We start from the raw sequence: 60,948 nt of genomic DNA, 5'->3' as shown, positions 1-60,948 counted from the left end.
ATAGTTGCCTACTTAATTTATTTTCTTTTAGGAAAATGAAAGCTGTTACAGAAGATAACAATTAGCAGGGACAAACCTGGTAGCAGGCCATTCGGCCACCGTTAACTATCTGATGGTGCCTACTTGACTTGGAAGCGGTCAAACTATCAGTCTCTGCAGTTAACCATCTGATGGTACCTATATTGTGTGGCTATTCCACATAATATATTTGTGTGGCACAGGAAAATAATTCCAGTCTGAGCTTTCCTTCATCAATTGAATGTTATCATTCATCAACGATATTTTTACTTGCAGTTGCGTGCTGGTGCTGCAATTAACCTGCAACACTAGATGGTCATGGTCGTTGGTCCTCTCTCCCAATCTAGTGCAACTCTGACAGTGAAACAATATATGGCTAAAGAAAAAGTTAAATATATGGCTGTGAGGTCACTTCAGGTCCCTGTCTAGCTAGTGGAAAAATCTGCAAGAGTCACAATTGCGCGCAACCCGCCTTGCACGCAGTAAAGGCTCCTGCTTGACTGGAGCTTTCCCTGGCCGATGCAATAAGTGAACGATTTCAGGAAGACCGGACTAAAACTTGAGTTAATATCCATTCCAAGATACGTCATCGCACTAATTATTTTGGATCATTGCACTGATTGTTGGCTTATTGCAGTACCACTATATATACTTATGCCTATTTGAATGCCTGGGCACTTGCTGTTGGTTCAGAACCGTGTTAGGCTAATGGCTTCCATCCACTGGGCACTACTACTCTTTCTTGTACAACTCCCCATACTGGCCACCTCCAGCGCCCACAGTGATGGTAACCTCACACTGTGGTGCCATCCAGACCAGGCTGCAGCGCTTCTCCAACTAAAGCAATCCTTCTTTGCTGCAGCAACCACCGCGGCTCTCCTTCCGTCATGGCAAAATGGCACCAATTGCTGTCTCTGGGAGGGCATTATCTGTGATGCTTCTTCTGGTCTTGTGACAGTACTAGACCTCAGTGGGCATGGCCTGAACAGTTATGGCTTGGACCCTGCGCTCTTCAGCCTCAAATCCCTCCGACGTCTCGATCTTAGCATGAATTCTTTAGGTGATTACAGCTACAACATCACCACTGCTGAGTTTGAGAGGCTCGCTCTGCTAACCCATCTCAATCTCTCCAATGCGGACTTGTATGGGCAGATACCTATTGGCATCAGCAAACTCGTTAACCTTGTCTCCTTGGATCTTTCAAGTCACACAGTTTCCGATTATGATGATCCTACCTCTGCAGCTGACAGTTTTAATGATCTGCAGTGGGAGCCCAATTTTGAGATCCTGGTAGCGAACCTTAACAATATAAGAGAGCTCTACCTTGATGGAGTGCAGATAATGTCTAGCAGCGGTGAAGATTGGGGCAAAGCTCTTGCAAAATATGTTCCTCATCTTCAGGTACTTAGCTTGCAGGGATGCAGGCTGAATGGTCCTATTCATCATTCCCTCTCAAGCCTCCATTCTCTTGTTGCGATCAACCTTGGATCCAATGATATTGGTCCGATTCCAGAGTTCTTCGCAGATTTTCCCAATCTAAGTGAGCTTCAACTTTCGTATATGAATCTTCAGGGGTGGTTCCCTGAAAGATTTTTTCAACTCAAAAATTTAAGGGTCCTAGATTTGTCCTCAAACCCGAATCTCTCGGGGCATTTGCCAAACTTTCCCCATGCAAGTTTTCTACATACTTTGAGGCTAGAGGGGACTAACTTCTCCTATTCTAAACCAAGTTCTTCTGGTGATTTCAAGCTGTTGAGGGAGTTAACTCTTGACGGGAAATTTCTATCGATGGATTTTCTCTCTTCATTCGGTGTACTTGGGTCTTTATGCCGGTTGACAGTTGATTTGATGGACTCACAAAATGGTTTGGGACCGATTTTGTCATGGATGGGAGGCCTCAGGAACTTGATGAGCTTGGAACTCTATAGCTGCGACTTCTCTTGGATAATGCCTTCCTCCATTAGGAACCTGAAGGCGTTGAGAAGCTTGAAGATGTCCGATTGCAACCTCCCTAGGCCCATACTGTCTGAAATTGGCAATCTCATTAATTTGCAAAACTTGGAAATATCTGGTATGTCCGACTGCAAATTGCATGGTTCAGTTACATCCTCAATAGGCAACCTCACAAATTTAAGAAGGTTGTACATGAAGAATTGTGATTATTGTGGAGCAATTCCAGCTGCAATTGGCTATCTTGGAAACTTAAGAAGATTGGCGATCTACAGTTGTGACTTTACTGGGGCATTACCATCTGCAGTTGGCAACCTCACTAATTTGAAAAGCATGGTTATTGAAAGTAGTCAGCTTTCTGGGCCAATACCTTATGCAGTTGGGCAACTCAAGGAATTGACACGTCTAACTATTTTAGGGGGGAGCATTTCTGGGAGGATACCAAGTTCACTTCTCAATTTAACTCGACTGGCAGAACTGGATCTCTATTATAATCATGTGAGCGGTAAGATTATATTATGCATATTCGAATTGTCACATTTTTTTTGACATTCTCAACAAGACACCAAATGCTGAAACAACATAAGGATAGACACAAGGAAATGAATGACTAAAAAAAGTACTCCCTCCGTTCACTTTTCTAAGGCGTTTTAGACATTTAGGACAACACCCAAAATAGTTCAATTTCAGCTGTCCTTACAAAAGTGAACAGAGGGAGTATATATTTGGGTGGAAGTAGTGGGCAGTGTGTCATAGTGGTAACAAGGGGAACAGTTTTTGTAAGTTTATGCCTCAAAACCAGGATACCTCATGGCCCAACACAGATTTTTAATGAGTTATTGACCATCGGGTTTGGTGGATGGATAGTCAAGATGGTACAATGGCAGATGGCCAGACCAATTTTAAATTTGAATGATACGGTTTCATTGATAAACATAAGCTTGCCATCTTTCTTATTATTGTGTTCAGGAGCTCTCAGTTGTGTGTACCCCATGTTTGAACTTTACAAGGGAGAATAATAACCTTCACTCATTCTGCAGGTCATATTCCGACACCTCTTTTCTCTCTTCCAAAATTACGCTACTTGAATCTTGGTTGGAACCAATTTTCTGGTCCTATAGAAGAGTTTGACGCGGCATCTTCATGCTTACAGTTAGTAATTTTGAGCGGAAATGAACTGGCTGGGCAGTTTCCCAACTCGTTCTTTCAACTTACAGATTTGGTTTGTCTAGAAATCAATGAGAACAACTTTGTAGGTTCACTGGATCTTTCATCTTTCTGGAGGTTAAGAAAGCTCTCTTCTTTGGATCTTTCACACAATAAGCTCTCTGTTACGAATGAAGAAGGAACCACCTCTTTTTCCACCTATCTCCCTGGACTTAAAACCTTAGGAGTTGCCTGTTGCAATATAACCAAAATTCCTAGAATTTTGACACGTCTTCATGACATGTCTTACCTGGACCTTTCTTGCAACAAAATCACAGGGGATATACCGAAGTTGATATGGGAGAGGTGGAGCAGTAGCCTTTTACATTTATATCTTTCACACAACATGTTCATTGGTATGGAACTTACTTCACATGTTCTTCCTTTCAGTTGTCCCTTGGAAGTTCTTGATCTTAGTTCCAATAGGCTTCAGGGACATATTCCTATGCCAAACTCATCAGCAAATTATTTGGATTATTCACATAATTATTTTTCTTCTCTCCTTCCAAACTTCACTCTGTGTCTCAGTGAAACCATGTATCTCAGGATGTCCAACAATAGTATAAATGGGCATTTACCAAATTCAGTTTGCAATTCCAGCATGTTGGGTGTCCTTGACCTATCATATAACACTTCAGTGGGCCGATTCCATCCTGTCTGATAGAAAATGCTCGACTGAGCGTGTTAAACTTGCGGGAGAATCAGTTTGAAGGGATGTTGCCATCCAATATCACAGCTGCCTGTACTTTTCAGACACTGGATTTACATGGCAATAAGATTGAAGGCCAACTTCAGAGGGCACTTTCTAACTGCATTCACTTGGAAGTTCTTGATGTTGGAAACAATCTAATAGTTGACACTTTCCCGTCTTGGCTGAGCGGGCTTCCGAATCTTCGTGTCCTCGTCTTGAGATCTAATCAGTTCTACGGTTCCATTGGTGGTCTTGTTCGGGATCATCAATCCAAGGCGTACTTCTCTAGTTTGCAGATTATTGATCTAGCCTCAAACAATTTCTACGGCAATTTGAGTTCTGAATGGTTTGGGCGGTTAACATCATTGATGTCCAACTTAAACAGTTCAGGAGATACTATCGTTGCTCAAAACATATCAGCAGCTCCCAGGGGATTCTATCAAGATTCTATTGAGATAACATACAAAGGGTCAGTTGTTACATTTGAAAGGATCTTGAGTACCTTTACAGCAATTGACTTCTCAAACAATAGGCTGGAAGGTACTATTCCTGAATCAGTTGGACAACTTATTTCACTACATGTGCTGAACATGTCTCACAATGCTTTCAAGGGGAAAATTCCAGCGCAGCTTGGCCACCTGACTGATCTGGAGTCGCTGGACCTTTCTTGCAACCAACTCTCAGGGGAGATTCCGCAAGAACTAGCAGATCTCACCTTCTTGGCCATCCTAAATTTTTCTGACAACCAGTTGGTGGGGAAGATACCGCAGTCACGCCAGTTCCTCACATTTGACAAAAATTCATTCGATGGGAATTTGGGACTGTGTGGACCGCCATTCTCCAACCCCTGTGGCCTTTCACTTGCTCCTCCAGGCATGGCACGCGTGGAGAAGTCATCTGATGTGGACGTCATCCTGTTTCTCTTTGTCGGGCTGGGCTTCGGTGTTGGATTTGCAGCTTCCATTCTGATGAGATGGGGTCGAATCAGCAAATGGTTTATTAAATCTGCAAGAGCTTTGTATGGGTGATCTGATCTGGGAGACTGTTCCCTGGTGCAAGCTTGCTGTCCTGGAAGAGAGCTTATTCCTCTGCAGCAGTCGTTGCTTCCGAAGTACTGTAAGTAGGCTTTTTATCTACTAGTATACTTTTTGTGCTGTGCTTTCATCTATTAAGCCCCTGCTACACATTATCTCCCATGGTGTATGCTATACAATATTGATTGGGTTAGATTAGATGGCTAGATGGTTGAACATCTTGTAATCTATCTCTGGTATCTGTTTCTTGTTATTTCTAGTTTAAGTGTGATCATGTATATGTTTAGCCTGGAGATGAATCTTGTAACCATTATGTTATCTTGTTTGGATATAAATAAACGCCACGCGGCCTGACAAGGGTTATACGCTTCATCAAGACTTATGTTTTTTCTCATAAAGTTGCACTAGCTTCTTGTGACTAAGTACCATTTCTGGAAGATAACTGTGCTGCTGTAATTTGTTTGGGCGCAGAGTGACAGATGAATCTGATCATCATATTGCAGAATTAGTTTCTCTACCTCTCTTTTACAGGAATATTGAGTGTTTGCGTATGTCCTGCCTAACCATGTCATTTTTCTCATTGTTATTTCCTCCCACGAGGCCATGTACAATTTTTGTTTCACTGAAAATTTTGCATTTTTTATACTTATTATTTTAGTACACATGATATTTTTTTGTTACTCTATTTTTTTTCCGGAGATGTTACTCTAGTAATTTTGTTCTTCTGCATGAAGACATGTGTTTATCTTTTCAATAGTTTTTACAAACCCTTTGACCGTTGAGAATTCATTTTCAATACACAGTGAATTCTGTGTTCCCCCCTATTTTTTTGTTACTCTATCTTTTTCCGGAGATGTTACTCTAGTAATTTTGTTCTTCTGCATGAAGACATGTCTTTATCTTTTCAATAGTTTTTACAAACCCTTTGACCGTTGAGAATGCATTTTCAATACACAGTGAATTCTGTGTTCCCCCCTATTTTCCAGTAAATTTGAAACAGAAAAACAACCAAAAAGAAACACTGGGCTGGAGCTGGACCAGCCGTATGGCGTTGCAGAAACGAGGTCTCAGGTCTCGGTGGTCCATAGGACAGTAGATTCCAAATAATATCTACTAGCTATTATGGACGTATCTGATGGAACCCATGGCCCCTGCCCTACGGGAAAATATGCAAGGATCACAGTTCCACGCAACCCGTCTCACACGTTTGATGGAAGTCGTCGGGGGCTTCCCTTTTTTTTTGGCCCATTGTGTTAGTTGGATTACTTGAGCGAAGACCGGCATAAAACTTGAATTGATACAACTTGTGACAAATCCGTCACTACAATTTCTGAACCTCTTGTTTCTATTTTTCTTTGGTATTCTCTCTATAAAGCCTAACTGCACTCCTGCTTGTTTTCTCAAAAGGAAGAGAAACAACTACTTAGAACCAACCAAATGGCTTCAATTTTTTGGGTGCCACTACTCTTTCTCGCAATGTTTTCGGCACTAGCCGCCTCCGACACCCATGGCGACGATAACCTCACTCTCCGATGCCATCAGTACCAGGCCGCAAGCCTCCTCCAGCTAAAGCGATCCTTCTCCTTCTTCAGCTACCCCAGCGCCCTCGACTCATGGCAGGATGGCACTGACTGCTGTCTTTGGGAAGGTGTTGGCTGCAGCAACTCCTTTGGCTATGTCACTGCCCTAGAGCTTAGCGGCCGTGGCTTGTACAGTCAAGGCCTTGACCCTGCAATCTTCAACCTCACCTCGCTCCAACTACTCGACCTTAGCATGAACAATTTTGGCCAGTGCAATCTTCCGGCAACTGGGTTTGAGAGGCTCTCCTTGCTCACACACCTCAACCTCTCCAATTCGGGCTTCCAAGGCCAGATACCTATTGGCATCGGCAAACTTGCCAACCTTATCTCCTTGGATCTTTCTGTTCTCTACTATGCCGCTTCTGACGATTCTCTTAATGGCCATGGCACCAGCATGCCCGGCGTTACTAGTTGGCTATGGCTGCAGGAACCCAACTTTCAGATCCTAGTTGGCAACCTCAACAATTTGAGAGAGCTCTACCTCGATGGAGTGGATATGTCTACCAGCGCAGATGATTGGTGCGATGCATTTGCTAATTCTCTTCCGAATCTCCGAGTTCTTAGTTTGAGATATTGTAATCTTGTTGGTCCTATTTGCCCGTCCTTGTCGACCCTGCACTCCCTAGCTGTGATCAGTCTCCAAGATAACTTTGATACGTCTGCCACTCCCCCTCGGGAGATGCTCATGTATTCTTACAATTTAAGTTTTCTTCAGCTTGCTTGGACAAATATGCAACGCTGGTTCCATTGTACATTTGTACTCCCCCCGTAGAAAAATATAAGAGCGTTTAGATCACTATTTTAGTAATCTAAACGCTTTGATATTTGTTTACAGAGGGAGTACGTAGAATCTTCCAATAAAAAAACTAAGGCCCTTGATTTGTTTGGGATATGGTCTCTCAAGTTATGTGCCAATATTTTCCATCTAATTAGAGTGAACTGCATGTTTTCCTGGAAGGGTGCTATCCCTGCGGTACGGAGATGTAATATGACTTCTACATATATTACTTTCATTCTGAAGTTCACATATGTTCCGTGTTGTAGAACGCATATATACAGTTGTATCATGTCTTAAGCCTTACGTCAGCTTATCTGTAGGAGTATATGATGTTGTTTGGCCTACATGGCTGTATGTACTAGCTCTGGAACATAAGCATGATGATGTAATTCATTACTTGTTTCAGGTACTATTGCGACATGAATGCAATCAGTCATATTGCAGAGTTGTTATTCCTCTGTCCTTCGTATCATTGCATAAATGAAACCAACATAGCCGATGCAGAGTTGTGAATTATGTGCTTGTCGGAAGGCTTGCCAACCTGAATGTTGTCCGGCGCACAGGCAGTGTGTGCTGGGGCAATAGCATGTGATCCAACTACCTCGGGTTGCTGCTGCTCTCGAGTGGAAGCGAACTGTCGGCTGGAGGATGGTGTGGATGATGAACAGTTTCACAAACCCTCTGCCTTGCGCTGACAGTCATGTTGGACCAGCGACAGAAACTGCGCCATGAGGGAGAACAAGATGAATCCACATTTGCCTGCCGAAGCCGAAGCGCTCGAAAATAGTGATCGTTTCTAGCGTCCAGCATGGGCTCCGTGATAGCCACCTCTTTGTTTCGGATTGGTGTCATGTGTAGGAACCAGTGAACAACATGTGTGGGAGATTGGTGTTCGGTTCCATTAATTACATTGGAGGTGTGTGTAATTTATGAAACCTGAACCTTACCCTAATTGCTGCGATGGTGATGTCTATTTACAGTTCGTGACGATTGTAGGAAGCATGCTTGCTGATGTTTTCATGATAAGTGAAACCAGGGAAGCCCAGGTGCTGATCCGAGATGTTGTCAGGAAAGATCGTGTGAAGGCCATTCGAGTTGATTCTGTTCGCCCTCGTCACTGCGCAAGTACTCTTCTAATAATTAATTAATTAATTATCACAAAATGGGCTGCTGCTTTTCTTTTTCTCGTGCTGATTTCTTGTGGATACCCTATTGTTCAACCTGGGTGTTACTGCTTTCTAGTAGCTTTTTATTAATAATCCCAAGTGGTCAAATTAAAGAATCTGCCGAATTATTCTTCAGTTCCACCTTCGCTTAAGCCTTTGTTCGTTTGTTGGACAAGTTGGTTCCAAGATAGCTGTGGCAATTCTACGGAAGGGTAGGAAAAATATACGAGCTTACATTCAAATGTGTCCGCGAACCCGTAAGTGTCACTGTGTTCAAATGCCAATCGTTCGACCCCAAAAAGGGTCTGAGACATATGCCTTCTATTGGTTTAGTTGAAGTTAAACCATCAACCGTCTATGCCGGAGCTGATCTCTTTATCGCCGCTACACAGGCCACGCAAGTATATTATCTGCCTTACCCGGCGGCTGCCCCCGGCCTCCCTGCTCGCCCGCTGCACCGGCGTCCAAGACGCCCCCGGTGAGTTTTTTTTTTCATTTTTTGCATTTTGTTACTGTTTATTTTGTGCATAGATGGATATGTGATGAAGGATATGTGCGTGTATAGATTGATGGTCAAGTTTGTGATAGATGGATGCATTGATGGATATTGGTCAAGTTTGTGAATATGGACACTTAGTTTAAAATATGGATTGATGGATATTGGTCAAGTTTGTGAATATGTGCATGTATGGATTGATGGATATTGGTCAAGTTTTGCATTTTGTAGACATCTCTACTACTTAAAAAGAACGTAAGGATTCCATTTCACCTTTCTTCCCACCACCCCTTCGTCCAACCTTCCATGTGCACGATAATCAATCACCTTAATTTACTTACCTTCTGAACCAATTCCACTTTAATTTACTTACCAAACTTCTAATCAAAATGTGTAAGGTAATTCACGGGCAGAATTTGATAAACATTTATTTACACAATCGCATTAGTATTGATAGGTAAATCACAAGCTGACGTACTAGAACATTTATACCCCGTTGCAACACACGGGCATTGTTCTAGTTTAGTTTAAAATATGGATGAATGGATGTTGGTCAAGTTTGTGATAGATGGATGCATTGATGGATATTAGCAAGTTTTGTGTTTGGTCAAGTTAGTGTTAGGTCATTGATAGATGGAAGCAATTCGAGACACTTGGTTTATAAAATACTTAATGAAGCTTTTTTTTTGCAATTTGAGATGTTGTTTCATGTTGGTTCATAATATAGTGCCAATGCTTTATGTGATATGTGATGAGCTAATTTTTTTTCACTCGATGGAATTAATAGGATTTGTGGTGTTCTATCTTTGTGGAGTGATCGTCGACGTTGGAGGTGTTGGTCCACGGTTGTCCCTCCTCTGATTGACTACATCATCTACATCTGAGGGTGAGCAACAATTCCAGCACCTCGTTCGCTTTTTTTCCATGTCACTAGATTAAATTTTCACATCAAGTCGCGTAACCTAGGCGTCTCCCGTCCGAAAGGGTTGCATCGATAAATATGCATTCAATTTCATATTTATCACCGCAACTCTTTCGAATTGTCCAGCGTTTTCCATTGACAGCCCAAGGATATGTAGATTGGGTACGTTGTCCATGCTCTACCCCGTTCCGAGACAGGATTTTGGTGGCGCCTCCCCGTTGTTCTCCGGATGCACATTCTCTCGGCATTTTTCCAAGACGTGTATTTGGAGAACAACGGGGAGGCGCTGCCGAAATTTTGTCTCGGAATGGGATAGAGCATGGACAACGTACTCTATCTACACATTCTTGGGTGGGATTAGGACCCATCTTTACCTATTAGAGATGTAGGTGAATTAAATGTCGTTTCTCGTCAACCCTGTAAAAAATAAAATATTGATGCGAGTAATTTAAATGAATCCTTAATTTTGTTGTGTGGCTTCCAATAAAGCAGAGATGGCAGATAATCAGTGGAGGTATAGTGGGTTTTTCTGTCGGAATCAAGTAACAACAGAGTGGGTCGAGAAAACTAATGTGTTTTTTAAAGAGATATTCCGTAGTCCATTGAGGATGGTACCAGAATGCCCCTGTGCCAAATGTAAGAGACGTATGCGCAGAGATAAGAGTGAGATGACTAAGCACCTTCGCACGCATGGATTTATGCCAAACTTTAATATGCCAATAAACTTTGCCCTGCGGGACCGTGGTAGAGAGGAGGTGATACGACAACACGTCCCTGGTTATGAGGACGATGGGGTTAGAGACATGCTACATGATGTCTTTGCTGCACATCCTACACCTCCATCACATTCAGCGAATGAACCAGAGGAGCCGGAGGAAACCGCAAAGGCCTTCCTGGATATCTTGGCGTCGTCAAAGAAACCTCTTTATGAGGATGCCACGCTCTCTGTGCTGGATGCCACCTCGCAACTGATGGCAGTCAAAGGCCGAGTACGGTTGTAGCCGAGGTTGCTTTGAAGCATTTCTGGGAGTATGGGCTAACAGCCTCCCTGAGGGCCATGAACTACCGAAAACCATGCATGCTATGAAGAAAACCATGAAGGTGCTCTCCACGGATTATGAGAAAATACTTGTTTGTCCAAAGAATTGCCTTTTGTTTAGGCATGAGTATGCGAATGACAACTACTATAGGAAGTGCGGTTCCTCTCGGTATATTGAGGTGGTCAATGAACAGGGTCAGAAGAAGCAGGTAAAAATCCCTGCGAAGGTTCTTCGGTATCTTCATTTCATAGAAAGAATGCAGCTCCTTTTCATCACCGAGGAGTTTGCCAAAATGATGAAGTGGCACAAGGAAGGGAAAAGGTACAATCCAAATAAAATTGTACATCCATCAGAAGGTGAAGCATGGAAGTCATTCGATATAGAATACCCTGAGGAAGCAGCGGAGGTTGGGAATGTCAGAATTGCTATATCAGGTGATGGGTTCAATCCATATGGTATGTCGTCTAATCCATACAGCTGCTCATCTGTGTTTGTTATTCCTCTCAATCTCCCGCCCGACGCCATAATGCAACGCAAGACCATGTTGATGTCGCTTATAATTCCGGGGCCTGAATATCTGAGGAAGAATTTGAGTGTGTTTATGCAGCCATTGGTGGATGATTTGCACCATTCTTGGTACTTCCCGAGGTTGACGTACGACCGACATCTCCAGAAAAATTTCTTGATGAAAGTTTGGCTACAGTATTGCATGCATGACTTTCCCGGCCATGCCTTATTCTGCGGATGCTGTACAAGTGGGAAGATGCCTTGCCCAGTGTGCATGCATGCCTTGCGTTTCATTTGGCTGAAGTAGGGTGGCAAGTATGTTTCCTTTGACCTGCATCGAGAGTTCCTCCCTCCAGACCATCCTAATAGGGAAGACAAGAAGAACTTCACAAAAGGCATAGTCGTCCATGAAGTAAACGAGATTCCAACATTTTCTAGTGCGGATGTGCTTGCTCAGCTGAAAGCTCTTAAGCCTGCCGACGAAGGAAAAGCCAAAGCCAAAGCCAAAGACAAAGGCAAAGCTATAGGCGAAGGCGAGGGCGAGGGCGAGGGCCAAGGAAAAGGCAAAGGGAAAGCAAAAGGTTTTGAAGGATATGGTGAGACGAAAAACTGGACTCATATTACCCCCCTTCACGCAGCTTCCCTATTTCAAGGACCTCAAACTTCCATACAACATCGACGTGATGCACACCAAGAAGAATGTCGCAGAGGCCCTTTTTTGCACGATCGTCAACATTCCTGATAAGACAAAGGATAATGTTAATGCTAGAGTCGATCAACAGAATATTTGTGGCAGACCACGTCTACACATGCAGCCTCCAACAGACGGTCGAAAATCTTGGTTCAAACTAGATGCTGACTTTGTACTTAAAAAGGATCATAAGATGGAGGCATTCAAGTGGCTGAAATAGGTCGTGAAGTTCACTGATGGTTATGCGCCGAATATACGTAAGGGGGTCAATCTTTTAACGGGTAAAGTGACCGGGCTCAAGAGTCATGACTATCATGTATGGATTGAGCGGTTATGCCGGTGATGGTTCAGGACTATGTTCCCGAGCTCGTCTGGCGTGTGCTTGCGGAGCTAAGCCATTTCTTCCGGACGCTTTGTGCTAAAGAAGTATGTCCCAAGATGATAAAAGAAATGCATAAGAAGGCGCCAGAGTTGATATGCAAACTAGATAAGATCTTCCCGCCAGGCTTCTTTACTCCGATGACACATCTCATTTTGCACCTCGGGAACGAGGTATTGTTGGGGGGCCCTGTGCAGAATCGTTGGCAGTACGACCCTGAGAGACAGAACAAGCATCTAAGACAGAAATGTGGAAACAAAGCTAAGATTGAAGCTTCCATAGCCGAGGCAGTTATCCTAGAGGAGGTGGTAGACCTCAGGATAGCGTACTATCCGGACCATGTTCCCACGCTGCACAATAAGGTGTCTCAGTACAATACAGAAGAACCCAAGTATAAACCCAAACTGCCTCTATTCAGCAGGCAAGGTGGCAGGGCTAGATGCTCGACACCTTGTATCATGCCACAAGATGAGTGGGAGGATGTCATGTTCTATATCTTGCACAACATCAAGGAAGTTGAGGATGAGCCTTTGCACCATTCTTTTAGTCAATTTGTTATGTTAACTTTGCCTAGTTTTAATACCACTTTTCTTATTTTAGTCGATTTGTTGATGAAGAGGGGACTGGAATGCTGCCTCCTACTGAAGCGGAGGCACTTGCTCTTCTCCGAAAGGGTGCCGATGGAAGGAAAAAAAATTGTTGCGTGGTTCATGGAGAAAGTAAATTTTCACACTTCCCTATTACCTAGCTAGTTCACCCTAAAATTCCAACTAAACTCATGCACCCTATAATTTCAATTAAACTTGTAGGGAAAAGATCTGAACACATCAATGGATGAAGAATTGAGATGGGTTTCCATGGGTTTTAACAGTCGGGTCATGACATGCAAAAAGTATGATGTGAATGGGTATCGCTTCCATACAAAGGAGCACCAGAACAGTCGGCCTGATCCCAAAACTATAAATATCGGAGTCTCCACTGAAGGAGATAATAAAGTAGATTACTACAGAAGGGTTGTGTTGGGGATATAACTACTAGTGTAACCCGCCCAGGAGGGGCCGAGTTACGCTATGACGATTTATTATATGAAGCCCAATATCAAGCTTGAAGATGACGGTTCAATAAAGGGTCTAAAGCCCGCAGGCGACTTAAGGCCCGTAGTGATAAACCGCCGTAATGGCATGTGTCGGTGTCAAAACCGGCGGATCTCGGGTAGGGGGTCCCGAACTGTGCGTCTAGGCGGATGGTAACAGGAGACAAGAAACACGATGTTTTTACCCAGGTTCGGGCCCTCTCGATGGAGGTAAAACCCTACTCCTGCTTGATTAATATTGATGATATGGGTAGTACAAGAGTAGATCTACCACGAGATCAAGGAGGCTAAACCCTAGAAACTAGCCTATGGTATGATTGTTGTTCTGCTGTTGTTGTCCTACGGACTAAAACCCTCTGGTTTATATAGACACCGGAGAGGGTTAGGGTTACACAGAGTCGGTTACAATGGTAGGAGATCTACATATCCGCGTCGCCAAACTTGCCTTCCGCGCCAAGGAAAGTCCCTTCCGGACACGGGACGAAGTCTTCAATCTTGTATCTTCATAGTCCAGGAGTCCGGTCGAAGATATAGTCCGGCTATCCGGACGCCCCCTAATCCAGGACTCCCTCAGTAGCCCCTGAACCAGGCTTCAATGACGACGAGTCCGACGCGTAGATTGTCTTCGGCATTGCAAGGCGGGTTCCTCCTCCAAGTACTTCATAGAAGATTTTGACCACAAAGGATAGTGTCCGGCTCTGCAAAATAAGTTTCCACATATTGCCGTAGAGAGAATAATATTTACACAAATCTAATCTGCTGACGTATTCCGTAGCGTGACATCACACTGCGGCCAAGCCTTTATTTGAATCGTTTTTCTCCCCCACCTCAGTGCGTTTCGCGAGGCGGTTCCTTGGTACGTCTTGTCAAAGCAGAGATCGTGTCCCCTCATTTCACGGGATTCTCATCAATACGGACGTGGGTAACCCAACCACGCCATTGATTACGGCGCTTGGGAGATAAGCGAGTTTTATCAGGCTGGTGGGGACGCATAGCCGTATCCGCCCATATAAGGGGACAAGGATCCACCTTTTCACCTACGCCTTCTTCCTCCTTTGCTTATCCATCTTCCGCGCACTTGAGCTCCAGCGCCCAAGTCCGCACTTCCCATCTCGACCTTCTCCAGCCATGTCCGGAGCGGGAGGCAAGTGGATGGTCTCCTCCGTCACGGAGGGACACATCAAAAAACTGAGGAAGGCCGGATACTTGTCTAACAACATCGCGCACCGGCTTCCCGAAGAGGGGCAGCTCCTCCCCACCCCAAGGCCCCATGAGAGGGTAGTGTTCCTTTCCCACTTCCACCGTGGACTGGGCTTTCCTCTCCACCCATTCGTCCGGGGGCTCATGTTCTACTATGGCCTGGATTTCCATGATCTGGCCCCGAACTTCATCCTCAACATCTTGGCGTTTATCGTCGTGTGCGAGGCTTTCCTCTGCATCCGCCCCCATTTCGGCCTATGGCTCAAGACTTTCAATGTCAAGCCAAAGGTGGTGCGCGGCAACTAGGCGGAGTGTGGAGGTGCCATGGCGGGCAAGATGGCCAATGTCCTATGGCTCGAGGGCTCTTTGTGGAGACCCTGAAGGGGTGGCAATCGGGGTGGTTTTACATCACCGAGTTCCGGTCCGGACCCCCTACGCGGCTCACATCCTGGAAAGAGACGGGCCTGTCGTGGGGCAACAAAGGAGAGGTGACTGGACTGCAAACATGCATCCAAACCCTGGTGAACAAGCAACTCAAGCTTGTCAATGTAGTCCAAGTTATGCTCATCCGCTGGATCCTCCCGTGTCAACAACGGGCTTTCAACCTGTGGGAGTTCGACCCGGCGCAGCACCGAACTCTGAGCAGGCTCTTCGACACGACGTACGAAGATGCCTGGAAGGTGCTATTCAAGGGCGCCGAGGCTCCCGCATCCGCTTCTGAGGACCGCGGGTTCAGCATGCAGTGTTATGCTAGTGCGGTAAGCTATTTTTACCTTTTACAGGGTATTAGTTTTTCATAGTTTGACTCTATGCGGGATCTAAGCTCCCTTACCTTTGACAGGATTGGCAGGCGAAGTCCGTACAGATCAACTGTCCGGCTCCTTTGCCCGAAGACCCAGCCAATGCTCGCTTGGCGAAGCTGCTGATTCCGGCACCCTATGTGGTGCCGGAGAAGAAGGCCAAGAAGAAGGCCACAGGGACTCGAAAGAGCGCCCGACGCCTGGAGGTGTCGGATTCATCATCCGACAAATCCGAGACGCGCTCCTCCCGTGAAGACGAGAAGGAGGAAGAAGAAACCTCTCCCCCTCCAGCGGGGGGAGGAAAGAAAAGGAAGGCCGCCTCGACCGGGGAGGCCGAAGGGTCCAAGAAGGGGAAGACCCTTCCTCCGGACTACTCCACCGACGCCGACGACGGCGAAGAGGAGTGGACGCACAGGGCCAAGCGCCCGGCGAAATCGTAAGTATCCAGATACCAGAGTAATTCATAGTATTCCTTTATTGCACAACCTTTCCTTATGTCGAATATGATTGTGCAGTCCGCCCAAGGCCGGGCTCGATGAGTCGTCGAGCGGCTCCCTGGATTCGTCGGATGTGAATTCACTTCCGACGGCTACCTCCCCCCGCCCTACGGACGACGCCGAAGTGTTGTCCCAATAGGTTCCAAGTCAGGAGGAGGTGATCCCGGAGGCGCCGCAAGGCGACCTCCCGGATTCCAGGAGTAAAGGGAATAGATCCCCCAAGGGCTCCGAGTCTGGCTTTGAGCCGGACTCCGTGCCGGAACCTTCAACGGTTCCGGACTCCGGTAGGCAGCCTCCTTCCAAGAGGAGCAAGCCTACCGAGCCGGTGGCCTCCGTCCAACCGGAGGTACCGGACAATTTGCTGGAGGTGCTTAACGGCGCCTCCATCGACGAGGAGCACCGCACTGTTATGAGTGTGGTGATCCAGAAGGTTCAGTCCGCCAAGAGCAGACTGACTGAAGCCCGCGCCAGCCTTTTAACAGGCTTTGAGGTAAGTAAAGAATATGTAAAAATATTACCGCATAGACAGTAGCCCCTGATGCTCTGTTTGGCGTTCGGAAAGAAAAGCCGAATAGAGGATCCAATGAAATTCGCAGGAGTCTAACAAAAAATGAGTCAATATGCGTATGCAGGCTTCGCTGCTAGCGTCCGCCGCACTGACTGCGGAGGTGGGTACGCTGAAGCAGGACCTCGAGCGTTCCGAGTGAGAGCTCGGCCTTGCCAAGAGGGAGCTCGAGGAGAAGGAAGGTAAGATATACCTTATTGAAATATATAAAAAGTGCAATTGCAAAAAATGACAGGATTAACATGGCTATTGTAGGGGCCACGTCTGAGGTGGCGACCCTTAAGCAAGCGCTGTCCGAGGCTGAGAAGAGGGCGGCCATGGAGCGCACCGAGCGGGAGAGGTATGAGGCCCAGGTTGGCGAGGTACGGCAAGAGCTCCAGGCTCTCATGAAAAAACATGAGAGTTTGGAGCTTGACTCAAAGACGCGAGCGTCCAAGATCACGGCGGCCATTGAAAATGCCAAGTCTGCCAAGGCTGAATCCCAGAAGGTCCTCCAGGAGGTGGATGCGATGAAAAAGATAGTGGAGGGTAAGGCATTCTTTATGCAAAGCAAACATGTGAAAGTGAGTTACTTGTTACTTACCCGAATCCGGAGCTCTCCAGGAGCATTCGCAGATTTGCCCCGTAGCGTGTCCGATGCCGCCGCATTCTACCGAGCCGAGGAGGGCAGCTCGACGGAGAAGGTGTTCTGGTCTCAGTATGCTGAGGCCGGACACCCTGTGCCTCTGAGCGACCAGCTGAAGCAACTGGTCGTGCTCCACAAGGTGGCCGAACAGGCCATGAAGGGCCTCATAGTTCGTCTATGGCCTGGAGAGGCTCTGCCTAGGAGCTACTTCGGGCTGGTGCGGCGGCTGGTGGAGGCCTGTCCAAGGCTCGAAGTCATCAAGCGCTCCGTCTGCATCGAAGGTGCCCGTAGGGCCCTTGCCTGCGCTAAGGTGCACTGGGGCAAGTTGGATGCTGAGAAGCTTGTGAAGGACGGGCCACCGCCGGGGAAAGAGCATCGCAAGCCCGAGATGTATTTTGAGGGCGTTCTGAAGGGTGCCCGCCTTATGGCGGATGAATGTTCCAGGGATGTAATTTTTGAGTAAACTCGCTCGTTTTGTCCTGTGCGCTAAAAACTTGTTCATATGCGCTAAGCAATGCTTTTTGAATTTAAAATATTACCTTCTGTGCGGCCATTTATCAAATTTGAGAGATGGCGAGTCGTCGGCTTTTGCCCCCATGCCACTAGTGCTGGGGTGTTCGAGATAAACCTGAGCGCTCTTTTTCCCATGTTTGGGTCCTTCGAGGGAGGCGCTCAGCACAACGAACAAGGCAATCAGACTATAATGCTTGAACACTCTCACTTAGCTATAGAATTCTATAATTTTAAATTTCGGCGAAGCCCCTAGTATTCGGAAGACCGAGTTCGGGGCGCTATCCACGCCTTGGCCGGACAAAGCCGACTCCTCGCTCTAAGCAGCATAAGTCTTTAGGGACTCGAAGAACCTCTCGAATAGCGACCAGCTCTCGCTTCATCATGACAGTCAGTTTTAGCTTTCTCTACTGAGGTGCTTAGTCCAGCTCAACTGGGGCACAATCGCAGTAGTTCTCCTAGTGCTACCTTAGCCGATATAGCGGAACGTAAGGCACCAAAACATAGGAGCCGGGCAAACCCAACAATTGACCCAAGACATGATTCGGAGCCGATGCATATAATGCTATAAGTTCGGGGTGCCGTACTTGTTAAAGTGTTCGGACTTCTCACACCATATTGAGGGGTACTGAAGCCCCTGGCGTATTGGCCGTACCAAAGTGTACGGTTGCAACATGTCGTTAATGAACATATATTTGTAAAAAGAGTAATGCAAAAATAGACAAAATCTATGCATTGTTTATTAAAAAGGCTGCAATCAAGGCAGAACGATACAAATAATGCGATAAGCAAAAGGTTGGACTATTTAACATGTCCTTTCCAGGGGCAGGCTGCGGAATGGTATGCGAAACAGGTATACTGCTCGTGATAGAGACCACCTGGGAGTTCCATAATGCGGCGTAGCTTTTCTGCTTCCCAGGTTCTTGCATCATTCGTGCGGCAATTATACTGCCGGACAGGCCTTCCGAAGAATGGAGTCCTGAAAGTAAGAGAAAATTAAAAAAAATCGGCAGCCCCTAGTATGGTTTAAGCCGTGTTTCGGGCGTGCCGTGATGGTGCCCCTCCCCCTGTGCCCATGGTATTTGAAGAGCGTAGTTATGTACGCGAAGCACTGGTTTCGCATTTTCGCGAGGGTTGGGGTTGGGGCCGCATTGCTACGCCTGCTCGGAACGTGCCAGACGGTCTTGTTGTAGGTTACTCCGGGCGCGCTTGACGGTGTCCAGACGTTTAATGGCCAGACTGGAGAATTGCCTTGAGAGGCTGCTTTGTACTTCCGCTGCGAGGGCCGCCGTATGCTCCTCTGTTCGAAGGGAGCGTTCGGTGTTTCCATTGACCGTAATTACTCCTCGAGGGCCTGGCATCTTGAGCTTAAGGTATGTGTAGTGCGGTACCGCATTGAACTTGGTGAATGCGGTTCGCCCGAGCAGTGCGTGATAGCCACTGTGGAACGGGACTATGTCGAAGATTAACTCCTCGCTTCGGAAATTATCCAGAGATCCGAAGACCACTTCAAGTGTAACTGAGCCTGTACAGTTGGCCTCTACACCTGGTATGACACCTTTAAAGGTCGTTTTGGTGGGCTTAATCCTCGAGGGATCTATGCCCATTTTCCGCACTGTGTCCTGGTAAAGCAGGTTCAGGCTGCTACCGCCGTCCATAAGGACTCTAGTGAGATGAAATCCGTCAATAATTGGGTCTAGAGCCAATGCGGCGAATCCTCCATGACGGATGCTAGTGGGGTGGTCCCTTCGATCAAAGGTGATCGGGCAGGAGGACCATGGGTTGAACTTTGGGGCGACTGGCCCCATCGCGTATACGTCCCTTAACGCGCGCTTCTGCTCCCTCTTGGGGATGTGGGTTGCGTATATCATGTTCACCGTCCGCACTTGTGGGGGAAAACCCTTATGTCCACTGTTGTTCGGCGGCCGGGGCTCCTCGTCGTCATCGCTATGCAGCCCCTTGTCTTTATTTTCGGCATTTAACTTTCCTGCCTGCTTGAACACCCAACAATCCCTGTTGGTGTGATTGGCTGGCTTTTCGGGGGTGCCATGTATCTGGCACAAGCGGTCGAGTATTCGGTCCAAACTGGGCGGGCCCTGAGTATTTCTTTTGAATGGCTTTTTCCGCTGACCGGATTTATAGCCTCTGAATCCGGCATTAACTGCCGTATCCTCAGCATTGTCGCTGTTAATGCGGCGCTTTTGCTTGTTGCGACGCGACCTGCCACTGCTGTCCTTGGTATCCGAATTACCAGGGTTCTTGGCCATATTGTTGCTACGAGCAAGCTAGCTGTCTTCTCCCGCACAAAAGCGGGTCATGAGTGTCGTGAGGGCTGCCCTAGATTTCGGCTTTTCCTGTCCAAGGTGCCGGGCAAGCCACTCGTCACGGATATTGTGTTTGAAGGCTGCTAGGGCCTCTGCGTCAGGACAGTCGACTATTCTATTTTTCTTTGTTAGGAACCGTGTCCAAAATTCTCTGGCCGATTCCTCTGGCTACTGAATTATGTAGCTTAGGTCATCGGCGTCTGGTGGTCGCACATAAGTGCCCTGGAAATTGTCGAGGAATGTGGCTTCCAGGTCCTCCCAACAACCGATTGATTCTGCTGGCAAGCTGTTAAGCCAATGCCGAGCTGATCCCTTAAGTTTGAGTGGGAGGTATTTGATGGCGTGTAGATCATCGCCGCGGGCCATGTGGATATGAAGGAGATAATCCTCGATCCATACCGCAGGATCTGTTGTGCCATCGTATGATTCGATGTTCACGGGTTTGAAACCCTCAGGGATTTGATGATCCATTACTTCATCTGTGAAGCATAGTGGGTGTGCGGCGCTTCTGTATTGGGCTATATCACGACATAGCTCAAACGAGCTTTGTCTATTGTGTTCGGCCCGGCCGGATTTACTATATCCGGAGGGATGATCACCGTCACGTGCCGTGGGGCGCCCGCGCGATCCATAGATCGATCTTGTTTGCCTTGCCTTGTCCTCCAATATATCTCACAGGTCTGGCACGTTTTCCCATGCCTTGGTATGTTTTGAGCGGCGCCGGGGTGCGGCTTGAGTGGAGGGCCGAGAGGCCTCTCTATCGTGGCCACGAGGTGGCCGGTCGGCCGTATCATGCGCTGGTGATGTAGGTTTAGGTGCTTCCTCCTCTAATCGGGGTAGCAACCTGCGCTTTAGGTAGCTCTTGGAGGGGCGTTCGAGTTCATACTCTTCGTCCGCAAGGATTTCAGTCCATCTGTCGGCTAGCAAATCTTGATCAGCTCTAAGCTGTTGCTGTTTTTCTTGAGGCTGCTTGTCGTGGCCATAAGCCTGCCTTTGAAACGCTCTTGTTCGACGGGATCCTCTGGCACGACGAATTCGTCGTCGTCGAGGCTTGCCTCGTCTTCGGAGGGAGGCATATAATTATCGTCCTCGACCTCTCTGTCTGCCACTCTCTCATGAGGGCTGGCTTCTCGATCCTCCTATGCTGAATCTTGTTGGAGGGGGTTTTCTTCGGCACTGTCCGGAGTGTTATTGTCTCCCATGCCGGAATCATCGTTTTTGCTTTGGCGGGATTTAGAGCGGCGCCGCTGACGCCGGTGCTTAGGCTGTTTCTTGGAGGGGTCATCCTCCGCTGTTCCATCGCCATCTCCTTCTTTTGGGGTGTCCACCATGTATTTGTCATACGACGAGGTGGCTTTCCAGTGCCCTATAGGCACTGGTTCTTGATCGTCTCCTGCATCGGTGTCCATACCGTCGATGTCTTCGGAGTCGAAGTCGAGCATGTCGGTTAAGTCATCGATAGTGGCTAGAAAGTGGGTGGTGGGTGGGCTTTGAATTTCTTCATCGTCCGTATCCCAACCTTGCTGACCGTAGTCCGACTAGGGCTCTCCTGATAAAGAGAGAGACTTTAGTGACTTCAGAATATCACCAAAGGGCGAGTGCTGAAAGATGTCCGCGGCGGTGGACTCCATGATCGGCGCCCAATCGGATTCGATCGGCAGGGGCACGGAGGGCTCGGAGTCCGGAGAGGAGTCCGGCTCCTTGGAGTCACGAGCCTCACGGAGGGCAGGGCTGGTGTTCAGCTCGATCGCCGTAGAGATTGCAGCCCTTAGGCGGCATCCAACCACCCATCCTCGATCGGCACAGTTGGCTCCGAATTAAGGGTCGGAGTCGATGCGAGTGCCGCCTCCAGGGCATAGTTCGGCGGCAGAGCTAGATCATGCCCATCGTGACAGCGCGGCATGCTCGACTGTGGCTCGAATCCGTCGAAGATCAAGTCCCCGCAGATGTCAGCCGTGTAGTTTAAACTTACAAATCTGACATGATGGCCAGGGGCGTACCTTTCGATCTGCTCCAGATGGCCAAGCGAATTGGCCCGCAGTGTGAAGCTGCCGAAGACGAAGATCTGTCAGGGGAGAAAGGTCTCACCCTGGACTGCATCGCTATTGATGATCGGAGGAGCCATTAGGCCTAAAAGTGACGACACAGAGGAACTCTCAATGAAAGCACCAATGTCGGTGTCAAAACCGGTGGATCTCGGGTAGGGGGTCCCGAACTATGCGTCTAGGCGGATGGTAACAAGAGACAAGGGACACGATGTTTTTACCTAGGTTCGGGCCCTCTCGATGGAGGTAAAACCCTACTCCTGCTTGATTAATTGATGATATGGGTAGTACAAGAGTAGATCTACCACGAGATCAAGGAGGCTAAACCCTAGAAGCTAGCCTATGGTATGATTGTTGTTCTGCTGTTGTTGTCCTACGAACTAAAACCCTCCGGTTTATATAGACACCGGAGAGGGTTAGGGTTACACAGAGTCGGTTACAATGGTAGGAGATCTACATATCCGCGTCGCCAAGCTTGCCTTCCACGCCAAGGAAAGTCCCTTTCGGACACGGGACGAAGTCTTCAATCTTGTATCTTCATAGTCCAGGAGTCCGATCGAAGATATAGTCCGGCTATCCGGACACCCCCTAATCCAGGACTCCCTCAGCATGACTTGTGTTGTAAGGCAAGATTAACTAGTCACTGAGCCGGACACTGTTTATGAGCCGGCCGGGACTCTGTAGGCTGTGGGGCGTCAACCCGTGTATATAAGGGGACGACCCGCCGGGGGCTTAGGGCAAGTAACATCAAATCGAGAGCCAGGCATAGCAGATTTTCTCCCTGGTCATCGAAACCCTAGCAATTCCACCTCAACTGGATTAGGTTTTCACCTTCACCGGAAGGGGCTGAACCAGTATAAACCCTCATGTCCTTTGTCCCACTTTAACCCCTTTAAGCTTCCTAGTTGCGATGGCTCCACGACTAAGTCCTTTCACGCGGACATCTGCCATGACAATTCCACGACAGTTGGCGCCCATCGTGGGGCCAGCGCACGGTGAATTTGAGTTCTTGAAGGGCAGCTTCGAAGGGCTCAAGGGATACATTGTGGGCCGGATGACCAAGAGTCGTCGCGGCAAGATCTACATCGACGACGTCGACTGGGGTCCCAACGCCGGCTCAATTGAGTACGGGTACCGGGTCCCCTTCAGTGGAATCCACGTCTTCATCGGCCGGATTTGCGAGCCGGGCCCTGAGCCGGACATCTGCACCGACATCGTCGAGACAGCTCAGCGTGCGAGACCCGCCCGGGCTCAGCCCGCCGTGAAGCGTGCCTTTGTAGGTTTCATGCATGGAGGAGAACTTTCTGAAGGATCCGTGGACGGCGGTGAGACGACCATCTACTCCGATGGTGAGTCGTCCATTGGTGAGATGGATTCGTTATACCAATTGCAAGATGGCGGGCTTGGGGGCTGTTCCGATGGCAGCAGTATTCCAGACCCCTTTGAGCCGCCGAGCAGAGTAGGGATCTTCATGGCTGGTACTCAACCCGGTCAAAACTCTACGGCTGCGGCAACAATAACTTCCGGGTCAGGAGCGGCCGGGGCAGGAGGCCCTGTGCGCCCGCCGGCTCAGGTGTTGATTGATCTCATGGACAAGTTGACGACCCTGTTAACCGCCACAGTTATTCCGGCAAGTCAAGCTAAGTATGATGCAGAGGTAGCACAGGTACGTGAGGAGATAGCCTGAGCCAAAGAAGCCCTAGCAGCTGAGGACACCAAATTGGCCGCGGAGCAGGCGACTTTGGATGCTTGGGCTCAACAGATCCAGTCAGAGGCTTTCTAGCTTACGATGAGCCTGAACGCATCTAACGAGGTGATGAGGAGGAGGCACCAGAAGGCTCAATCCCGTTCGCCTCCGGTTTATGATCCTCAGAATCTCTTCTGCATGCCCGGAGCCGGCCCAAGTAACCCGTCGGAGGCAAACTAGTTTGTAACATTCGAAGCAGGGGGACCGGTTTAGCCCCGGGTGATGGAACCTCCTCACGTGAATACGGCCCCGCCTCTCTACGTACCAACACCGCCAGGTCAATTTCCAACCCCTTGGAGAACCTGATCGCTGCATTGGCACGTTTGGCGGCTCTCCCGGTGGATGGCGACTCTCCAACAGCAATTGAGACACGAAGGGTCAGTGAACTTCTTCAGACGGCTCTGGCTCAGCAGGAGGCTTACTCCTATAGTCGAGATAGGATTCATTCGACTCCTCGCCCAAGCTGGAGCCCAAGTTACAGCAGACATATGGATTCAGAGGCCTTGCCAAGCAACGCCCAGCGCTGCAATCAGCCGGGTGGGCATAATCTAGTATAGGACAGGATACGTTGAGAGGATGAGCGGGCGGCTCAGCAGGAGGCTCACCAAACCTTCCCGGAGTATCCAATGACTTCTATTGAGGCAGGTGTGGCCACAAGAACCGGCGGCATTCCTTGTTTGGTGCCGGCTTTGCGCAATGAGCGTTTGCCCAAGGATTTCAAGGGACCCCAAAAGGTGCCAAATTACACAGCTGATTTACAGCCCGGGGCGTGGATTGAAAGTTATGAGATGGCCATGGAGCTGTTGGAGGTCAGTGATGCAGCGATGGCCAAGTACTTCACCATGATGCTGGACGGAATGGCCCGCACCTGGCTGAAAGGGCTGCCGCCTAATTCCCATTGGTTCATGGGCAGAGTTAAAAGCCCGGCTTATCCAGAACTTCAAAGATACCTGCAAGCAGCCCTTGTCAATTGTGGACTTGACTAATTGTAAGCAAGAGGAAGGTGAGTCCACCACTCATTGGGTGCGCCGGGTCAAGGAGATAATGCATTCGTCTGACAAGATGGACGCCGGCTCTACGGTTTTAATGTTGGAGAAAAATTGCCGATTTGAGCCTCTGAAACAGAAGCTGGGGCGGCTCACGCATGATTGTAATGATATGGGCCAGCTGATGGCGGCTCTAGTCAAATACGCCAATTCTGATAGTGCCAAGTATCCCGCGTCTGACGAAGAGAAGACAGGAAAGGGAAAGAAGAACGACAATGGAAAGGGTCGGCAGCATAACCCGGCGAATCAAGGAGGCAATAAGCATAAGGCCGACGGTAACCCGGAGTTTGTGGCTAACACCAATTTACAAGGTAACAATCAACGACGCAAGGGGAGGCCGCCCCCTCTGTCCGGCGGGTTAGGTCCTACTCTTGAGAAATTGCTCAATGAACCCTGTCCAAGACACGACACTCGAGAAAGGCCAACCACTCACCTGTGGAAAGATTGTGCGATCATGAAGGCTTTCAAGAATTCCAACATGTTCGACGACAACCATGGGCCTGGTGGCAGTTTAGGTGGAGGCGGTTTTCATGGCCCGGGTGGCGGCTCAAGTTCCGGCTTTCAAGGAAATCAAGGTGGTTATAATCAACAGTCTGGTCAGGGAGGTCAGCAGCAACATCAATCGGGTTATCAGAGCAATCCAAAGCAGCTGAATAGTGGACTATATCATGTGTTCACCACTAGCTTATGCAAACGAGACCAGAAGCTTCATAAAAGGGCTGTGAATGCTGTTGAGCCAGTGATTCCCCGTTATTTAAGGTTGAGGGAGTCCTGGATTAGGGGGCATCCGGACAGCCGAACTATATCCTTTGGCCGGACTGTTGGACTATGAAGATACAAGATTGAAGACTTTGTCCCGTGTCCGGATGGGACTCTCCTTGGTGTGGAAGGCAAGCTTGGCAATACGGATATGTAGATCTCCTTCCTTGTAACCGACTCTGTGTAACCCTAGCCCCCTCCGGTGTCTATATAAACCGGAGGGTTTAGTCCGTAGGACGACAACAATCATACCATAGGCTATCTTATAGGGTTTAGCCTCTACGATCTCGTGGTAGATCAACTCTTGTAATACTCATATCATCAAGATCAATCAAGCAGGAAGTTTGGTATTACCTCCATCGAGAGGGCCGAACCTGGGTAAACATCGTGTCCCCCGCCTCCTGTTACCATCCGCCTTAGATGCGCAGTTCGGGACCCCCTACCCGAGATCTGCCGGTTTTGACACCGACATTGGTGCTTTCATTGAGAGTTCCACTGTCCCGTCTCCATAAGGAAGGATGCCTCATCTCATTGTCAAGGACAACGTCACCTCTGGGGAAGCCCTGGCTGTCGGCCAAACTCTCCGGCTAGGCGGCTTCATCATGACCGCCCGCTCAGCTGCTGCACCGACGATGACTTCTCGGGTCATCGAAAATAGCCTCCACGTCGGCTCGGAACTTGCCGAGCAGATGGATCCAATGGAGCTCTCTTCCCTAAACAAGCTCCTGGATCGCATAGCCGCTTTGGGAGTCGCTACGGACTATGATCGGATTGGGCTTAAACCTGACCAAAGGGAGATTAACTCTCCGCCGGTCACCCATCAGATAGCGGTGGTGGAGGAACAATGCGGCGTTTCTTCCTCTATCTTGAGGACAAACTATGTCCGGATTCCCGAGCTCTCCGAGCCGGATACCCGTTTACGGAAGGACATCGCCCAAGCCTTGAACCTAGAATTAGGCAGCGGGCCAGACCTATTGGGCAACATCCCGGAGCCCGAACTTCCAAGATCGGAAACTCCTCTGCCCCTGGGTCTCAGATCGTGTCAGGGTTCGGACTCAAATCCACCCACCCACCCAGATATAAACGATCTTTCCTACATTAGGCAAGAGCCCCAAGAAACAGTACATCATTATTGGGCCAGATTCCTCCTTGTAATGAACAAGGTCAAGGACTGTCGCGAGGAAGATTCAATCTCATTCTTCTGCAATAATTGCATGGACAAGGGAATCCTTAACGCCATAAGTCGCCGTGACATAGCACGCTTCGCTGACTTGGCAGCCATAGTACGGAAGTACTGTGCGATGGAAAGTGCTTGGAAAACCGAAATAAAATTCTGGGATGACCCGGCTCTGACTAAACACCCAGTACGAATTAAAAGAGTGCACTCTCATAAGTCGCCCGATTCAATTACAAAGAAGCAAAAGCGCACTACAGGGCGTGGAACCGTATTGGAGGGATGGCTTAATGGGCCCTGCAAAATCCACAGTACAGTGGATACCATACCAACACACAGCCTGAGAGCATGTTGGTACTCCGGCAGGTGGCCAAAAGCGGTGAGGATCTCCTCATTCAAAACACCATAGAGCACCATCCCGTGGATAACAATACAGTATTGATAGTCTTCGAGACATTCACCTCAAATAATAGGCACAAGCGAGCACTCTGTAGCCTTGCCGAAGTCTGCCACGTGGCAGCAATAAATCCATGGAGCGACACGGCTATCACCTTCAATGCCAGTGACGAACCTAAATTCCAAACAACCTGAGCACCAGCCACATTGGTCCTTAGTCCAATTGTGGACGGCTTTCGGCTCACTAAAGTGCTCATGGACGGTGGCATCGGATTAAACCTCATTTATGAGGAAACTCTTCAAAAAATGGAAATAGACAGGAACCACATTGAGCAAAGCAGCACGACCTTCAGAGGAATCATCCCCAGTCGGGAGGCATGCTGCGCTGGGAAAATCACACTAGATGTGGTATTCGGCACTCTAGAGAATTATAGGTCCGAATAAATTACATTCCAAGTGGCCCCGTCACTACTAGGAAAAGGGCTATAGATGGAAATGACACTAATGGCGCACCAGACATGTGGTGCGCCATTAGTATATACTAATGGCGCACCACCTCCTGATGTGCCATTAGTGTTGAAACTACTAATGGCGCACCCTGTCCACGGTGCGCCATTAGTACCAATTTTTTTTTGAACTAGTGCGCCTGTCCAAACATACTAATGGCGCATCCACTGGTGGTGCGCCATTACTAGTTGTAACTAGTAATGGCGCACCAGCCAGAAGGTGCGCCACTAATGTTAATTTTTTTATTATTGTTTTTATTCCTTTTTTTGCAAAAGTACTAATGGCGCACCACCAGGGGGTGCGCCATTAGTAACCTGGATTACTAATGGCGCATTTGTTGCTGGTGCGCCATTAGTAAGTGGGCAGCAACAAGATATTTTGGACAGCCTCTCCTCCCACACTCACTTTCTCCCCACTTCATTCTCTCCACCGCCTCCTCCTTGTCTCGGGTGCCTCCTCTTTTTCACCTCATTTCCACCATAGATTCATTCAAATTAAGTGGTTAAGTTACCTTGTTTTGCTAGGTAAGTAAGGGGGGAAGCTATATTTATGTTGTTCTCCCTACAACAATGTGCACATGCACTTTTTATGGCCTAGCTAGATCTATGTATGTTCGTGGTGTTGCATATGTTTGGGGTGTTGCATATGTGTTTTTGTTTGGAGGTGTACCGGTATTTGAAATGCGATAGTTGCCAATATTTTGCCGGAATGTTGATTCATTTCCGTTTCGGCGAGAATTTTGGCATTAAGCATTCTTTTTGGTCCTATTTTTAGGGAAAGTCATGCCAAATTTTTTCTTGGTTCTAAAATATCGTTTTGCTCTACCCCGCAGGCGACCATGGTCCGCACGATGACCGAAGGCATCGTGAATAGGTTTTTGAGGTCCGCGAAGGCCGAGATGCTTCAAAAGAACGAGACGGAGATAAGATGTCCGTGTCGAAGATGCAAGCTGAATAGCCTTATTGCGGACCCGGATTCCGGGCAGGTGCGGGACCACCTGCTCTTGCGTGGTTTCATGGATGGCTATCGGTGGCAAGGTGATGAAGATGACTACGAAGTCGTCCATGGGGGCCGGGCAAGAAATGAGAAAGGGCAGCAAGACAACCACCGCGGCTCGGGGGGGCGAGAAGACGAAGAATCCCCAGGAGATGATCACGACGGTGATGCTGTACACAGTCATCATGTAGAAGATGCAGGACATGATGATGATGCCGGCGGAGCAGACGACGCTGGACCATCGATGGGCTGGGTGCAGGACCCTCATATTCAAGAGCTGCTTCTCAAGCAGACGGATAACGCAAGAGCTGCCGCCCGAGAGAAAGCCAAGATGGATCAACTTGAGTTAGACGCGGTTACTCCATTGTATGAAGGATGCAGGCCCGAGGATACCCTCCTGAAAGTAACGCTCATGGCTCTGGAGATGAAGGTAAAACACAAAATGACCGACGCATGCTTCGACGAGAACGTGTCATTCTGGCACGAACGTCTTCCCAAGGGGAACAAGTGCCTGACCAGTTTGGAGGAGGCGAAGAAAATCGTGTGTCCTCTGGATTTACCGCACGTGAAATACCATGTGTGCATGAACAATTGCATCATTTATCGGGACGAGCACGCGGAGTCTACCATATGTCCGGTGTGCGGTGTCACTCGATACAAGAAGAGGAAGAAAGCTCCTCGAAAAGTGGTGTGGTACTTTCCGATCACTCCTCATCTGCAGCGGTATTTCGCGGACCCTAAGGTAGCAAAGCTCCTGCGTTGGCACGCGGATAGGGAGGAGAAGAAGCGAGAAGATGACGCAAATGATCTGGAGATAGATAAAAAAGACAAGATGCTGAGTCACCCTAAGGATGCGAGCCAGTGGCAAGCATTGAACTTCGAATACCCAGAATTTGGGAACGATCCAAGGAACATCATGCTGGGCGCGAGCACCGATGGAGTCAATCCGTTTGGCAGCCAGAGAAGCACACATAGCACCTGGCCTGTGTTCGTGTGGATGTACAACCTTCCCTCCTGGTTGTGCATGAAGAGGAAGTACATTCACATGAGTATGCTAATTGAAGGGCCGAAACAACCAGGGAATGACATCAATCTGTATCTGGGGCTGCTGAAAGAGGAGATTGACACGCTGTGGAAAACGCCAGCCAATACGTGGGACGCCGCAGAGAAAGAATATTTCCCTATGAGAGCCGCACTGCTCACGACGGTGCACGACTATCTCGGTTACGGATATCTTGCGGGGCAGGTAGTCCACGGATTTTCTGGATGCGTAAGGTGCATGGATGACACAACGTATCGCCAGCTAGATAGAGATCCCGGGCTTCGAAAACCGTGTTCATGGGACATCGAAGGTGGCTTCGCGACGATGACCCATGGAGGAAACGCAAGGATCTGTTCGATGGTGAAACCGAACCCTGAAAACGCCCCTGTACAAGGAGCGGCGAGGAAATAGACAAGCTGTTGAAAAATTGGAAAGACTGCCCACTGCCGAGAAAGAAGCAAAAGGCGCCAGAGCCGCTGCTGAAGGTATGGAAAACGAGGTCTGTTTTCTGGGACTTGCCGTACTGGAAGATCCACCGTGTGCCTCACAGCCTTGATGTCATGCATATCACGAAGAACATGTGCGAGAGTCTGCTTGGTACCCTGCTCAACATGCCAGAGAGGACCAAAGATGGGCCGAAAGCAAGGGCAGACTTGAAATCAATGGGCATCAGGCAGGAGCTTCACGCTATATATGATGATGATGATGATGATGATGCTGATGATGATGATGAGGCAAAGCAGGACACAGAAAGTCGTCGCAAAGGCAAAAAGGCCAAGAAGACCGGAAATGACTACCCTCCCGCGTGCTTCACTCTAAGTCAGGAGGAGATCGAGCAGTTTTTCACCTGCCTCCTAGGAGTAAAACTTCCTTACGGTTACGCGGGGAAGATAAGCAGATACCTAGACCCAGCGAAGTAGAAGTTCAGCGGGATGAAGTCTCATGACTGTCACGTGCTGATGACGCAGATACTTCCAGTTGCAATCCGTGGGATCATGGACGCGCACGTCCGTGAAACGCTATTTGGCCTATGCAACTTCTTCGACGTCATCCCTCGGAAGTCGATTGGCGTGAGGCAACTCAGAAGGCTACAGGAAGAGATCGTGGTGATACTGTGCGAGCTTGAGATGTACTTCCCGCCCGCATTCTTCGACGTTATGGTGCATCTGTTGGTCCATATAGTGGAGGATATCATCCAACTCGGGCCGACGTTCCTGCACAGCATGATGCCGTTCGAAAGGATGAATGGTGTCATCAAAGGATACGTTCGCAACATGTCACGTCCAGAGGGAAGCATAGCCAGGGGCTTTCTGACCGAAGAGTGCATCTCCTACTGCATGAATTATCTAGGCATCGAGAACCCCGTTGGTCTGCCCGTCAACAGGCACCTCGGCAGGCTCGCTGGATGGGGTCACCGTGAGGGTCGCCGCGAAATGCATGTCGACTTCGAGGGTCGACTCGCCGACTTTGAAAGAGCAAACCTAGTCGCGCTACAACACATAGACGTGGTCGATCCTTGGGTGGTAGAGCACAAAACCTTTATTAAGAAGACGTATAATGACCGAGGCCAACAGAGGACGAACGGAGATATACTCAAAGAGCACAACTCATGTTTCACGCGTTGGTTCAAGCAGAAGCTTCTGCCGTACCCTTTACATGAGGATTCTTCCGCGGAAGAACAACTCATATTCGCCTTGTCACAGGGCGCCGAGCACAACCTGATGACCTATGAGGCGTACGATATCAACGGCTACACATTCTACACCGAGGCCAAGGACATGAAGAGCGATGGTTATTAGAACTCTGGGGTAACGATGGAATCCTACACCGGTAACGACAAGGACAGATACTACGGAAGGATCGAGGAGATCTGGGAGCTGAGCTACGCTGGAGAGAAGGTCCCGATGTTCCGTGTCAGATGGGCCAAGAACGTCATAAAAGAAGACCGGTATTTCACCACCATGGTTATACCCGAAGCCAAATCCAAGACCACGGGCGCAAACGTCACCGCGAAAAATGAGCCATGGGTACTGGCTTCCCAAGTGGACCAATGCTTCTTCATTACCGACCCGCCAAAGCCCAGTCGTGTTGTCGTGAGGAGAGGCAAAAGGAAGATCATCGGAATGGATGGAGTAGCCAATGAGCAAGACTTCGACAAGTACGGCGACCCGAGGATCGAACATGGCGACAATGATGAAGTAGCAGCATACACCACAAGAAGAAGCAGGACCACCCTACCTAAAGGACATCCGTTCCACAGAAGAACTCCATTTGCGAAAAAGAAGGGCAAGAAGATTGTGAACAGATAGCTAGCTAAGATCGATTGTATTTAAATCGTAGACTTCATTTCTCGATTGTATTTCATGGGTACTTTTTGAACTATCATGAATATTTTTAAATTTCATGGACACTCGATCTCGATCCCCCTCCATCTCGATCGCTATCCCACCTCGCCAGATCCGGTCCCCCTCGCCGCCGAGCACCCCCCCAGTCCACCGGCCGCCGCCGCCGACCCCCCGCACCCTCGATTCCCCTACTCAACCGCCGCCGCCGACCCCGCGCACCCCGCGCACCGTCTTATAAAAAAAGTATCAAACAGCTTTTTAAATGCTACTGTCTTATAAAAAATATTACTGTTATTATTTAAACAAGTTTGAACATATTTAAACACAAATAAGTATCAAACAGCTTTTTAAATGCTAAAAAAAATTTGTGGAGCCTGGGAGTCGAACCCAGGACCTCCTGGTGTGAGAACTGGCTGCTGACCAGTCGAGCTAGTAGAGGGGACTTGATGTGGATCAGTTCTGGTGGTACATAACCTGTTGGCTCGAGTTGAAATAAAAAAAAATACTAATGGCGCACCACGGTGAGGTGCGCCATTAGTATGGATACACTAATGGCGCACCACGGTGAGGTGCGCCATTAGTATTGTGCCCGATCCCCCCTTCCCTCTCCCCTTCGCCCGATCCCCCCTTCCCTCTCCCCCTCGCCAGTTCCCTCTCCCTCTCGATCCACCGCCGCCGCCGCCGCTGCCCTGACCCACTGCTCGCCCTTGCCCTCGCCCTAGATCCCCTTCCCCTCTCCTCTCCCGACGCCGCTGCCCCGCCGCCTCGACGCTGCCCCGCCGCCCCGACGCCGCCTCGACGCCGCCCCCGACGCCGCCTCGACGCCGCCCCGCCGCCCCGAGGCTGCCCCGACGCCGCCTCGACCCCGCCCCGACGCCGCTGCCCCGCCACCTCGACGCTACCCCGCCGCCTCGACGCGACCCCGCCGCCCGGACGCCGCCCCGTCCACACCACCGTCGCCCACTCCCCGGCATCCTTATCCTCTCCGACCGCCTCCTCCACCCCGGCCCGCTCCTCCAAGGTAAGCTACCGCCCCGACCCCTATCCCCTTCCCTCCTCCCACCCCATCTCCATATGAGCATGATAATTTGCACTCAGCTTCAGCAGTAATTTGACTAATTTCATCTTCCCTATCATCATGGTTATTGTAGTAAATAATCAGGGCAAATATCAGAGAGAAATTTGCAAACTTCAGAATCTAGGAATTGTAATACAAATTCAAATAGTCTCCAGAACTTTCATGCGTTCAAAAATATGAATTGCAGTAATTATGATTTGTATTTTCCAGGCAGTTTTGTTAATTGGTCATTCATGATTCATCATGAAGAATATGCGATTATGTGCTGAAACTAAGTTTGCATCATGTGTTAAGTGAATTCTGTTCTATTTGGGGTCTCCCACCAGCTATGTGAAAAGTTGGAGATTGCTTTCTTGTTTTTTTTGGTGTGGAATTCTGATTTGTGAAAAGAAAAACCGAACGATGCTAATTAATTTTCGGTTGCAACGAATGTGCTGGAAGAAAAAGCAGTCTTCTGGCAAGGTTAAGATGCTTGATTGACTGAGTTGATGATTCAATTAAACAAGGTACAATATGTAGCAAGTAACTGTTTGAACACTATAGATTGCCAGAAGACTGCTTTTTCTATCAATCAAGCATCTTAACCTTGCCAGAAGACTGCTACTGCTTTTTCTTATCGTCCTGGCAGCAACTGGCTGGTTGTTGTTCAAAACTTATTAGTCCGTCTGGTGCTTCTGAACTCATTAGTCGGTGGCGTGTGGTACCATAAAAAATACTAGAAGGAAAGGAAAACAGAATATAAGAGAATGATTGCTGGAGTGGTAATGTTCACCAGCAGACAAAAAAAGGGAAAAGTAAAAAACAGGAAGCATACATGCACAATGAACCAGTGATGCCTTGCTTCCACCAGAAGGAAAGTGAAGGAGAAAAATGAACACGATGATCATCAAGTCAACTGGTTATTGGTCGATAGTATAGACAACTAGCTACGCTGAGTGACGAAACTAAACAAGCCTGCCTGGCCACCTGTCCATCCTACATGAGGGCAATTATGCCTGAACCACGGAACTATTTAATTTTTTGTATAACTCATAAAACAAAAAATGGCTCCATTGGGTTTTGGTGCTTCCCCATGGCCAGGACAAGATAACTTTATCATTGTGCTATGAGATTAAACAGGGAGAGGGATGCTAACGCTCCTTTTGCTTGGCAGTATAAAGTACTAGTAAGTATAGATAAGAGGTTGGTTTTTTGAGGAATCAACAGTTAACGGGTGAGGCTCAGGCTGCAGTGATGGCTGCAGTATAAAGTAATATTCTTGTTTCGGTGTACATATGTAGGACACAAACAATTAAGGTGTCTATTTTGATTTAGTGCCTTTGCCTCCACTGCCTTTATCTGGATTGAAGCTTGCTTGTGTTTACTTCTGATTACAAGATCTCCATACTCGGAGATTTCTTTATATATGTTGTAGTATAAATATATTGTTTTGTCATTCTGTAATTGTTAGTGGAATTTACACTGTAAATGTTAGTGGGTTTACAGTGTACTTCTAGTGGATTTTTGCTCTGTATTTGCTAGTGGCATTTTTTCTGAAACTAAATTGAAAATGGGACTCTGTGCACCAAGTGCATGCATGCTGCTGCTGCTGCTGCTGTACTACTTGTCAAGTGATGCTGCTGCTGCTATCTGCGAGTTGCTGCTGCTAGTTGTGATTTTGTCAAGTGATGCTGCTGCTACTTGTGATCTTCTAAAATGACCCCTTTCTCCTGAAACGTTGATTAATTTCCGTTTCGGTTGAGAAATGGGGCACTCCAAGGTCAAGAAAATTAGCAAAGGTCATGCCCAATTTTCTTGACCTAGAAGGTGCCCGATTCTCAACCGAAATAAAAATTAATTTGCTTTAGTGGTTGGATTAGTTTAGTATTTTTTTCACACACTCAGACACCCTTGCTTGCCATGTGTGTGAGAGAGATAGTGAGAGGAGACAAGAAGAAGGGGGTTAGGAAGATGTTGCCTGCTCATCAAAGCTAACCATCTCCCCCTTTTCACCCCTTTTCCTTTGTCTTTTGTGGGTTGCAAGGAAGCTACTGTCTTAGCTAGCTTAGCTTGTGCACAAATCCCAGTGTTACAATCTAGAAAATTAGCCTGCAAAGATGAGGTCCCATGCTGGCTGTACCACTGCATCATGCAACAGTGCCTTCAAGATCCAAGGCAATATCACAAACATCATAGGCAATTTGACCAAACTCACAACCTTGTATCTTTGCAGCAACCAACTTTCTAGACACACCCCTCAAGAACTAGGTTACCCTGAGAACGTGGACTTGGACCTTAGCAACAACACACTAACAGGTTCTATCCCAAAACACCTAGGCAATATCACAAACATCTCTCAATTGTTCCTTGACAATAACCAACTTTTTGGCGACATTCCTCGAGAATTAGGTTATTTGGTCAACTTAGAGATCTTGTTCCTTGACAATAACCAACTTTTTGACCAAACTTTGTTCCTATTTAGAGAGAAACATGGCCAACAACGATGAGGCCGGGGGTTCGGGCGGCAAGGAATTCTGGGAGCTGTCCCAGGAGATGGAGGAACAACCTCACTTGTATGAGGACGCCGCCTTCCCCACCGATCCTGAGACCACTGATGGTACCGCCGAGGATGACCCCACTGATGCCACCACTGATGGTGCCGCCGAGGATGCCACCACTGATGATGGCGGCACACGCACAGATGGCAGCCAACCGAAGAGGCAACGGAAGGACCGGCGCCCGACCGTGCTCCGCACCCTCAAGGAGGAAGTTACTGAAGTGGACTCCAACGGGAATCCAACGGCGCCCGAACGAATAGTCAAGGGGTACTCGCTTCAGCTCGGGTGCATTCTCCGGAGCACCGTCTTGATCAACACCGAGAACCTCAGGCATCCCGAGCGAGGGAATTTGCGCAACCTCCTCTTCACGAAGCTGCACGAACGATACAAGTTCCCCGCTGAATTTGAAAACACAAGCCTCAAAGGGAATAAAGTGAACAATGCTGCCCTCACGAAGATGAGCACGGCCCTGTCTACTTGGAAAAGCAATGTGAAGAGAATGATCGAGAAAGGTGAGAGTTATGAGAAGATCAAGAAGAAAAATCCTTCGATCACCGAAGATGACTACAACGACTTCAAGATCAATTGCTCGAGCACCGCAAGCTCCGAATCAAGTAAGTGGGGGAAAGAAATGCGGGAGCTAAAATAGGGGAACACACACTCGGTCCCGGCGGTTACAGAGTGGCGGAGCCTATATGGGACAAGGAGGAGGCGGACCGTGCCGAGCAAGGCCTACCGCCCCTCTTCGATAAATACGGTGACAAGCAGACCAGGAACTTTGTCAGGGCCCGGTACAAGAAGGACCCGAAAACAAAGGAGCTTACCACGGATCCGAAGACCAGGCAGCTTGAGCTTGTTCTGGTAAGGAATACACCCCCGCGTAATTAGCTCCATATGGTTGCATTCTAATTAATGAAGCCAAATTTCTAAATGGTTCACATTCCTTCCACAGGCGACTGAAAGCAGTAGCGCGGGGTCGACTAAGAGCAACCCTTGGGACACCACTCTAAATAGGGGGTTGAATGTAATGAAGAACAAGGATAAGCTCAGTAAGCCGATGTCAGCTGGTCGTGTGGCCGGCAAAGGCTTGTCGACAAAATGGGGGTCATACTATTCCGCTGGTGTGCGGAAGGAGAAAAAGACCAGCTCGAAAAGCCAGGCGCGAGAGGTTCAAGAACTCAAGGCACAGGTGGCGCGGATTCCGGAGATTGTCCAAGAGCAAGTGGAACAATGACTCGGAGCGGCGATCACCGCCCTTGTGCCTACCTTGATCTCGGGGTTGAGTGCGTGGATTGCGGGCGGCCAACATGGGCCGCCCCCGATTCCTAGCTTCACGGCCAGCAACTCGCATAATGCGATGGCGGGGCCATTGGTGCCTCCGGTGGAGGTGACATTGGTGTCTCCGACGCCGGCACGGGAGCTTAATGCACCCGGGTGTACGCCGGCCGGCACCTCTGCAGCAAGTGGCACCTCCGTCAACTGCACGCCCGCCGTTGGCGGTGCGTCAAAATTAGCCGAGCTCGACGCCATCATCACGGTAACTAATTAAGCCTCTCTTGGCCGAGGACTTCATCTCCTTGCCTTTGACTGGGCATCCCTGACGCCCTACATGTTTTCGCAGGGCGCCGCCGACGTTCCGTGCACTCTCCTCCACTTCGTGAACAACGAGTTGGTCGATGTCGCCAAGGGCAAAATCGTTCAACCGGGCAACCCCTTGTTCCACGGTACCCAGATGCCACCCAACTTGTTTAGGGTTCAACTGGTTCGGGTGCTGCCAGGCTGCGACGACTTGTTACCTCCGATTCGACCCATCGGGGCCGACGATGAAGACGTGATGACCCTCAGCGCCTGCCTGAGCTGGCCCCTGCTTTGGCCGAAGAGCCAGATTCATTTGGGGGCGGGGGACACCACCCCAAAGACAACACCGCCAATCGTGCCGGCGCCAAGCAAGCCCCATGGCAAGACCGCCGTAACGGTGCCGGACATCCCTATGCCACTGGATCCAAACATGCATATGGCACAGGATCAGAACGACGACGACGACGAAGATGATACATTTGGCAACGTCGATCAGTACTTTGCCGAACATGGGTACGATTGCGACTTCATGGGGCCTCCTTCTCAAGAACCAAACCCAACAAAAGACGTGTGCGATCTAGCTGGTACCGCGGAGAAGCCAAGTTGCAACAGGCGCCGTCTGACGTTCAACTCTCAGGAGACGCCTCCAGCTGCCGACTTCACCGAGCCTCAGATAGGCGAGGTGCGAAATATTATCAGCCCCAACACACTCAAGAAGGCGGTCTGTGAGCAGAACTCGGTCCCATTACAGGAGAAGAAGAAGGCACGCAAAAGAAAGACTAAGAAGGGTGCGAGCCAGCCGGCACCGAGTACGATCCGTGCTCAGGACGGGCCACCTTCACCGCAGGATATCTCGAGGAGGGTGCATGTGGCGGGTAGGGCGATGCTACCGACAAATATGCTCAATGCTGCAACCGGTGCTATGCGGAGTCTGCATGACAGTGTTCTTTCTTTGGAGAAGCGGCGTCTCAGGGAGAAGGATGTGGCATACCCAGTTTTCGCGGCCAAGGTGCCAGAGGGCAAGGGCTTTGTGGATAACTCCATCGGGCGTACGATCGTCCTGCGTTTTGATGACATCCACGCTATGTTGAACCTTCATCCGCTGCACTACACCTTCGTTCGGCTATTTTCGCTGAGTATGGAGATGCGGATCATTCGCGACAAGACCCCGGACATCGTGATAGTCGACCCCTTCTACATGCGTGCCAAGATCTTGGGCAGCGCTGGGGACCGGCAAGTCGCGAGTTCTTACCTCGAAGGCGTCATTCTGGCAAACCAAGATAAGGATAACTTCCTCGTGCCTTACTTTCCCGAGTAAGTCCTCCCCTCAACCGGCCCGTAACATATGAATTCTTACATTTCGATCGTTTTTCTTTTAACATTCCGTGTTTTCTGCAGTGACACACGTTGCACGCTCATCCTCCTAAGCCCCAAATATTCCATGGCCACGTATTTCGACCCGGACCGTCAGTCGAACGTAGACTACACAAATGTCAAGAAGGTTCTTGATGATGTTCTCCCCGGCTACGCCAAATCTGGAGGCACCTTCACCAGGCCTATTCGTAAGTACGGCAAGCACGTGTTCTCCCACAATACGATGTTCTGCTGCGTCAAGCAGCCGCCTGGCGGTCAGAAGGGTGCCTACTACGCCATCCATCACATGCGGGCGATCGTACGGGACCATCATCAACTTCTGCTACCGAGTAAACTCAAAGATTGGGCCGCGAGCGTGTCGGCAATCCAGGACGCGGACCTCCGACAAGAATTCTTTCGCATCCAGTCGGAGTTTGCGGAAATCATCCATCAAGATGTCCTTCGTACCTCGGGGCAGTTCTACCTCAGAAATCAACCGTCCAACAGTGACATCGACACAATGCTACAAATGCAGGCTGACAACGACCGTTATTTCATGACTCCCACGATAGACGGCGGCTTCATCCACGCTCCGGTCCCTTGAGTCGAGTCGAAAGCAGTGATGCTGTGTCTAGTTCTGAAACATCGATTGGCTCATGTTGTAATTAAACTTTAATGAACTTGTAGTATGTCTCTTTGGTTTCGAGAGTCGTTCAACTTAGATGTAATCGATGCTATTAATGTCTTGCTTTTCTCTTCCGATCGTTCTGTTGCATAACTATATATTGCTTATGTATTGTCTGTGAATTGTTACTAACGTTTCGTTTGGCTAGTGCATAGCGATGCCGACGTATGTCGTGTACAAGGGTAAGGTTCCCGGAGTCTACGATGACTGGGAGGAGTGTCGGAGACAGGTTCACCGATTCAGCGGTAACAGTTACAAAGGGTACACCACTAGGGCCGAGGCCGAATCTAGATACGCCCGCTATCTAGCGAGAGAGGGGAGGGAGCGTTGGAGGAACCGGATGAAGACGAGTTTCATCGTGATGATGCTCATCGTGATGACCGCAACTCTCTTCTATGTGATGGTAGTTTAGATGATCGATATCGACTTGTAATGTGAAGACAAACTCGCTACTCGCGGTCTCGAGACTTGTAATATAATGTTCTATCTTTGTTCAGTCTTTTCAATTCGGAGACTAATATGATGAATTGTATTCGGAGACTAATATGATGAATTGTATTCTTCTATTGTATTCGATGAATCTGTTGTTGATGTGTGCTGTCTATATTTTGTCAAATTATACATTTTGTAACCTGTGCAAAAAACAGAAAATAAAAAAAACCTAATATTCATACTAATGGCGCATCACATGACAGTGCGCCATTAGTATGACAAAGCATACTAATGGCGCATCACTGGTTAGTGCGCCATTAATATGCCATGGTTACTAATGGCGCATCCAGTGGTGGTGCGCCATTAGTATGCCAAAGCACCTGGATATACATGGCCCCTGGGAGGCATACTAATGGCGCACCCTGGCCTATACTAATGGCGCACCCGCGGTGCACCATTAGTATACCAGATACTAATGGCGCACCAGGTGGTGCACCATTAGTAAAAATTACTAATGGCGTGCTGTTAATGGCGCACCACAGATGTGCCATTAATGGCCATACTAGGTGCGCCATTAGTAGGGGTTTTTCTAGTAGTGCGTTCAGTAGCGGATACCACGCCCTTTTAGGGCGGGAGGCATTCACAATCTTCCAAGCCATACCCCATTACGGTTACATGAAGCTCAAAATGCCCGGGCCCAATGGAATCATCACTCTAGCTAGTGATCCGGACATAGTGCTCCGCGCCGAAAACAAAACAGCCGCACTGGCCCTCGAGGCATTATCCGAAGCCCTCGCGGCACAAGAATTAACTGCGCTACGCTCCACAGTGAGCAGGGATGACGTGATACTCGACGAAAGATCCAAATCCACTTCTTTTAAAACCAGCGGATGAAATAGTCAAATTCCAAGTCCACCCAACAGACCCTACAAAAACAGCATCCATCGGGGCACAGCTAAACCCCGTTGTAGACGTCGCACTACGGGAGTTCCTGCGCGAGAATTGGGACATATTCGCTTGGCACCCTTCAGACATGCCAAGAATCCCATGCTGGCTGGCCGAGCATAGCCTTAACATTCTAAAGGGATTTAAGCCGGTCAAGCAGACTGTTCGGCGTTTCTCTGAACCCAAGCGACAAGCCATGGGAGAGGAGCTAGCCAAGTTACTGGAGGCCGGATTCATTAGAGATATAAAACATCCGGACTAGCTAGCAAACCTGGTGATGGTACCGAAGAAGGACAAGTCCTGGCGCCTATGCGTCGACTTTAAAGACCTTAATAAGGCTTGCCCAAAGGATCCCTTCCCTCTCCCTCGCATCGATCAAATTATCGACGCTACCACAGGACACGATTCATTGTGCTTCCTCGACGCATACTCCGGTTACCACCAAATTAAGATGGCGGAGTCCGATCAAGCCGCAACGGCATTTATCACTCCATACGGCCCCTTCTGTTTTAATACAATGCCCTTCGGGCTCAAAAATGCCGGCGCAACATATCAACGCATGATTCGGACATGTCTGGAATAGCAGATCGGCAAAACAGTGGAGGCATACGTAGACGATGTGGTCGTCAAAACCAGACACGTCGAATCATTAATAGAAGACTTGAGGCTCATGTTCGACAACCTCCAAACATATGACATCAAGCTCAATCCGGAAAAATGCATTTTCGGCCTGCCCGCCGGAAAGCTCCTGGGCTTCATAGTCTCCAGTAGAGGAATTGAAGCAAATCCGGCCAAAATCCGAGCTCTGTCGCAGTTGGCTATCCCAACCAACCTCAAGCAAATCCAGAAGTTAACTGGATGCGTGGCGGCCTTAAGCCGCTTTATCTCCCGACTAGGGGAGAAGGCACTCCCCCTTTATCGCCTTCTCCGACGAACCGAACACTTCGAGTGGACGGACGCAGCCCCGACCGGATTGGAAGAAATAAAAGCCATCCTGGCCACCAACCCAATCTTGGCCGCTCCAAATGTCGGCGAACCAATGCTGTTATATATAGCGGCAACTCACCAAGTTGTAAGCGCAGTGCTCGTCATTGAACGAGAGACGGACGGACATAAATTCTTGCTTAAAAAACCGGTATACTATGTGTCCATCGTCCTCACTCCATGCAAATCACGGTACCCTCTTTATCAAAAGATAGCATATGCGGTATTCATGGCATCCCGGAAACTAAGACACTACTTTCAAGAGTGTTCAATCACAGTGGCCTCGGAAGTACCACCCAACGACATAATAAACAACCGCGACGCCATGGGCCGGATTGCCAAATGGGCCATTGAGCTCCTCCCGTTCGACATAACATATAAACCTCGGCGAGCCATTAAGTCGCAAGTATTGGCCGATTTTGTCGCCGAATGGACAGAAGCCGAACTCCCTAAAGAGTATGGCGCATACTCCAACTGGATCATGCACTTCGACGGCTCTAAAATGATGGCTGGTCTGGGGCCCGGCGTCGTCCTGACGTCCCCCACTAGAGATACAGTACAATACATACTCCAAATACTATACACAGACTCCAACAACGCAGCCGAATACGAGGCACTGTTACATGGTCTTCGGATGGCAATTTCCATGGGCATTGAATGCCTGGAGGTGCGTGGGGACTCGAACCTTGCAATATCCCAAATAAATGGAGACTTCGATGCCAAGGATCCAAAAATGACGGCTTATCGCAACGCTGTCCTCAAGATGTCAGCTCGGTTCGAGGGGCTCGAATTCCACCATGTGGCTCGGGAAAACAATCAGGCGGCGGATATCCTCGCCCGTGTCGGCGCCAAGCGCGACCCTGTCCCACCTAACATCTTCTTGAAAAGGCTGTTTAAGCCATCCGTGGTATGGGAAGGGGACACCGGTAACAATAGTCCGGACCTGGTCACAACGCCAGATACCGAACACTCTGACACAATCGGAGGCTCTGCACCGAAATAAAACCTTCAGCCCACGTAATAATGGCCGTCATCGCCCCGTGGACAGAACCATTCCTGGCCTACCTAACCAGGCATGAACTTCTCGAGGACCAAAATGAGGCACGCTGCATAGTGCGGCGATCTAAAGCCTACAAGGTCCACGAGGGAGAGCTTTACAAGAAAAGCACTACCGGAGTCCTTCAAAGGTGCATCTCCGAAGAGGAAGGGCAGAAGCTTTTGACAGAAATCCATCCTGGACTCGGCGGCCACCACGCCGCAGCCCGGGCCCTTGTAAGCAAGGCCTTCCGTACAGGTTTCTATTGGCCAACGGCCCGGGCAGATGCACAGGACTTGGTCCAACGCTGCGTCGGTTGCCAGCTTTTTGCAAACCAAAGCCATATGCCGCCCACCGCTCTCCAAACAATCCCCATTACCTAGCCCTTTGCGGTCTGGGGGTTTGATATGGTCGGACCCCTTAAAGGGGGAACCCATAAGAAAAAATACTTACTGGTCATGGTGGATAAATTCACCAAATGGATAGAAGCCAAACCCGTTAAAACGACCGAATCCGGATCGGTGATAGACTTCATATCTCGGGTTGTACACCGTTATGGCGTCCCCCACAACATCATCACTGACAACGACATGAACTTTACAGCCGACGAGGTAAAACTTTGGTGCAGCAACATGGGCATCAAGCTCGATTATGCTTCTGTCTATCACCCGCAAACTAATGGTCAAGTCGAGCGAGCAAATGGTCTTATCATGAGCAGCATCAAACCCAGATTAGTGCGGTCCTTAAAGGAGTCTATCACACACTGGGTAGAGGAGCTCGACTCCGTCTTATGGGGGCCGCGGACCACGCCGAATCGCACTACCGGATACACACCATTCTTTATGGTGTACGGCGCAGAGGCGGTTTTGCCCTGTGACATGATTCATGACTCACCTCGAGTGCGCATGTATGAAGAAAAAGAGGTCGAGCTTGATCGGCAGGACAGTTTGGACGCCCTGGAGGAGGAGCGCGATGTGGCAAAAGCCCGTTCCGCATTCTATCAGAAACAGGCTCAAAGGTACCAAAGCAGAGAAGTACGGGCCAAAACTTATAACATTGGCGAACTAGTTCTACGCCTGCCGGAGAAGAAAAAGAACAAGCTAAAGCCCAAATGGGAAGGTCCCTTCATTATTGACCAAGATCTGACCGGCGGACCGTACCGTCTGCGGGATGCATCGGACAATCGACTTGAGCCAAACCCATGGAACGCAGCCAGACTCCGAAGATTCTACGCCTAGTGCCGGACTCTATGTTCGTCTCCTTACCCCTGTCCATTTTTCACATATACATTATCTGTCTTTTCTCTCTTTCTTTCTTCTTTTTCCTTCTCCTCAAGGCCTTAAAAGGCCAACTTGTGTCTTGACTACACAATATTAACGCGCTAGCCGCGCTCATTATACCTGGGGGCTTCTTATACAGAAGCTTAATATAACTATTTTTCTGGGCTTCATGCCCCACACATGTATTATTCTTCCGCATGTACCTTTTTTTGCCATTATATGCATCGATATGACTTAAGTTTTGGCCAAGCTGGGTTGCCTGGCTCTTGTATTTATGCCCTACATTCCCATTAATTCGGCTAGGGCATAAGGGGAGCACCTCTGCGATTGTTACTGTCGGGTCAGCCGGATGTGTACCTCAGACTGGGTGAAGCCGAAAGCTAGCGTTCTTAAAGGAATATTCGGTCGGTGAACAAAAGATGACTTTTATTTATTTTGATACATGCCCCCAGATGTTTTTTGCCTGCGTCTCTTCTCGTAGTCCGGACATGCACATTAGGGCATGCGTACCCAGGGAAAGGAACCCTTAACGGAACTATTCTTCCTGGAAGATGTTTCTTACTATCCATGTGATATAACATATCTAGTTGGGTACTTGTCTGTTCAAGCACTTATGACCCCTACGCCTGGTTTCCACGCATACCCCGGTTTTTACATAACTAAGAGGGTATTCGGATACACTCCGGACTATTGGGTCCCGAGGTCGAAGCGAAAAGGTCCGCCATGACAAATGATTTACAATCCGGCTAGAGACATTATACATGTCACTTAAATTACATAGTCACTTAGACTGACTAAATTCTTCTTCTATCCCATCCAACAGGCTGTCTAGCCTACAATCCTATTGGGAATACTTTGCGGCTAATTCCACTTGGTCATACACCAAACTGACGAGGATCTCTTTCCCATCGGGCCCCACGTGTCCGACCTCGGCCATGTGGTTTGGGTCAGCCTTGGTATACCGCGTCTTCACCATGGCCCAGGCTTCTCTGGCACCTTGACGGCAGGCCGATATCTTCCATAATCGGAAGCGCCGCCGCGCTCCCTTGAGCTTCTCTGCAAGCTCCACAATGCCTCCTGGCAGGGAGACGGATGGCAACAAGGCCTGGGCAATACCCTGCATCACCTGCCGAACTTGTTCGTGCAGTTGTGAGAGCTCTGGTAGAAGATCACCTGCAGACCCGGGCATCTCCTCCGCGGGACAACCCGTCAGCACACCTGCAGATATAACTCTGTTAGCCGGCTTGTTCGCCAAACTCCTTCAAAAGTTCGTTCAAGCACTTACTGAAAATGCCGCGTCGAAGCCGCTTATTCTCCTTCACGGAGTCTGCAAGCTGGGCTCGAACATCCTTCAGTTCCATGCCCAGCTGGGTATTGGTGTCTTGGAGATCGTTTTTCTCCCGCCTAACTTGTGTAAGCACGCGCTCGCCAACCTTTAGCTGCCGTATGGCATGTTGCTCATCCGGATTCACTCCGGAGTCATCTGCAATATCTATTGTTAGATTTGCATGCATGCCGCATACTATATGGTACCTATCACTCTTCTAAACAAGTGTTACCGGAGGGGGCCTTCTCGGACTCCTTCAATGCGGCAACTGCAGCCTGTAGCTGGGCCTTGCACTCTTTCAGCTCTTGAGACAATTGGGTATTCTTCTCTGAAAGAACCTGCAGAAATAATGATCCTTAAATCAGTTGTGCCAACTGTTTCAAGTCTCATGGGCTACTGATATATATAATCATCAAATTTTCTTACCCGTATATCCTTTACATACTGGTCCATGGCTCGGGCAAGACCATTTTGAGCAGCACGGATGTACGCGTTTCCCGAGTTGAAGGTATCAAACGCCTCTTGGGAGAAACAAGAGTCACGGAGTACGGCCCGGCGACGCCTGCGATTCATGGCGCTCTCCACTTTGGAATTTGTAGCGGATATTTTATCCACATCCTCTGTAGGAGGAGCATCCGGCGCGTGCCTCGTGTTAGCTTCCGCCTCTATGTCCAGCCCTGGAGCCCGACTGGTAGAGGCGTGATCGGCAACCTCTCCGGATATAGTCCGGCGAGGGTTTTTCCTTCTAGGAAACATGGGTGTTATTATGTTTTAAAATACGACAACCACGGAGCAAGGTTTTCTATCATACCTCTGCGCTGGCGTCTCCGTACGGACCGCCTTCCTTTTTAGCCTGCCCGGCTTTAGCGCCCCTTGTTGGCGAGTCACCGCGGGTTCGGCATGGCGTCCCGAGGGCCTTCCCTGTAAAACACCATACAGGTACGGTAGGTGAAGTGCATAAAAGGGGATCCTTCTCGGAAGTCGGGACTCTGGTTTTACTTACGTGCGAGGCGGGGAGTAGCCCAGGATAGTCAGCTATAATGGACACCATGGCATCATCACAGCTTAATTGATAAAATATCCTATTGATCAGCTCCACAAATATGTCTGGATCCTCTTCGAGGCCAGGGTCGAGGGCCCGGTCAGGATCCTCCGGTTGTGGAGGTGGGCTGTTGACCTCCCTTACAGCTTTCCGCAGTTCCTGCCATGAAACGGCAAGGTAAAAACGTATGACGATGAATGCGGGAAGGACGGGAGTAAAGAATGACAACTCACCCAACTTGGAGGGTTGTACATGGAGAATCCATCCCGTGGCTTAACGCGGATGAACTCCTCTTCCTCTCCCTTATACAAATCGGACAGAATTTTTGCTCGAGCAGCAACTGAGTCCGGTCCCTTACGCCCGCAACGAGTGGCGTAATCTTCCTCGTCGAAGTGCCACATGGGGTGGCCTCGATATTGAAGTGGCTGCACCCCTCGCATAATGCATATTGACATAACCTCGGTTATTGTCAGTCCTGATTGAGCCAGCACCTTTATCCGGCCCATCAGGTAAAGGACGTCTCTGTTATCTTCCTCCCGAGGGCTCCGTGGGCGCCAACTTTGGCGTTTCTTCAAAGGGGCATTGTCGAACTCGGGAAGACCAATCCGAATAGGATCCGGAAGGGGGACGTCCTCCATATAGAACCACTCCGAAGGCCAGTCTTCGGACATCTTCTTCGGGGTACCGGACAAGTATCCGGTCCCGGCGATGCGCCATATTTCCGCTCCGCCCACTTGATATATTTACCCCCTCTGTGTACGGGGCACAAGGCAGAATAGCTTCTTCCAGAGCGCGAAATGAGCTTCATAGCCCAGAAACAGCTCACAAAGGGCTACATAACCAGCGATGTGTAATATGGAAGCAGGGGTGAAGTTATGCAACTGGAGGCCGTAAAACTCCAGGAGCCCTCGGAGGAACGAATGGATTGGAAATCCATGTCCCCTTAGTAAATAAGGGACAAGGCATACCCGCTCCCCCTTGGAGGGGTTGGGAAAGCTCTCCGCTTGCTCCCCGCCATTATAGGTGGTGAGCCCGGCTCGAACGGGGACCATATACGCTGGAGGGAGAAATCCCTGGGTCTGTAACTCCACTAATTGACTGTGCGGGACAGAACACTTCTTCCAATCTCCGGGCTTAGGGCTACGGGAGCGAGAGGTGGGGCTGCGATGTCCGACCATGCTGGAAGGGATTTTTCCGAGCGCGCTCTGATGGATACTCGTCGTGGAAGGATGGTGTGATTTGGATCTAAGAATCCCCGTCTCTTTAATAGACAGTTTACTCACATAGCTAGGGTGGAAAATGTAAAAATACCCCGGCTTCTCGCATTCGCTCGACACGTGGAGGATAGCCATTATTGGACGTGGAAGCCAAGAAGTGCAACATTTATGGGAAGTCGGACACTACTCACCAGGTATTCAGGATTTGGAGAGGAACCCGCCTTGCAATGCCGAAAACAATCTGCGCGCCGGACTCATCGTCATTGAAGCCTGGTTCGGGGGCTACTGAGGGAGTCCTGGATTAGGGGGTATCCGGACAGCTGGACTATATCCTTTGGCCGGACTGTTGGACTATGAAGATACAAGATTGAAGACTTCGTTCCGTGTCCGGATGGGACTCTCCTTGGCGTGGAAGGCAAGCTTGGCAATACGGATATGTAGATCTCCTTCCTTGTAACCGACTCTGTGTAACCCTAGCCCCCTCCGGTGTCTATATAAACCGGAGGGTTTAGTCCGTAGGATGACAACAATCATACCATAGGCTAGCTTATAGGGTTTAGCCTCTATGATCTCGTGGTAGATCAACTCTTGTAATACTCATATCATCAAGATCAATCAAGCAGGAAGTAGGGTATTACCTCCATCGAGAGGGCCCGAACCTGGGTAAACATTGTGCCCCCCGCCTCTTGTTACCATCCGCCTTAGACGCGCAGTTCGAGACCCCCTATCCGAGATCCGCCGGTTTTGACACCGACAAAGATGGTCAGAGCAGCCTATTGTGTGGAGCAGGGAGGATCACCCTCCCCGGGTTGACAATTCGGGTCAGTTAGCCTTGGTGGTAGCACCTCAGGTTGGTGGATATAAATTCACTAAAGTACTCATGGATGGAGGTAGCAGCATCAACATCCTCTATTATGAGACCTTTCGTTGTATGGGGTTGACTGACAAATATCTAAAGACATCCAACACTGTTTTCCATGGAGTGGTGCCTGGTAAGTCGGCGTATCCGGTTGGTAAAATTGAGCTGGAGGTAGCTTTCGGAGATGAGTATGATTCTAGGGCTAAGAAATTAACCTTTGAAGTGGTCAAGATCAAGAGCCCGTATCACGCTTTGTTTGGACGACCGGCTTACGCGAAGTTCATGGCGCGGCCGTGTTATGTTTACTAACATCTCAAGATGCCGACTCACAAGGGCACTATTCCAGTACATGGGAGTTGGAAGATAGCCCTGGAATGTGAGGAGGGTGATGCTGCTTATGCTGAATCTGTTTGTGCAGCAGAGGAGTTGAAGTTTTATAAGGACAATGTTGACCCGATGTACATGACGTCTCTAAAGAAGCCAACCACAGAGCATGACCCGGTGATGAAGTTTAAGTCGGCTGATGACACCAAGCTTGTTGATTTTGTTCCAGGTGACTCATCTAAGCAATTCAGTATCAGTGCCAATTTGGATCCTAAATAGGAAAGCACGCTCATCGAGTTCATCTGTGAGAACCGGGACATCTTTGCATGGAAACCTTCTAACATGCCGGGTGTACCGAGAGAACTCGCTGAGCACACTCTTAATATTGATCCAAAGTTTAAGCCGGTCATGCAGTTTCTTCAGCGGTTTTACGAGGAGAGACGGAAAGCTATCGGTGAGGAGGTGGCCCGGCTTTTAGCGCCCGGGTTTATTGTTGAAGTTTTTCACCCGGAGTGGTTGGCTAACCCGGTGCTTGTACTTAAAAAGAATGGCACCTGGCGGATGTGTGTGGATTACACGGACTTAAATAAGGCTTGTCCGGCTGATCCTTTTGCTCTTCCCCGTATTGATCAAATTATTGATCCTACGGTGGGTTGGGAGCGTTTGAGCTTCTTGGATGCTTACTCTGGTTATCATCAGATCAAAATGGCAGTTAGGGAACAGGAGAAAATAGCCTTCATTACTCTATTTGGAGCCTTCTGTTATGTATCTATGCCATTTGGGCTCAAGAGTGCCCAGGCGACTTATCAGCGATGTGTACAGAACTGTCTCCACAATCAGATTGGGCGCAATGTTCATGCTTATGTGGATGATATTGTGGTGAAATCCAGAGAGAAGGAGACCTTGATAGATGATCTGAAGGAAACCTTTGAGAATCTCCGGGTCTACAAAATGATGCTTAACCCGGCCAAATGTGTGTTTGGCGTGCCAGCAGGCAAGCTTTTGGGTTTTCTGGTCTCTAACAGAGGCATTGAAGCTAACCCGGGGAAGATCAAGGCAATCACTTCTTTGGTAAGCCGGCGTGCATCAATGATGTTCAGCGACTGGCGGGTCGTATCGCTGCTTTAAGCCAGTTCATAAGCCGGTTAGGTGAGAAGGCCATACCGCTGTATCAGATGATGAAGAAAACAGACAATTTTGTCTGGAGTGATGCTGCTAACGCTGCCTTTGAAGATTTAAAGAGACAGTTATCTGAGCCACCGATCCTTGCGGCTCCCGTTGACAAGGAGCCATTATTGTTGTATGTGGCTGCTAATTCACGTGCTGTCAGTGTTGCAATTGTGGTGGAGCGCAAGGAGGCTGGCAAGGAGCATCCGGTTCAACGGCCGGTTTACTACATCAGTGAGGTGCTTATTGAGTCCAAACAAAGATATCCGCATTGGGAGAAGCTTGTTTATGGGGTGTTCATGGCGAGCCGGAAGCTTAAGCAATACTTCCAGGGTCACCCTATCACTGTGGTAAGTTCTGCTCCTTTGGGAGATATCATTCAGAATAGAGAGGCTATAGGACGAGTCGCCAAGTGGGCCATTGAGCTTGGGCCTCATGGCTTGAAGTATGTGCCATGCACTGCTATTAAGTCTCAAGCACTGGTGGACTTCATCAACGATTGGACAGAACTACAGGCGCCTGAGGAAAAGTCGGATAACACATATTGGACTATTCACTTTGATGGATCCAGACAATTGGAGGGCTCGGGGGCTGGAGTTGTTTTAGCTTCCCCTCGAGGTGACAAATTTTGTTATGTGCTCCGGTTGATGTTTCCCTGTACTAACAATGCAGCTGAGTATGAGGCCTTGCTCCATGGTCTTCGGATGGCTAAGGAGATGAACTTAAGCCGGGTAAGGTGCTTAGGCGACTCAGATTTGGTGGCTCAACAGGTGTCAGGCAAGTGGGATTCTAAGGATCCTCTGATGGCGGATTATTGCCGTGAAGTTGATGCTGTAGCTGGGCACTTTAAGGGTTATCAAGTGGAGCACATCGATCGAAGGAAGAATGAGGCGACTGATGCTTTAAGCCGGCTGGGATCTCAGCGTAAGCCGGTGCCACCTAACACCTTTTTGGATGTTTTGCATAACCCTTCTGTCAAGTTACCCACAGAGGAAGACTTAGCTGTTCTAGATCCAGAAGCAGAGTTGGTGGCGGCTCTTCACATCATCCCAGATTGGGCAGTGCCATATTTGGCCTACATGACCCAGGGCAAGTTGCCTGAGGATGAGACCCTGGCTAGACAAATCGTCCGGCGGTCTAAGTCCATGACAATTGTTCATGGTGAGTTGCATCATCGCAGTGTTACTGGGGCGTTTCAACATTGTGTGTCGCCTGAGGAAGGTCGGGAAATACTTCATGAGATCCATGAAGGGGATTGTGGTCATCACGCCGGCTCAAAATCTCTTGTGGCCAAAGCTTTCCATCATGGTTTTTATTGGCTGACGGCTCATGCTGATGCGGAGGATCTGGTCAGTAAATGTGATGGTTGTCAAAAATTCGCACGACGAGCTCATGTGCTGGCTCAAGAATTAAGGATGATTCCAATCACTTGGCCGTTTGCAGTCTGGGGGCTTGATATGGTTGGGCCTTTCAAAAGGTCCAAGGATAAAAATACACACCTCCTAGTGGCGGTTGATAAATTCACAAAGTGGGTTGAGGCAGAGCCGGTCAGTAAGTGTGATCCAGCCACGGCGGTTCAGTTCATGAAAAAGGTGATCTTTTGTTTTGGTTTTCCACACAGCATCATAACTGACATTGGTACTAATCTGTCCAAAGGCGCTATGGAAGAGTTCTGTCAACGTGAACATATCCGGCTCGATGTTTCATCAGTAGCTCATCCTCAATCCAATGGTCAAGCTGAAAGAGCCAATCAAGAGATCTTGAAAGGTATAAAGCCCCGGCTCATGGTCCCTTTACAACAGACGCCGGGTTGTTGGGTGGAGGAGTTGTCTTCTGTGATTTGGAGCATCAATACTACACCTAACAGATCTACGGGTTATACGCCTTTCTTCATGGTTTACTGAGCAGAGGCGGTCCTACCGAGTGACATCCGTCGTGACTCACCCCGAGTGGCGGCTTGCGTTGAAGCTAATAATGAACAAGCTCGTCAGGATGCACTTGATTTGTTAGATGAGAAGCGTGATTTAGCAATAGCCCGCTCGGCGATTTACCAGCAGGACCTGCGCCGTTATCACAGCCGCCGGGTTAGGTCCAGAACCTTTCAAGAAGGTGACTTAGTGCTCCGGCTCATCCAGGATCAGTCTGATATGCACAAGCTATCCCCACCTTGGGAAGGACCCTTTGTGGTCAGCAAAAACCTGAATAATGGGTCATATTACCTCATCGATGTTCGAGAGCACAAAGACTCACGTAAGTCGAAGGAGGAGACCCGCTGGCCGTGGAATATCGCTCATCTTCGGCCTTACTACACTTGAGCCACCGGCTCTCATGATGTACATATTTTGACAATGTATATATTATGAAAAGTAATAAAGTAGGATCTCTGTCCTTTTCATCCTCAAAAGTTTATATGTCTTCATTATTATATTGTTAAAACAACCAACAGGGAGCTGATCATATTTGAATCCGGTTTTCCCTTTGGTCCGGCTTATGATCATATGTGAATCTAGCCATTAGAAATCATGATCACCAGGGGGCTTCCTGTTCAAACATAGGTCGTATTCGAACCAAAGAGAACATAGTTGTCGATACCCTTTTGATTGACACACTGCCAAACCTATTAGGGGGCTTCTTGATCGTATTCGAATCATAGCTCAACCCCTTTTGGGTCTGACGTGGATCGTATATGAATCGGTGTCATTAAACAACTCTCAAGGTCATTTGGGGGCTTCCTGTTCAAACATAGGTCGTATTCGAACCAAAGAGAACATAGCCGTCGATACCCTCTTGATCGGCAACGCCAAAACCACTGGGGGCTATATGATCGTATTTGAATCTTAGCTTAACCCCTTTGGAATGGTTCTTTGGTCGTATTCGAATCAGAAGCCTTTGAATTTTATTTGTTGATAAAGTTCTTTGCAATCACAATTTTATGACTTTGTCTTGAAACTTTTTGATTATATTTGGAAGCATCTAATGAGTAGCTTCCATTTAGCCCGGTTTGGGCCTTGGTCAATAAATCGCCAGTATATGACAGTGAGCATGCATTTGGAAGTTTTCCGCTTCTAAAGATCGGGTTGTCATCCTCACTGTCCGGATCAGATAAATCGGCGGTGTAATCCAAGGATCACAGGTATGCTGTTATGGTTATGTTTCAAAGACATAATTGATAGCCAGCTTATTATAATTTTTGTTCATATTCCGGGTTACATCTAAGATATATGACCCACCATGCGGTAAACCGCCAAGGGACTTGTGATTTATTTCTCTATGTAGGACAGTTAAAGCAGATCTTTTAAAACATAAGGAAAGCAGAGGATCAGCATATAATTGAACGCCAGACATGTGCACGATGGCATGGCAAAATTAAGTGTTTTTCTACCCTATTACATGACTCCCCGAGTCCAAATGATGAAGCATTGTTTTTCAGTAAAGCATAAATATGGGCCGCATGATGGATCAAATGCGTTGTTGGCCTGAAGCTTCCGGATTATCCCTTTCCGCTCCTCCTTCTTGTGCCCTGTCCTAGAAGGTTCATGATGATCAGTCAATGCCACTCAAAGCTTCAAATTCAGCTTCATCATCAACTAATCCGGCTGGGTCAACTTCAGGGGCAAAGGTATGCTTACGAATTGGAGGGATCAGGCTGATCACTTCATAATGTAGCGTTGGAATCCTCCGGTTTTCAGCATCACAACTCGGATGATATTTGGTAAGATCTGTGTCATTAGCAATCAGGGTGGCCACAGGGCGTATTTCCTTAACACAAGTGGTGAAGTCCTCTTGTCCAAACGGTGTGCCGTCTTCTTTCAGGCTGGGATACCCGATGGCAATATCGGCCAGGTCTAGCTCCGGTAGCCACGCCTTGGCCCGGCTTAATGCAGCTACGGCTCCGGCTCTCGCCGAAGATCGCCCTAGTTCTTTGAACCATTGAAGTAGCACGGCAAGGCGTTTTAGTACATCCGCCAAGAGGGTGAGGACTTCATTGGACAAAGCCACTACAGCTAAAGCACGTTGTGACCCGGTGTAGAGTTGTTCTACCAGTGTGTAAACCGCCTTTAATTTTATCAGCATGCTTTGGTTAAGATTGGAACTCCTGGGGCCTGCATTGCAAAGTCAGGTAAGTTGATGACAATTGATAGACTTGTTAGAAAAGATTCAAATATTTAACACTTGCAGAATAACTTACCAAAGATTGCTGAGACCATTTGAGATACATGGCGTTTTAAGCCGGATAGTTTGGCGGTTGTTTCCGCAAGAGCTGCCTCAGCCTTTTCATCCCGGTTGATCAAGGCGATCTTTTCATCAGCCCAGGCTTTCTTTTCTGCTTCAAAGTCTTTTTTCAGTTTCTCTTGTTCAGATATACTGAATTCAAACTTGGAGTTGGCTTTTTGGGTTTCAATCTCTTCTGCTTCCACGCGATTCTTCAAGTCAGAAATCTCCGATTCAAATTGACTCATGGCGTCCTATACAAATGCCGGGTTACAGTCAGGATTGTCATAATGCAACATTAAGTCCAAAGCACTTTGCAAGCAAAGATAATTGGCACTTGGTGACTAATGTATGTTGAAGAATTCTGCTTGCAGTGGTGGTTCATTAAAGTAAGTCCCAAGCACTTTCCAAGCAAAGATACTTGGCACTTGGGGGCTAATGCATATTGATGTTCCAAGTACTTCCTGATTAAAACATGATAAGGACCAGGTCAAACATGCTGGTTCAGCCGGCCCTGGGGGGCTACAGGATAAGTCGGATTTCTTACATATATTGCTAAGTTGGTCTTAAGTCTACAACATATTTCATCATAAGCAATAGACTTGGGGGCTGGTGTAGTAAGGATAACTAAAGTACAGCAACAAGAGTTATACCTCAGATTTTTGGTGTATCTATTTCACCATGTCAATCTCCATGTCCCGGCTGTTGTGCACTTGATTTATATAACCAGAGACGATTTCTCCAATACTTAGATGAGTATAATCAGTGGCATCCAACTTAGCTTTGCGAAGTTCCAGAAGTTCTTCTTTGGCGGAGCACTTGGCTAGCACGGTGGGTCTCCCCGGCTCAACAAAGTTAGTTTTGATGATTTTGACGTCCAGGTCATCCGCCTTGGCCGGGCTAGGGATCTCTGGGTTCTCGGAACCGTCAATGGCTTGCTCGACAGGCGGATCAGCAGTAGGCGTTGGAATATCGTGGGCTGGTTCAGACGGCGGCTCATGAGCGGAGGTGTCAGAAGCAGCCGTTCTGAGCTCTGGTTCAGTCAAGATCGGCTCTTCGGCCGGCTTGTTCTTCTTCGCCCTCTTGCTGGGCTTTACTTGTACGCTGTGTAAAACTCAAAAGGTTAGTGCAAAAACATGAGTAAGATAAGCACAAGATAAACAGATTATCATTACCCTGGAGCGGTTTTGAAAGCCGGCATATTATACTGCATTGATTCACCAGAGGAAGGTGAAGTTCCCTGATAGTTTGAGTCAGAAGAATTGAGTGGTTAACGAGTGAAACCCGCCAAAGGATAAAAAGAATGTAAATCAGAGATGACCTTAGTCCGGCGTTTTCTTGTTACATTGGGTAAGCCGAAGGAGAGTTCCGTATCTTTACTGGTCCGGGTCTGCCTCCGGCTCTCGTGAATCTGTCGCTTCAAAAGAAATTGATGATCTTGGTAAGCTATAGGATGTGAAAATCTTACTTTCCGGGTTACTCTTCAGACTTTCTGTCTCGGCAAAGGCTCGGAGTCGGAGGAAATTATAGTTACCTCTTCAATCGCTACATGACTCGCTCCTGTATCCTCCTGATGATAATCAGTGTCAATAAGATGGTTAAAAAAGGAGCCTAAAGAGTCAAGAGCTACCTCTGACTCGGAGGTATATTTCAAATGAAGCATATCCGAGGCGCTAGGTTTGTTCCCCTTCTTCCGGGCAGCGGATTTCCTGGCGGCTTTCTTAGTTTTTCTGGCTTTCTTTGCAGCCTCATGGTCATATTTGACCTTCCAAAATTCATCATCAGCCTGTTAATTACAACAAAGGTTTTTGAGTAAAGACGAAATTGTTAAAGTTGAAGGTAAAAATGCTCAAGTCAATAGCTTACCGCTGGAGCTGGGTTAGCTTTGCAGAAAGGGCTTAAACCTACTTTCCCACAATCTGCCAGGCTCTCATTCAGAAGAGACTTGGTCATATCGTCAACAACGTCCCCAGGTAAGTCATCAGGGCTATGCCGCAGAGGATCATTCTTTTGGCCTGTGTAATTGCACATCAAGCCGGGACGACGGCTCAAAGGAATAACCCGCCAGGCAAGCCAAACCCGGACCAGATCAATGTCATTTAGGCCATTCCCCAGAAGAGCCTTGACCTTGCTCATGGTGGGGGCGAGTGTTTGATGTCCAGCCGAAGACAGTTTATCTGGTAGGGGGTGAGTTGACTCCAGGCGTAAGGCGCGAAAGCCGAGCAGAGGGTTCTCATTAGCCGGAGAAGTGTCTTGATAGTAGAACCACGTCTGGTTCCAATCTTTAGGGTGACTCAGTGGTTCGGCATACGGGAAGAGACAGTCTCTTCGTCGCTGGATTGAGATTCCACCAAGCTCCAAGCTGGGCCCATGGGCACGTTCATTTTGACGGTTCAAATAAAATAACTCTCTAAAGAATAGCAAGCTGGGTTCTTCTCCAAGGTACACCTCACAAAACACTTGAAAATTGCAGATATTTGACACGGAATTAGGCCCGATGTCTTGAGGTCGTAGGTCAAAAAAAGTGCAAGACGTCTCTGAAGAACTTTGAGCCGGGTGGAGAAAAGCCCCGGTTCATGTGATCAGTAAAGACGATAACTTCCACTTCCTTGGGTTGAGATTTTTCTTCTGTCGGATCAGGAGCACGATAGGACATGACTTCCTTCTTCGGCAGATAACCAGTCTTCACAAATTCATTAAAGGTGTTATCTATGGCGATGGATTTAACCCAGTTGCATGTAACTTGTGCTTTGGGAGCCTTGGGGGGCATTATGGAGATGGAAGCCTATGACCAAATAAAAATTTCCGGCTCAAATTTAAGCCGGAGAGAAATACTTCAATTTGTAGTCAAGATGGCAGCTTACGAAGGGGCCTAATGATATATGGCTAATTGTATCAGATTATTTAAGCCGTCATGAGCATCATAAGCAATTACGTCATTTAAATCACCATGAGTGGTCGGGATTACTGATTAAGCATTGCCTTTGTTAAAGCCGGTGATAAGAGTCATCGTGGCTAGGTGGATCTAACAGATACAGCTTTTGCCTAAGTGTCACACAAACAAGTTTCACATATTGCAGTTGTTATTTTGGATCAAACGGTCGTTCAGAAAAGAAAATATTCTAGACCTAAAAGGCTGGTACAGATGAGTTCATGAGTTCTAATGAGGCCTCTGTACAAGGAAAAGGGATCTGCTCGTGTCAAAAATGGACATAAAACGATTACCGCAGAAGTATATGTTGCTTTTTAAATCAGAAGAGGCCGTGATGGAGGAACTATGAAGAAACTGTGATGAACAGCGAAGAAACGCAGAAGAACGGTGAACCCTAAATGCGGATCTGGGGTGCGGGACGGCAAGGACTTACAACTGCAGATCTACTGCGGAGGATCGCCGCCATTCTCTGGTCGGTTCAAGTTGATGCAGTGGCCAAGATTGACGAAGACGAGATGCTCTGCGGCGGCGGCGGCGGCGGAGCTCGAGCGGCAACAGAGTCATGAGAGGAAGAAGACGACTGAAAGGGGGAGAATGAGGAAAGACCTAAGGACGTGCCTATTTATAAGGAGAAGACTGACAGAGTAGGCGCGAGAAATGAGGAGGCTGAAACGTGGTTATCCAGCTGCTCAGACGCCTCGATTCTCGGGATGGTTATTAAGATAAAGATCTGTTGGGATATGATTGAATAAAAAATGAATTTAATGGCAGATGACGTCATAGCGAATTATCATAAATCCAGAAGATGATGTCATGGCGGGTTATATATTTTGCGCAGATAGAAGGCCGAAGACCTTTTTCTTAAGGTATTGAAGATTGACATGAACCGGTTCAAATCAATCTGGGGCCTAATGTTGGGGATATAACTACTAGTGTAACCCGCCCAGGAGGGGCCGGGTTACGCTATGATGATTTATTATATGAAGCCCAATATCAAGCTTGAAGATGGCGGTTCAATAAAGGGTCTAAAGCCCGCAGGCGACTTAAGGCCCGTAGTGATAAACCGCCGTAATGGCATGACTTGTGTTGTAAGGCAAGATTAACTAGTCACCGAGCCGGACACTGTTTATGAGCCGGCCGGGACTCTGTAAGCCGCGGGGTGTCAACCCGTGTATATAAGGGGACGACCCGCCGGTGGCTTAGGGCAAGTAACATCAAATTGAGAGCCAGGCATAGCAGATTTGCTCCCTGGTCATCAAACCCTAGCAATTCCACCTCAACTGGATTAGGCTTTCACCTTCACCGCAAGGGGCCGAACCAGTATAAACCCTCGTGTCCTTTGTCCCACTTTAACCCCTTTAAGCTTCCTAGTTGCGATGGCTCCACGACTAAGTCCTTTCACGAGGACATCTGCCGTGACAATTCCACGATAGGTAGGAAAAATATATGAGCTTACATTCAAACGTGGCCGCGAACCCCTAAATCTCATTGTGTTCAAATGCCGATGGTTCGACCCCAAAAAGGGTCTGAGACATACGCCTTTTATTGGTTTAGTTGAAGTTAAACCATCAACCGTCTACGCCGGAGCTGATCTCTTTATCTCCGCTACCCAAGCCACACAAGAATATTATCTGCCTTACCCATGCTAGAAAGAGTACCTAAAGGGTTGGGAAGTTGTGTTCAAGGTGTCGCCACATGGTAAGCTACCGGACCCGAACGATGATGATTACTACAACATAAACCCCATGACATATGAGGGAGTGTTCTTTCAAGAGCAACATGATGACGTGGTCCGAAACAAGGACAATGATGAATTGGGTTATGTTGACCTGGACCCAAACGATGACGACGTGCGGATTGATGGTGATGCAGTTGTGAATCAAAGAGATATAATTATGCTTGAAAAGTTAAATTAAGACGCTGACGATGAGGAAGAGCATCCACCTCCATCAGACAACAAAGATGATATGCATGATAGTGATGATGAGAATAGTCGACAAATAGATTACAATAGTGATGATTCATATGGGTTCTGGAAAATGTAAGTTCTTTTAATGATGATTGAGGTAGATTACAATGGTATGCTTAATGTGCTCTTCTATTATTAATGTTCTTTTTTGTATGCTTAATGTGTTCTTCTGTTATTAATATTCTTTTTCTGTATGCTTAATGTGCTCTTTTGTTATTAATGTTCTTTTCTATATGCTTGTTTATTTGATAACCTTACTAAATGTTTACTCTCTTCTCAATGCAAGTTTTCTAATCATGGGCAAGTCCAGCGGCGCCGGTTTCCTCAACAAATTCAAAGGACTTACTCACGAGCCCACAAGGTCCCCCCGACTACGCGAGGATGACACCTCACAGGGAGGTCGACGGGTCGGGGGAGGAGATCATAGAGGAGGAGGGGGTGGGGGAGAGCCCCTAGAGGAGGAGGAGGTGGGGGGAGAGGCACCCGGGTCAAAAAACTCCGGTTGCTCTGTAACGGAGTTGGCAACGCACATTGCTCAACGATCAATGAGAACAGCGTCGATCTGCACTCACTGCTTGATTTCAAGAAGGGCATCGCTAGCGATCCTCAGAGAGCATTGAGTAACTGGAACAACACAACCCACTTATGTTGCTAGAATGGTGTCAACTGCACCTCCACGGCACCACCGTTCAACGTCTCATCACTTGTTCTTGCTAGCCAAAACTTAGCAGGCCAAATTAGCTCCTCTCTAGGAAACCTAACTTTCCTCTTGACCTTTCGGGGAACTACTTTGTTGGCCTCATAGCCTGTCCTTGGCCATCTTCAAAGATTACAGACACTTTACCTCAACAACAATAGTTTAAATGGTATAATTCCTGATTCACTTACCAACTGTTCCTACTTGATCAACTTAGATCTCTCTGTAAACTCCCTCATGTGTGTAATTCATACAAAACCAGGCTTCCTTTCAAGACTGAACTACTTAGATCTCTCTGCAAACTCACTAGTCCGTCAAATTCCTCCGAAACTAGACCTCCTGTCAAAACTGATCTTCTTGGATCTCTCTGTAAATTTGCTAGTGGGTCAAATTCCTCCGAGTTTAGGCTTTCTTCCTAATCAAGCATATATCTATCTTCGATCAAATCAACTTGAGTGGAGCATTCCTGAGCTTGGGCAATATCCGCTATTGCAAGAGCTGATCCTGGGCAACAATAAGCTTTTAGGTGAACCCCCACATGTCATCCTGAATTCTTCTGGTTCGCTCCAAATTTCAGGCTTGGGATTCAATATGCTAAGCAAGGCATTGCCACCTAATATTGCCGACCGTCTGCCTAATCTCATCCAACTTACCTTGGCTACTAACCTGTTTCAAGGTAACATCCCAGCTTCCCTAGGAAACGCCAGGTTTAAATGTGATAGATTTATCAAACAACAGCTTCACCGGGACAATTCCTACTTCTTTTGGAAAGCTTTCGAACTGACTATTCTAAACCTTGAGAATAACCTTCTTGAAACATGGAACAACAAAGACTGGGAGTTCTTAAATGCACTCAGAAATTGTCAATCTCTAAAGAAACTATCAGTCTCCTTGAATAAATAGCAGGGATCTATTCCCAGTCCGCTGGTAACCTATCCCCCAGCCTTGAGGAGCTCTTGCTGCTTGGAAACAACTTATCAGGACAAGTACCCTAGAGAATCATAAAACTTAGTGCCTTAATTAAACTGGCACTAGGTGAAAATAGTTTAATTGGTACAATTGAGGGATGGGTTCGTGACCTGAAAGGCCTTGTATCATTATATCTCCAGTCAAACAGTTTCACTGGCCTAATCCCATCCTCTATTAGCAGACTTACTCGATTGAC

At 48.3% G+C, this 60,948-nt stretch overlaps 1 protein-coding gene and 1 pseudogene across 1 annotated transcript; both read left to right on the top strand.

The window, feature by feature from the left end:
* Positions 1-711: 711 nt before the first annotated feature.
* On the top strand, positions 712-5,165 carry LOC123059931 (receptor-like protein 7; annotated as a pseudogene).
* Positions 5,166-6,360: 1,195 nt separating this feature from the next.
* Positions 6,361-7,311, top strand: LOC123059932 (receptor-like protein 6). The gene has a single exon (XM_044482487.1). It carries the CDS (start codon positions 6,376-6,378, stop codon positions 7,249-7,251), a length of 876 nt encoding a protein of 291 aa, XP_044338422.1. The 5' UTR covers positions 6,361-6,375; the 3' UTR covers positions 7,252-7,311.
* Positions 7,312-60,948: the final 53,637 nt, after the last annotated feature.

This window comes from Triticum aestivum, chromosome 3A (genome assembly GCF_018294505.1).
Source record: "Triticum aestivum cultivar Chinese Spring chromosome 3A, IWGSC CS RefSeq v2.1, whole genome shotgun sequence".
Taxonomy (NCBI): Eukaryota; Viridiplantae; Streptophyta; class Magnoliopsida; order Poales; family Poaceae; genus Triticum; species Triticum aestivum.
Note: the sequence above shows the minus strand (reverse complement) of the source record. Positions and strands in the feature narration are given on the sequence as shown.

What these genes read in the sequence shown, in the direction of transcription:
- LOC123059932 (XM_044482487.1), top strand. Translation starts at nt 6,376, where the DNA reads ATGTTTTCGGCACTAGCCGCCTCCGACACCCATGGCGACGATAACCTC.